General features: G+C 37.9%; 1 protein-coding gene across 1 annotated transcript; it reads left to right on the top strand.

Annotated features, from left to right (window-relative positions):
- The first annotated feature begins 18,227 nt into the window (after positions 1-18,227).
- Positions 18,228-48,631, top strand: ro (transcription factor rough). The gene is made up of 4 exons (XM_067768875.1): positions 18,228-18,580; positions 18,715-18,857; positions 45,991-46,225; positions 48,148-48,631. Exons 1-4 carry the CDS (start codon positions 18,228-18,230, stop codon positions 48,629-48,631), a joined length of 1,215 nt encoding a protein of 404 aa, XP_067624976.1.
- Positions 48,632-72,089: the final 23,458 nt, after the last annotated feature.

Raw genomic sequence — 72,089 nt, forward strand, 5'->3', positions numbered from 1 at the left:
GCTAAAACTGATTCGGACATGAAACTAATGCATGTGTTATTCATAAGTTAATACTTCTAGGCTTTAGCCGTTAACAGTTGTATAAAATTCGTGTTTTTGATGGAAAAATACAAGAATTATAGAAACATATATCGCTCGTCTTATTGTAAACAGATTAACTCAAAATTTAAGTTTTTTGGGATAATGCAATTCAAGCTTTGTCATATGGTTTGTATATGGTTGAATTCTCTGGCTAATTTCTAGGGCACTGAAGTCGGTGGCTAATTTTCTGCTAAAGAATATTTTTATAATAGTTTGAAGAATTTGCTATATTTTTCATTAAAAATTGATTCACTTTACTATACAAATATTATGCAGCTAAATACAACTTTCAGAATAAATTCATACGGAGTACTTCTGTATACATCGGTGTAGTATAATATAGTATATAAATCATGTTTTTATGGTGTTACATATACAGATTTATTTCGGGTTGATTCATCTTACATTTAAAAATCAAAGCATTTTCAATTAGCAAAATTTATAAAACAAAGATGCATAGACATCTACTTCAGCTAGTTTCATCTGATTGAGTGTAATACGAGATATAAGAGACGTCAGTTTGCTACTCGGTGAAATAAAAAAAATGGCAGCATTTTTATTCGCTGAAAGCAAATGTTCTCGGTAGGGTATCGGTAATAGACACGCGTTACAGATCCCACTAGTGATGGACGATTTGGCTATTTTGAGCTATCAGTGAAAATAGATATGGCTATTTTTGAATCACGGCTATTTTTTATAGCTATAGCGATCGCTTTATTTTAACAAGCGATTCTATACAGAAGATATGATGGGCGATACAGCGATTTTGAGCTATCAGTGAATATAGATATGGCTATTTTTTACAGCTATGGCGATCGCTTTCATTTATCTTTGATAAGCGAATCTGAAATTATTTGTATACTTGGATATAAAAATTGAATGTTTAAGTTTGTTTACCGGAGTAGATTGAATGTTATACATTAATTGAATTTAGTATACAGAATATATGAACCAAAATTGGAATAAAAAGACGAAAATATGTACCTTTTATAGTAAACTGATGTAATGTGAAATTCTAATATGTTCAGTCTCGTATTACACTCAATGAGATGAAACTAGCTGAAATAGATGTCTATGCATCTTTGTTTTATAAATTTTCCTAATTGAAAATGCTTTGATTTTTAAATGTAAGATGAATCAACCCGAAATAAATCTGTATATATAACACCATAAAAACATGATTTATTTACTATATTATACTACACCGATGTATTCAGAAATACTCCGTATGAATTTATTCTGAAAGTTGTATTTGGCTGCATAATATTTGTATAGTAAAGTGAATCAATTTTTAATGAAAAATACAGAGTAAAAATATATCAAATTCTTCAAACTATTATAAAAATATTCTTTAGCAGAAAATTAGCCACCCACTTCAGTGCCCTATAAATTAGCCGGAGAATTCAACCATATACAAACCATATGACAAAGCTTGAATTGCATTCTCCCAAAAAACTTAAATTTTGAGTTAATCTGTTTACAATAAGACGAGTGATATATGTTTCTATAATTCTTTTATTTTTCCATCAAAAATACAAATTTTATAAAACTGTTAACGCCGACAGCCTAGAAGTATTAACTTATGAATAACATATGCATTAGTTTCATGTCCGAATCAGTTTTAGCAAGCGAAAAAATGCTATTGTTTCTTTGTTTAGGCCAACGTCCCATCTTATTTCTTAACCTCCCGTGTTTGCGATCCTTTTAAATTTTTATCGTATTCTGTTTTTAGGCGCACAAGTGGACCAAAAACTATCTCGTATTGATAACCATCTCCATAACGCAATAGCACTTGTGATGGTTCAGTGTCTATACCTGGCTTCTCTAAATCCTGAAATGTTGCATCGATATTTTCTTTCCATAATTCCTCTAATTTGTTTATTTGTGCTGATGATATTTGTCGTGCACGCCACTGCTCTTGCTCGGTAGGCATCTTAACCAACCACAGCAAAAACGAACGATCAGTTATAAGTGGCTTCCATTGTTCTTGATCCCAATTCATATACATTACGTACGCCACACGAGTAAAATTTTAGTACTGTTTCTCGAAGTGGACCTTCAGATTGTAGGGTGACTTCCCTATGTTTAGCCCTCACCGAAAGTTTTACAATTTGGGATCCAGATGTGCTTCCACGCCCATTGCAAAACCATTTTTTGCAATTATTGCACATCACTTCGTCGTCGAAATTGTTGTTGCACAAGTTTGCTTTGTTCCGTTCGCCGTTTCCACAATTTCTCTGCACAAAAAGCTTACTTTTTTCGCCCTTATTTACCACTATCTGTTGACGAGAAATTTTTTTCGTTGTGCAGTTCTTAAGACAACTATCCCCATTTTTCGATAATAGCTGGCAAACTTTTGTAAAAGTATTTTTTCCAATTTTCGAGAAAATTATTCCTTTTTGTCGCCAATAAACTTTTTTACTCAGTCGGAAAGCAAAGCACACAGATGAGTAGTGATAAACGATCGATGATTGCATCCCCGCTATCAATATTAGTATTTTAATTTCATGCCAAAGGAAAATCGCCAATCGCTATTGGCGATATTCTGCCAGAGGTGATTGCCATTCAAAAGAATCGAATGAAGGAAAATCGCCAATCACTGATATTTTCGGATTGCAATAGCTATAGCTATTAGCGATTTGTCAATAGCGGCGATGCAATCACCAATAGCGAAATATCGTTCCATCACTAGATCCCACAATATTATTTATTCATAATCCTATCGCCAAATGGCTCCTGCAAAATATAAGAAGTCACTATAATGAAATAATGATAAGTTTTTAGTTAAATGTTAATTCATCGCCATTATCTTAACTCGAGATTTCAAATTGCCACATGTTTGACATATGTACGTATATTTACTACTTTGTCGAAGTATTAAATATGTAGCATTATGTCTGTTTATATTTTCATACATGTATGTATATGCAATTATCAACAGCTGATAGGTTAATTTGGGGGTGGGTGGTATTGAATTTGGCAGGTCAAAGCAGTACGTGTTTTATTTGTGCAACCAAGCTTGCCTCCCTATGATCAAATATTTATTTACGTACCTACATATGTATGTATATTATTGCAAAGAATTACTTTAGTTTGATAGTAAATACATAGCCCACATCCCAAATTTCAAACATAAAGTATAGATCCTATATTTGTCAGCCATTTAACATGTTGCATACATATTATAAACGTTTACTCAACAAATAAGTAAATATCTGCAAATTAAAAAACACTCAAATTTTCAAAGAATTCAGCTCGACCGACATGGCCATAGTGTACCTATACCAAGTGTGTTCACTAAGCGATAAACGTCAAAACTACAAACAGCCTCGCTCACCTGATGGAAATCTCAGGTCTAGAGTCGCATTTTTAGTCTCAACGACAACATTTTTGACTACCAATCGTATGGGCTTTTTCAATTTTTCAATCATTCGGAGCATTCGGTAATGGTATCCATTTTGAATTCGCTGTCATTCCGAATCCAGCGAGTGCCTGTCAGAATGCTTGACAGATAAGTCAACACACTTGTACTTGTACACTATGGACATGGCGCGGGGCGAATTCACCATAAAAATTAGTGGCGAAATGTCAGAATTTGGTAGAAAAGGAATCAGCGATACCCCGACCAAACATTACGTTTGACATCTCGTCGCTTTGCAGCGAGCATTTCGCTACTTTTTCCGAACTGACGTCTTATCCTCTTTGGTATCACATTCAAAACATTGTTTACTATATAGTTTGGCAGCTTAAGTAGAGGTTATGTTGCGAATAGAGTGGAAGGCAGTGGACTAGGCAGTCGAATGTCATATAATGCAGAAATGGTGTTCGGAGATTTTTCAAAGTTAAAAAAAATGATAAAAGCTTTAATATAAATAAAACTATTGTTTTAATAACAACAAAAACGCCATATATATTCTGTATACATAAATATGTAAGGATTGTCTCACTTTGAATTAAATAATCTAAAGTTTTTTTTGAAACTGAGTCGAGAACTGTGCGTGTGAATTTGCGAATTTTCACCGATCAGCTGTTAGTTGCGCTACTTGGTAAAATTTACAATGATTCAAAATGAACAAGTGCGCGGAAGAACAGCAATTCATATTAAAATTTATTGAAAATTATCAATGTTTACCAGCTTTATGGAATGTAAAGCTTTTATTATTATTTAATAAAATTGTTATTAATTTTTTTATTATTTAATAAAACTGCTGTAGTTGCAAATAAAAAAAATTATTATCCGATGCCGAGATATTGACGCCCGAACGATACGGTTTCTCAATTCAAATGTTGATTGTGGCTTTATATTTGATATTCGCGGGGCGAGCGTCAAATACCCGACCCGCACACATACAAAAATTCAGTTAATCTCGTTGTAAATCGCAGGAGCATTGTAAATTTTACCAAGTAGCGCAACTAACAGCTGATCGGTGAAAATTCGCACATTCACACGCACAGTTCTCGACTCAGTTTCAAAAAAAAACTTTAGATTATTTAACTAAAATTTTAAAGTGAGATAATCTTTACGAATTTATGTATATAGAATATATAAGGTATTTTTGTTGTTATTAAAACAATAGTTTTATTTATATTAAAGCTTTTATCATTTTTTTTGTTAACTTCGAAAAAACTCCGAACACCATTCCTTCATTATATGACATTCGACTGCCTAGTCCACTGCCTTCCACTCTATTCGCAACATAACCTCTATTTAAGCTGCCAAACTATATAGTAAACAATGCGCAGGAGGCCTTTATTAGCAAAGCACGCTACCAACACACTACCATAGTGTACAAGTACCACACTACTGCGGCCGCCAATGTTACCAAAAGTAAAAGAAAAAATTACAAAATTATTCAAAACCAATTAAGGAAATGGAACCAAAGAGGATAAATATAATAAGAGCCGTCACTCGTTATTTTTTAGGCATTTACTCGATGTAAACTGTGAGGTAGTCGCTACTTTTGTTTTATTTTATTTTTGAATTGCCTTCCATTTATCCATGCGGTGTTGTCAATTTATGCAAACGTGTTTTTTGGAAAGAGAATTAAATAATTAATTAAATACAGTCGGAAAAGTAAACACAAATACCCCATGGAAATTTATAGAAGACATTTATAAACATCTCACCCAAAAAAAAAGTAGCGACTACCTCACAGTTTACATCGAGTAAATGCCTAAAAAATAACGAGTGACGGCTCGTATTATATTTATCATCTTTGATGGACCATCATTCAATACAACATTTTAAAATATCTAAATGAGACGAGTTCCAAAATGTCTCTTATAAATATCTTACCTTTTTCCTCGCTTTACGTTCCATATGCTTTGTGTAGCAAGATATACTCGCTGTCATACATTGAATTAAATTGAGGATTGTGGGATTTCTTTGTGAATTTAAATTGGCAACATTGAAATTATCACTTGCCAAAAATTGCGACAGGCCATGCCTAATAGATCTTTGGTGGCGCGTTGCATGCTATTTCATTTATTGACAGCTAAGGTAAAATGTTTTGAAACCCGTCAAGGCAGAGACTTAACCAAGTCTCATCTTTTCGGGTGCGTTAACTTCACAGCTGATTTAAGTTGGTTATTTAATTTGATATACAAACACGAAAAATAATCGCCAAATGACACATTCTTTTGCTGTTTATCGTTGTGAACTTTCTATAAATTCAAGTTTCTCTGGCCTTGAGGCAGATTTACATAAACGCCTCGACTCGCTTTGACGCTTTAACAGAATAGAAACAGAAGGACAAAAGAAATTTACAGAGGTTGGCTGTATTTATTTAAAGGTAAAAGGCCAGATAGGGAACGTATCAGTGGTCGCAACCGTCATCTCTAGCCAATTTTGTACTTTTCATATGGAACTTTACCCCGTGCCTTCTCTTGTAAAAATTAATTTTTATTAGTTGCACAAAAATTGCTGCGGTCCTCGCTGCATACATTACGCGAGAAATTTAATTAGAGCGGCGATAGGTTTCGGCCATACACCTGCTATAAATAGCGGAAACTTTAAAAATTTTCTTTACATTTCCTTTCCCTTTTGGTGACATTTAAATAATATGACTTAACTTTTTATATAAATGTGTGTCGTGCAACTGAAACTGAAGAGAAAATCAAACAGTGGGGAGCTTTGCCTTTGATGAGACCTTAAAAGCATTATATGCGGGTGCAATGAGTTCAAATTGACCCCGCTAACCAATTTTTTACACACACTCAAAGTCTCAGAAGTAAGCATTGTGGTTTACTATTTTAAAACGTGGGTTTTTTTCGTAAGACTCCGTAAACCTTCATTAGAACGACATTTTTTTGATATTAATGTGAAAGTGCGAAAAAGCGCATGTATACAGTTTATGTTGTTGTTGTTGTAGCAGTGCTTCGCCACATCCAGTTTCCCGATGCTTTCGTCCTTGCAACCCATAATAATATATACAAATTTTGAAACCAGCTTACAGCGCTGCCATAAATTCAAGTTCATTCTAACTCAAATGTTCTGAACAAAAAATTGTAGCGCAAAGTCAAAATTAAAGTCCTAGTCATAGCTTGTCGCATCCACAGATGAAGTTTTGTTTGAACTTAATTTTGACAATGATTACGTCCCATTGAATTTGACTTATGTTAAGCCAAGAGTTCTTAACGAAATAGCAATTCATCATGCAAACATATCGTTATCATTATCCAAGCACTACTGTACCGTAGGCGGATATAGATAAACGCTGTGACCACGCTGCATAGCTGGCAGCCGCAAAAAATATCAATGAAATGCATTGTCGCTTTCTTCGCCTTGAAACGGCCAAATCATTTATGTTAATCTGCCTTTAGAGTTATTGCCCAATGTGGGAGGAGCCAATTATAGTTGCAAGTTTTCGAAAATTTCAACACCAAGCGAAGCATACACAAAGGCGCATTATAAGGGTGGATCTACGTACACTGTAAATAATCGTAAGTCTTTTAGAATTTCTTTTCCGGATTCGATGTCAATACCTAATGGGCGTTCTCACCATATTGGGTTTACGTTGACACTTCATTTGACAGATATCGTTCGGAGATTTGTAAGATTAAATGGCAGTGAAAACGGCGACAAATATATGCTAGGTCGGGAAATATGTAAGCCAGTATAGTTTTTGAAACATGTTCTCAATTTTCTACGAAATGTTCGAATGTAATTATTGTATTTTGATATAAAGCTTATATACATGCAATACATACCTTTTTGTGTATTATATCTACTGACGAAAACAAATATCATATGCACATACAGGTATACTATACGGCTATGTATTAGGCCGGGTCGATTTGTGGGGAGGCTCCATTGCTCTGTGAAAATCATATTCTAGGGATCAAAATATGAAACTTTGCCGAAGGAACCATACCTCTAAAACGAATTCTGGTGTCCCCCAATTTGGGTCGAACTTTTGGGTAGGGGCAAATTTTGAAAAATCCCACTTTGACCCATTTAGAGTGCTCCAATCGAGTCCAAATGGAGGCCCGAACCACCGATGCCAGTGGCACACCCCCTGGAACCCCCCTGGGGGTTCACCATACAAACATTTCAAAAAATCGCCGGTTTTGCACTGTACATGAAAAAATCAGCGAAATGCCTATGTTTTTTTTGTTTTTGGAGTTTATTTTTCTCTTTAGAAATTTATTTAGTCAGAACATATGTAAATGAAAAAATGAATTTAACTTAGTAATAGAAAAGAAATTAAAAAAAATTATTGGAAATTAGCGTTTTTACAACCCTTTTAAAACCAAGGCATCACTGTGATGCATTTGCATGTCGTAAACATAGTTGTGTGGGTTTTTATTCAACCGTTTTAAAAAATGAATGTATCACTGTGACACAATTGCAGATCGTAAAATTGCTTGGGTTGTTTTTTTTAAGCCACCACAAGACACAGCAGGTATAATTGAAATTATCATTTCATTCTTATTACCTCGTCTCGTAGACCATATATAACGCAACAGTTTTTGTGAATGCATTAAGTCGTGTGAAGAACTCAAAGTGTGAAGTGCTAATTTCAGATAAAAAAATATTTCAAATATTTAATAAGTGAAGTGACCATTCCAAATCAAAAAGTTTACAATGAATCCATCATCCTCTACACCGCAAGATGAAGCAACTACATCAACAACTATCGAAAACCCAATGAGTCATATACCCAAGCATGATGTTACTGTTTTTGGTGTGTCTACTAATTTAACTGATCTTAATTTATCAACCCATCTGATATCTTGAGATATTATTTTTTCTTAAGCGAAGGTGCTAAAACAGAACAAAAAAAGTTTTCCCATAAATCATTCACTATTCAAGTACAAGATAAGTTGATTGGAATTTGGGAAAAACTTGGTAAGGAAATAATGCTGAAAAAAAGTGTATTTAATAAATTGAATAAATTGCTTGACAAGTATCAAGAGCAAATTAAGAGAAGAAACAACACCCAACAATTTACAGAGTATGTAAAATCTCTGGAAACAATTTTTTACATTGGAACATGTAAATGCGATTTGAAGGCAGCTCCATGTGCATGCGGCTGGGTTCCCGAACGCCTTAAACACTTCATGCACGATCAACATAATCAGAGAAGACTAACAATGGATGCATTTATTATGGAAACTGAAGATCAAGGAGCAACGCCTATGTCATCAATGCCAACATACCAAGATCCCGATGATTCAACATACGCACCGCCACCGGTTCAAGAAGATATGGATAGAAGCACAAGTTCACAATACACAGAGAGATACGATTGTTTGCCTTGGTATGTGACAGATTTGGTGTGCTTGACAGAGTAGCATCAGCATTGTGAACCGCTCTTTTGCAAGATTTTAAAATTAAAGATAAGCATGGGAAACCTCTCATCATGGATAAATCGAAAGTTCGCAGAGAAAAAGAGAAATGCAGACAAGAAGTGCTTCGCAAACGGTTAGATGATACCAATTTGTTAGCGTTTTCAATCGATGGCAGAAAAGATGATAGTTTAACGATAGATAAAATTGATGAGAAGTATCATACCAGGATGGTAAAAGAACCTCATCTTGTTATTTTGAGAGAACCCAATTCTGAATTGATTGGTTACGTAAGACTGGAACATGAAACCGCTGAATACAAAACAACCGAATTAAATGGTTTTTTCAACGATAAAAATATATCACTGGATGCATTAATTGGAATATGCACTGACGATGAGCCAACAAACACTGACCCACACGGTGGAATTATATGACGATTCGAATTGAAAGAAAGAAATTTTTCAAAGACCATAGCATTGGTTCGTTTGCCTTCTGCACTTCAACGAACTTCCGTTTCGGAATTTGTTCGACCATGATCGGCAACCGGAAAACTGAACCGTCAAATCGAAACTTGTGAAACTCTTCCGGTAAGTTATTGCTATCACTCATTTATTATAATTGTCAACCATTTTTAATTATTTTATTATTATATATTTTCAGGTGGTGGACGGCTTCCAGAAAATTGAGTTGCAAAATATGTTCCCTGCTCCAGAAAAAATTGAATTTTCCACCGATTCGAAGTACTTATACGACATGGCCCATGCAACTTCTAGCGGCGTGGTTCCGGTGGATCTGGCTAACATCAAACCAGGGCAAATTGTACATTCTCGGTGGCTCACCAAGGCCGCTAGATTATTGCGATTATATGTGACAACGGAAAATCCAGATGCAAATTTAAGAATTCTGGTTGAATTTATAATTAAATGTTATGTGCCAATGTACTTCAATAACAAGTATTACAGCTCTGTCGTGTACGGCAGTGCATTATTTTTCAAGTTCATTGGTTGGTCACGATTTCTAGAACCTCGTTTACGCAAAATTGTCAATCAAGTAATTAAAGATAATTCATATTATGCGCATTCGGAAAATATCTTGTTATCAATGTTGTTTGATGATAGCAAAGAAAAGCGCGACTGTGGCATCAAGAAAATTCTACGCTATCGAACCGATGTTGACGAGCCAATGGAACTTAGAGTTTATAAAAAACCAGATATAAACTTTAATTGCACAAGTTATACGGAAATGATCAATTTGAATGATATAAATATCGTATTTGAACCACCATTCACGCGAAGCATTCCGTACGATACATTGAAAGAATATTTAAATCAAGATGATCCACCGTTTAATGATCCAAAAATTCCATCACACATACAAGGAACGGAACGACATGTTCAATTGCTAGCTAGCGTATCCAAACGGGTTATACCGGAAAATGTAGCGGCTGTTATGGCGACGACATTAGAGAGCCATGCGAAATTGCCCAGACTGGAAAGTAAAAAAGACTTCAAACAATAATTTTTTTAGTTTCTTTTCTATAACTCACTTAAATTAATTTTTTCATTTACATATGTTCTGACTAAATAAATTCCTTAAGAGAAAAAATATATATTATTATAAATAAATAATAAATATTATTATAAATAAATAAATAAAAATAAAGAAAAAACATAGCCATTTAGCTGATTTTTTCATGTTAAGTGCAAAACCGATTTTTTGAAATGTTTGTATGGTGAACCCCCCGGGGGTCCAGGGGGTGTACCACTGGCATCGGTGGGTCGGGCCTCCAAAGTTAGTGGGGGTCGGTCATACATTTGGACTCGATTGGAGCACTCTAAATGGGTCAAAGTGGGATTTTTCAAAATTTTCCCCTACTCAAAAGTTCGACCCAAATTAGGGGACACCAGAATTCGTTTTAGAGGTATGGTTCCTTCGGCAAAGTTTCTTATTTTGATCCCTAGAATACGATTTTCACAGAGCAATGAGCGATTTTTAAATCGACCCGCCCTAATATGTATACATACAAACATGATAAAAATATTACCAGGTAAAACCTTTACTCTTCTTGGCGGCCATAACGGTTTCTTGATTTTTAAAAAAAAATTTTAAAATCACTCTCTTAAACTTTGTGGAAATGTCAAACCAAAATAAACACACAAAAAAGTAGTGGTTTGACATTTTTCACATTTTTTAAATGCCAAAAAAATAAAATGCTTATGAAATAAGTGAAAAAATATTTCGAAAAGTTTTTAAATCGGTTTTTATGTATATGGCAAAAAAATGAGTTACCAATATAAGATGCCTCAAGGCGTCCTATTTTTGCAAAGGCACGAAGGAAAAGACCTCACTTCTTAACCTCTTCTAATTAAGAAGCGAATGTTGGAGACCACCCCTATTGATTTTTCATTCATCCTTTTTCACTTGGCTGATACGTCTTTAACCCTTAAATATGCTGAAACTTCGCTTTACAAGAGATCAGCAGTCTGTAGTGTCCTCGCTACTGCGGAAGGAAATGATCTTGGAGGTATTCTTTGGGTTGTTTTGGTCCTTTTCCTCGCGGTTGGAAGATAACTTTTTTAATTGGCAGTTAACGGTTTAGGAGATGCTGGTCGTTGCGTAACAAATCACTCCAGCTAACCCTGTTTCGCGATAACTGACGCCAACAGGGGGCACCAAAAGAGATCAAAGTTCTTCCCCACCTGCTTCTCCGAATCCAGGGAGATCTTCCCATAACTTGCCCACGCCAACAAAAACGCTGTAGCCCTTCGCAGCTTAGCTAAACATCATCGTCCAGTTGGAGTATGATAGTTCGTGTAGGCTGAACGGTCAGTCTGTCGCCGTGATGTAGAGCTAGTGTGTTGGCCTATCCATCAAAAATATTTAAGAAAATTTGTATAAATGGTATTGATTGTGCCTCGGCATTACCATTGTTTACTATATAGTTTGGCAGCTTAAGTAGAGGTTATGTTGCGAATAGAGTGGAAGGCAGTGGACTAGGCAGTCGAATGTCATATAATGAAGGAATGGTGTTCGGAGATTTTTCAAAGTTAAAAAAATAAATGATAAAGGCTTTAATATAAATAAAACTATTGTTTTAAAAACAACAAAAACCCCATATATATTCTGCATACATAAATTTTTAAGGATTATCTCACTTTAAAATTTGAATTAAATAATCTAAAATTTTGTTTTGAAACTGAGTCGAGAACTGTGCGTGTGAATGCGCGAATTTTCACCGATCAGCTGTTAGTTGCGCTACTTGGTAAAATTTACAATGGGCATTACCTTGGCACCAAAAGTTCGCCCGCCTTAGCAGATAAATTTTTGGGTCGGCAAAAAACATGTATTTAGGTGAGCCAGTTTGTAGAATAACGAATACACAATACGTAGCCTTCGAATTGGATGGAAAGCTAGACCTTAATATCCTCCGATATATATCACACCAAATTGTTATTATAAGTAGATATATATCTCTCCTCCGTACACCTTGGCGGTAAGTCGGGTTTTTATTCTCACCCCAGAAGAGGATAGTGGCCTGATGCTTCTTTTTGCGGGAAACCACAATACAATTCTTGAATTGAAAATTCTGGAATGCGGTTGACCGTTGAGATTTCTTTCCCACCAAAAACAGTTATTTCCACCAATAAAAAAATCGGTTTTGTATAAAATATCATACTATTAATGTTAGAACGCAAAAATACATGGTAATTCTATACGAGAACATCACACTGGTAATACGCGTCCAAAAATACCAATAGAGGTGTCAGAAGACTCGTATTGACCTCGACAACAATAATCCGAAGGCGGAAAATAAAAATTTTAGATCGTTCAAAAGATATAAATGAAAAACCGAAAAATGACCCCGGAGTACTCCGAAACCGAGGGTGGAATCCATAGTATTTTTAGCGCAGAACACCTTTCTGCATCGCCGGCCCTTCGCATCACTTATAAAAAATTACCTTGGGTGGGTCCAACATCGGTTTGGACACCAAAACTATATCCGCGCAAATCACTTATGTTCACAATTTTTTTTGTGGGTAGTCAAAATTATCAAAAATTACAACAACCACATGAACATTTTCAAATTTCTTTCGCAAATATCTGTTGACAGACCCAAAATTGTTTACCTCCGCTTCCGGTTTCGCGATCCTGGATCCAAAACGCGTCTTTTGATAACCCTCTTGATATTTTTGGACGAGTATTAAGAGTATCATGCTGTCGTATAGAATTACCAAATATATTACAGTTTGTTATATTTCTGTTATGAAAACAAAACCAAAATAAAAAAATAAACCTGTGAGAGCAGTGAGAATTAAAAAATTTTTTTAAACGTCATTTCGGTTCTAACCAGTTTTGCCTTGTAATATTTGTATCATGCATACAAAATTTATTATTTAAATTTTTTCTAAAACCAAGTCGATGTTACAACTAAGTAAGCTACGACCCATAATTGCATGTCGCATATTACAACAATACTGTCACCATTTCTCTCAGTGATTGTGCGCCTGCACTATATAGGTAAGAGCAGAGATGAAACAGTCATGTGACAGCCAATCACAAGTTACCTACTAACGAACACCAACAAAGACAAAAATAAATCGTTGCTGTTACATACAAACATTTCGTATAAATCCTTCGGAGAGTCTAACTGAAAAGCATGTTCTTCACACCTCCTAAGGGAAAAGAAGAATGTAAACGAATTAGGGATAGCTTTTGGCAGATTTTTAACAGCATATAATGAAATGTTAATGCAGATTAAATTTACCGTGGCAAGTAATTTGAAAGAAATATAAACATAAACGTATGTTAAAATGTGCAGATCTTTGAATGTGGTGGAACTGATGTGATGATGGATACACATCAAAAAAAGATGTGCTCCTTATTTTATAATGCCACATAATACGACACAACTGTATGGTTAAAGATGACTAAAGTTTTACCCTGCCACTTCGGCCGCTTAAGCTGATATTAGCAGGAACATTTTATGTTATCGAGCAAAGTGGCAAGGTTAAACTCTATTAAAATTTAAATGGAGTTTAAACTCGCACTAAAAAGCGCAGCCTAAGTGATAAAACGGGATGTGATATGTGAAATGAACTCCAAATTTGAGATCCATTCTTGACATACACACACTGCTTTATCGACTTTGAGACAGTTATCTGCACGGTTGCCACTTTGGTCCATCTGGACCAAAAATTGTCCTTTCTAACCCCGTTTGGTCCGCTGGTCCCCTGTTGTTAATTTTGGTCCTTTTTAGGCAAGTAGACACGATTTTGATATTTTCATTTCTTTTTCACTGAGGTAAAAATGTAGAATGCGGCCCCAAAATTTGCTCGATTCAGCCTGATAATTGCAATTGATTTTCATCAACCCACATATTATTTTCCATTTACGTAAATGGATTTCTTCCCAAAATTGTTCAATTATTAAATTTTGGTAGAACAAAGGCATTTCCGGTGACAGATAATTTAGGCCAACAAGCACCTAAAATAATGATATGGGATTTTAAAGAAAACATTTTTGCGTTAATGGTTGATAAAAAAAAACAACTTGTCAGAACGAAAGATCTTGTTTTAGTGATAAGATATTTTATTCTGTTAACAAATAATTTTCGTGATGAATTTTTGTCAGCTATATTATATATTATTGAGTTTATATTTTCTGCATTTTTCAAAAGGTTTCCTTTTTTCTTCAAGATAGTTGAAACAGTAGCAGGTTTTAAATTAAACAATTTGCACAATTCAGAAACGCGTGCTCCTTTGTAGTATTTATCAACAATTTTTAATTTATCCGCAATGCTTATTTTTTCTGCCACTCATTTTCACGTTTTTTATTATCACTTTAAACGTCACGCTACAAAATATTCTTTACACATTAAACTTGCTCCCACGAATTGTGAATTGAATACTCTGTAAAGCAGTCATAGGTTTTTAATGAAAACTAACGGTTTTTAGTTATTATTTTTTTTACTTATCTTGTTTTGATGATTTTCTGACAGGGTGGGTACATGATGTATATTGGAACGATTTTCCGTCATCCCTTGTCAAAATTGGTTTTGAGACAAACCGGTTTCGGCGTTGTGCCATCACGACGATTTTCGTTCTGATCTGTTGCTGTCGTTTGTCCTGTATTTATTGTTCGTAGGTATATGAGCAGGTATTGTCAAAATTGATGCTCGTGTATATTTAGTTATGTGTATGTGCTGTGTGTTCATTCAGAACCGAGGGTGGTTTACTAATCGATTTGTGTGGCTGACTATTGACAATACCTGCTCATGTACCTACGAACTATAAATACAGGACAAACAACAACAACAGATCAGAACGAAAAAAGACACTGATGATGGCACAACGCCGAAACCGGTTTGTCTCAAAACCAAATTTGCAAAGGGATGACGGAAAATTGTTCCAATATAAGCTTGAAACACAATGCCCTGACGCCGCGAAATAAACGCGACGAACATCGCCTTGTCAAAAATAGGATCCCCATAATTACATGAAGGTGAACACAATGAACGCCAAGAGCGAAATTTACGCGACGTCATTTTGCGACGATAGATTTATTTCTATCGTCGCCGCCGGGCGATGACGGCAAACATCCCAAGGGTTGCTGCTGTTAAATTTTTTAAGTATAAAAAAGAAAACATAATATCCAAAAACAAATTTTTTTCTTTACATATAATTTTTAATTTAATTTCTTAACATTTTTGTTTAGTTTTGTTAATTTCTCAACATTTTGGGCGTGTTTTAGCAGTCAAGTGCTAAAGCAGAGAATTAAAAAAGATTTAATTTTTTTCATCTTTATTTCTAAATAATGGCCACTCTGAATAAACAGCGTCAATTTCGCCCGGCATTGTGTTTTAAGTAGACGAAATGTCTGGGCGTAATTTGTCATCGCCCGAAGCGGCGTATATCGTCGTCGCTCGGCATTGTGTTTCAAGCAATATATTATTTTTTTTTTCTTTTATGTGCAGCTTTGTTTACCTCTTTTTTATGATACAAAACACAAAATTTGTTAATTGTTCGTACAACCATGTACTGCCGATGCACGTTTGTTCGTACTATAAAGCACTCAACGTAAAAATTTTGAATGTTCGTAAAATCGAAATTTCGTAGAATCGAATGTTCGTAATATCAAGAAACTGCTGTAATATATATGTAGTTCTTTATTTTTTATATCCATATGTATTACTGTAAATTACATTTTTTGTATAGAAAAAAAATAATTGGTCCTTCTTTTGATATTTGGTCCCGTTTTCGAAGAATTTCGGTCCAAAACGAGAACATGGTGTAGCAACCTTGGATATATGCCATAATGGAACACATCTTACACAAATTGATGTCGGCAAGTTTAACCCAATGCAACCCATGCATAATTTAATAAACAAAATAACACAAGTTTACGAAGTATTGTTCATCATTTGAGGCATAAACGAAAATTGTTTGCCTATATATACTCCCCTATTTCTGAATTTGGTGTCCCCTTTCGTCAGCTCCCAGCCGTTCCAAACTTAACGAGATTTCAAATAGGCTAGCCCCTTTTGAGCAATTTCAGCCTTGTACTGACGATATGAATACAACAGAAGTTGCATGATGGTGATGTCAGCGCATTTGTATCTAGGTAACCACGCCACCACTGATAGCCACAATTTCCAAGTAGTAAAGGACTGTGTTTTTCTTGGAACCAGAATTAACACAAACAATACCAGCCTTAAAGTCCAGCGAAGATTCACTTATGCCAACAGATGTTACTCTGGCCAAAGAAATCATTTAAAAAAGGCAACATAAGATGAGGCTGCCCTGAGAGTATTTGAGTGCACAGTTCTGAGAAAGATTTACCTCTTGTTTGACCATCAAAACACAGCGGCTAAGCTGGCTAGGCTATATTATGCAAATTAAAGAAGATACAGCTGCCCAGACCATATTCTTGTTTATACCAGCCTATGGAAGCATAGGAAGAGGGAGACTATCACCCCTCCGAAAGGTTCAGGTAAAAAGCGTTTAAATTCAATTGTGTTCCCAATTGGCGGTAGTTAGCGCAGAAAAGAAGCGGCGGGCGAGCTTTGTTGGACGACCAAAGCCGTTTAGACGATAAAGAGGCAAGTAAAAAATTTAGTTTTTTGAGAGCCCTGGATATTAGATTTAAATATTTATAATGATAAATAAATAAAATAAATGTAATGCACAATAACCTCCGAAGAGTTTTTTGGCCAAGTTTCTTTTCCAATTTTATGTCGCGCTCCTTTTAATTTTCCCCACAAATGGGCGGGAAGAGCTAACTCCGAACGGCATCTGCAAAGCAGATGAGTTTTCGCTGACGAGATTTTCATGGCAGAAATACACAGAGTGTATGCCAAGTCACTGAAGTTATAATAATACTAAAAGCTAGAAAATAATTAGGTAGGTCCTAGGTACTAGTCATGGCACTCCTCATCAATCTAGGGCGTTGATCAGACAATTAAATAAAAGCGTTGGGCACCATTTATAATAATAATAATAACAATAATTAGTTGGAGCAGCAAACTTCCGATGGGATTTATGCCGGACTTCTTTACTTTTTTTCCTTCCGAGTATTCGTGTCATTTAAAATAAGGGGCAGATAGTGTTATTTTTTGGTGGTCTTAAAATTTATTTTAAGCCTAAATAAACATATGTATAATAATAATAATAATAATAATAATATAAAGGAACGAAGAAGTTCTAGTGTCCGCCCCTAAATTTGAAACTTATGCGGAGAGGGTCTCGGAAAAATTTGCTTGATCCTAGCAAAGGCAGACGAAATTGCTTGTTGCAGTAACCAAGTGACTTTTTTGACATCCGACTTTTGAAATTGATATGCCAAAGTTTTTGACTTGAGAATGTCTTTAGTTTCTTCCAATGTCCTTTTGAGCTCAAATACATGTTTTTTAAATGTCTCCAATACCCGCTCAGCATAACCAACCAATCCCGTCTAATAAGTACTTACACAATTTTTTTAAGGTTATTTATATCGAATGTGCATGTGTAAAGTGTTTGTTTGTATGCCAGCTTTATATGAGTCTTATAACAACACTATCAGCGCCGACTGTCCACTACGTAAATACCCACATATACCTACATACATGATGTCAGACTGCGCTTCACTGAAGTCTTCCCTTCCAACTACAATTTTTATTGGCTATATGAACTACGCAGGCAGCGGAAGTGAAATTTCTCAGTCACATCGGCGAAGGATATGAGTATGTCCTAGCAGTTTTAACATCGAAGTGGTACAATGCAAATATCAATCAGCTTATTCAATTTCCAAAGCTCCATTAGCACGGTTGATGCGTCGGTCATCGTCGGTTAAAACGGGTTTTCCATATTTATTAAAAAATGCTTCCGTTCAATCAAAATCAAATGCCTTTAGTACAACAGCAACAAGTTACTAATCAAAATTCCACAATGACAGACATGGTCACGACGATTGGTAAAACTGCATTAAATCGTCCATCTTCACCGCGTCAATTTTTCGAACGTCTTTACGGTCATCTCGAAACAAATGTGACGAATAACGATCGAAATGCCGATGCTGTCAATTCCATAACAAATAGCTCACATAAAGCTCAAAGGTCAAGTGAAAGTGTTAAAAATTATGTCACCGATATGGGTGCAACAATTTGTGATACCACTTATCAAAGTGACGAAGGCAGTCTCTCATCTCCGGAGATATCCATTAATGATGATAGGTGTGTGATTTTTTGTTTCTTACTCGTAGCGGAAGTGTTCTGCCCAAATGAAATGAAATTATAAACCAAGGATCCCTTAGTAAAGGATGTTTATCTAAAACCAGTGTAATTTTTTGTTTGTTTGTTTACGTTAGGTTACCGAGTGGCTGTGCTCCGTATGATCCTTACAACGTGCATGAATATAATAAATCCTACTATGGCGCAAGGTCGACAATGCCGACTATTCCTTTTGGATTTCCAAGTGAGCCACACTTTACCGCCGGTTTTACAGCATTTCGTAAGTAAATGAATATTTACTCCTAGTGTTAAGTGCTTTGTTGGTTTTTAACTTGCGCTTTCCTTATAGATGGCATTTAAACGACGCGATAATTGAAGCAATTGTTTTTAGTTTTTGCTGGCGAGGATGAAAAACTGCACCATAATTACTGCAGCCGCAGTAACCGGGTAGCTGTGGCTGCTAAAAACCGTTCCCCCTTTAGATCTGTCCCCCAGCCCGAGGCCGCTTTCGTATTGCTATCAAATTCTATAATTTTCATTTTTCAAGACTCCTATGTGGTTTCTACAGAGTTTCCTCCTTTTGAGTCATGTTAGTTCAACCTACCAGCAGAGACCTCTGTTGCATCTTTAATAGTAAGGAGTCTACTTCTTACGACTAACTACTTTACTACCTTTTTGGATGGTATGTCTCGTGACAAGATTGCGAAGCCAACTATGCTGCCTTTGTTGCCTCGAGTTCGCGAGAGTGTAGCCACTGTTTCGTTCGTTTCTTGACCTGATTAATATTTCTGAGTATTTTTTCTTTGTTTCGGGATGCCATGATTGCTGCAACGTCTCCGGCGTATGCAGCTAATAATGTGTGAAAATTGCATCGTAGCTGCTAGATATCACTCAGCATTTAGGTGATTCAATTTTGAATTTCCCTACATATCAATACAATTTGATTACTCTTTCTGACTAAATAATGAGTTATCATACAATTGAACAAAAGAAATAATCAAATATGAATACTTTTGATGATGAAAAACTAAAAAGCATTTTTCGATCACTTTTTGGAATCATTTTTGAAGTCCTTTAATGACTAAATTTTAATTTTCAAAAAAACCAACAAAAAGAATAATCAAATGTGCTTACCTTTGATCATCAAAAACTGAATATAGTTTTTTAATCACACATGATCAAAAATTTATAATCATTTTTCAGTCAGCTTTCTGAATCTTTTATGAATATATTTGTTTACTGAATATTGGATTTTATACTTGTTTATATTTTACTTTTCGTTAAAAATCTTGTTTTTTTTTTACATAAAAATATTTTTTCAATCATGAAGCTAAGAAAAAATATGTATATAAAAATTTTATTATTTTTACAAAAGATATTCTTCAAGATGTAAATAATGTAAATGTGACCGAAGATTTCCCCAACCATTTCTCCATCTTCGGCTTCCCAGAAAATACATAATGATTGGACAATACAAAGGTTGGGAGCTATTTGAGCCCCAGGTAAGTGAAACTATCTTGACATACCTGGATACGGCTTCAACATCCCGTATCGTATCCGTATTTTAAGATGCAGACGATAATGCTGATGTTGGATGTTGTAGTCGCAGGTGTAGTTCAAGTTTGTTTGCGAGTTAGCTGTGGTTCGAATAGTTCACTTTCGCATGCTTCCTTCCCCTGATGAAATAAGGTTATTATGTAGTATCCTATTTTGAATGAGATATGAAGAATAAATGCATTATAATGGCATTCAAAAATTATTCAAATACATATCTCAACCAAAACGATTGAAATATATTCACGAATATGATCAGAAAATGACTGTGAAAAGCAGTCAAATGTTACTCTAAAACTATTAAAGCTCAATTTTACAATGATATCAAATATGAATAAAAAGCTTTTCGAAATAAGAGTCATAAATGATTATTCAAGAATAATCACATTTATGGTACATTTTTCTCCCGACGATACCGTTAATTTTCGAACAGAAAATGCTTTTAAATTTGAACGTTTTTAATCATATTGGGGTATGATATTTAAACATTTTTTGATAAAAATTTTCAAAAAATGCTGGCTGGGATCAGGACGTGGATTGAGGTTTGGTAAATGAGGACGCAATATCTAAGAGAGCTTCGGATAATGCGCTGTTTCTCACATTAAGATTAGAATTGTTGTTTGAATGCAGCCAGCATACCTGGACATCTAGCGATATTGAAAGCATTTCTCACGCCTAAGATTGAAAGGAGCGCAACTCTACTGAATTTGCACCCAATGTGCTTTTTCTAGGCCTGTGGCGGTGCCACCCGGTTGAAAATCCTCCTACTTGTTATATCGTGTTATTCGATCCGTAAATCACTCCGAAATTCTGTTTGGCATCAATGAAATATGTGACCTCAAGGCAATTAGTACTCGGTAGATCCACAATTTCTTATTATTCTTATGAATGTTTGGACGATTTCAAATTTTTATCTTAAGTGGAAATGATTTTCCATCCGTTATCGTAAGCCACGACACTGTCTTCGCTACCTTCCCTGATTTCTTTTATCTAACTCCGGTATCGACACCTCATGCCTGATTTCTTTAATGCTATCTAGTAGCCCAGACACCGTGGGTCCCTGTTAACACCTTTTTGAATCTCCTCCCATTTTTGCCTCTTGTTGCTCATTTTAGCGGCTTTTAGCGGGTTTTTCTCTTTTTGTATGATTTCCTCGACAATGTCTTATCCCAAGCGACTGGCCCTTTTTATATCTCCTTATTTTTTATTATTTTTTATCGCCTTAAGCGTAGGCAGCTTTTGTCCCAGCTATTTCTTCCATCCACCCACGTATTTTGATTTGTATTTATATTTGGTAGGATTAGCAAGGCTTTGTTACTCGCCTGTTTGGCACTGAGCAAGTTGGCGCCAAAAAACTGTCCTGCACTTGGTATTTGTCGACGGCAGCGTCCTTAAGGTACGTCTGCGGGAGCTTCTGCTTGCGTCCGCTTTATAGCCTTCTCGTAGGCTTACTTAGAATGAGATCTATAGACGGTCGGTGCCAGTTAAGTTTTCAAGGACCTTCCATGTGTCGGAGTCTATTCCCATTCTAGCTGAATTTTAAGTCCTCGGCCTCCTCTTAGGTCCCTCTCGTGTTCTCTGTATCATCGAGGAACTTGAATATTACAGCGTTGTAAAATTGGGTCGATATCGCATTCGTTCCTTGTTGTAGAGGCCTTACTTCCAGGCGGGAGACAAATTCTAGCGGCTCCAGTACCGATTTTCAGCCACCTTCCACGCCTTCTATCTGTACATTTACAGCTCCAGGTGGTGTGATTTGGGCGAACACTTTTAAAACTCACTCAACTGATTTTTATAAAGGGTTTGTTAATGAGTATGTCCGCTTTCTTTTTGCTTCCAGTCAGTTCGCTTGTGTACAGTGGCGGATCCAGGGGGAGGACGATCGCCCCCCGCTCTGCTCTGGAACTTATGAAAATTATAAAAGTTTGTTTTAATTACATATACAATTTTAAAATTTTTAGCTTTTATGTATGTATAATCTATAAGATCGTCCTAATCGCCTCCCCCTCCCAAGATCTGCAATTTATAATACTTCGGTGAAATATTTTATGAAATTTATAGTTTAGCTATATATTCATTTCTAATTTCCATTTGTTTCGCTGTGGCTTAAATCAGCAGAAAAAATGTACCATTCTGGTATTTGAAGAAAGAATTGCGTACTTTTCGCTGAAATTTGGCAGCCTTGGTCACTATTTCATGATCACGGTTGACACACCACATCTTTTTTCTGGACAAAAATTCCTTTTGAAAAAACAAAAGAAGGACCAATATTTTTAAAATGTCGCAAAAAAATTATTTATATAGGCCTTCGCGAATTTCAGTCCCTACATCGCGTTAATGTGTTACTATTTGGCAGCAGTAATACATTCACGCCAGGAAATCTCCATTATTTTGGGAATTGTTGCATGCTCTGACTTATACTATACATAATTCTACATAAAGATAAAAAAATATGTAAAATTAAGTCAACCTATAGTTCTTTGGGTAGCTCTTAGTAGTTGATGGAACCTATCTTCCTCCGGTCCGAAATTCGGTTAATGCAGCAGAAATTCTTTGAAAGTCGAGGGCTCGTACTTTATTAACAAAGAGTTGCTTAAATGTGGATAAACTTTTAGTATTTTTCAGCTAAGATAACTAATAAAAATAGTCGTGAATTAGCCTAATTGACACATTTATAATGTTTCAAAACCTGTATAAGAGCTTTCAATACGCGACCCGAAAAAACGGAATAATAAGATATCCTTTCCAACAGGTTGTTTAGGGTTCACAATAAGCGTAAATTTTTCCTGAAACATAAAATTTCTCATCAAGATCAATAAAAAATGAGGGTTTTCTCAAAAAAAAGTGAACACTTGTTATTTTCATCTTATAATTATTAACGCTGAATTTCAGTTTAACTTATTGCTTTTGCTGGTTCAAGACTCTGACGGCGCCGTGGTGTAGTGGTAGCGTACTCCGCCTACCACACCGAGGGTGCTGGGTTCAAGACCCGTGCAAAAGCAACATCAAAATTTAAGAAAAACGTTCACTCAATTACAAAAAAGCATTTCTAAGCGGGGTCGCCCCTCGACCGTGGTTTGGCAAACACTCCTAAAAGTTTCTGCCATTAAAAACGTTCTCAGTGAAAATTCATCTGCCTTCCAGGTGCCTTTCGGAGTCGGCATAAAAAATTAAAGCCCCGTCCCGTATATTTGTAGGAAAAACTAAAAAGGGGCAAGATGCAAACTTGAAGATATGCTCAGCCTAAATATTTTCTGAGATAAATCGCGCCAAGTATATATTTATTTTTATTTATTTTTTATCACGGTTCAGGCCTGCTTATTAAATCGTTTAATTGTCAATTTAGCAATGTCTGGCTCCGTCTTAAAATGCTGTGATAATTATTTCTTTGCGCTAAAAAATCTGAGAACGTGTGTTAAGTGATCCTATTGCCCTACTATGAAAAAAGATACACACACATAAAAATAAATCTTTTATTTCATAGTTTTGATATCGGCTAACACTTCGCCCAAAAAGCCGCCTGAATATGCATTGCAATGTGATATCTTGGAGAACACACAGAAGCGTGCCACAAACTTAGTGTAGCAAGACCGCACCAAAATTATACATTGAACTGATCCGTTAAAGTCAAGCTCTTAGAAATGCACATGTTAATTGAAATTTTTAACAGCTATAAGCTGTAAATCAATTTAAAAGGACTAATAAAAATCCTTCTATACATCAAAATACCCAAAAACCTATGGTCATATTCACAATCAATGTTATGTAGGTAGGCTTTTTAAAATAATTTGCTATGGACAATAGTCAAAAAAGCTGTGACCAAATATGAAGTATAGGTAACTATATTTCGACTTTGAATACGCACCTTTATTTTTAAGTTATGGATTTCTTATAAATTCGAAAGGATATAATTTCTGAAATATATTTCTATAAATACTTCTTAAAATAATCAAGTTTTTAATTTTGATGTTTACGACAGGGTAAAATATTGGGGCTCAATAGTTGCAAAAATATTTGAAATAGTTTTAAAGGAGGAACATGTTCTAAAAAGGATGACATCTCCGCAAAGCGACACAAGGGCAACACTGTATGTATGTATATATGTATTTCAAAAAATCTCTCTTTGAGAGATAAATCCTAAAAATTCTTACTGAAAGCTAAAAATTAGCGTGAAAATTCGCGGAATTTTCCCGAATTTTCTAAAAAGTCTTAAGTGTATATTTGGATTATTGGTGCTATATAATAATACATATTTTTATAAAAATATCGAAAATAATGAAGGTCGAAGCAAAACTTAGTAAAAACTGGAAAAATCTGAGTGATAATGACCTTTGTAGATGAATGTAGATATATATTTGTGTTTGTATGAACAATTTTAAGGTCACTTTATTTTACTTAGAAAGTTGACTTAAATCGCGCCCCCTCCCAAATCGTGCTGGATCCGCCCCTGCTTGTGTATGGTGCTATGACGTTGACCCTTCTATGTCAATGGTGAAACAAGAGTATGAGGAAATGCAGATCGCAGATCCCAACACTGAAATTCGCCTAACGTGGACTATACAGTGACTTCTCTCACTCGGACAGTACTGCGACGGTTCTTGTTTAGTATACGGCTTTTATTCTGCCAATTTGAAACCTAAAGTGAAGCTTATCGATTTTTCTCTTGCTTAGGTACCCACAGCGTTAGAAACACTACTCTGGATTTCATGATGTGGCTGTTGTTATAGTAAATTGGGAGTTACTGTCATTTTTGAGCTGCTGGGACGTAATCAAAAGTACGCGAATATTTTCCTACTCTACAGATATTCAGAGCCTTTTGATCTAATTAGCCCTGTGATCGCACAACAGGCAGCATTTAAAACTTTATCGAGCATTGTGCTTTTGGCCCAGCTCGACCGTCTTTCGGGGACTCAGGTACTGCAAATGTTGTTGTTGTAGCAGTTTGTCGTCGATATGTTCTAACGGAAGTCCAAGGAAATTTGCAGTTTCATCAGAGTCGGACTAAAAGGGCAAAGTGTTAGAGGCGTTAGTTCTACATTACAACTGAAAAAATGGTTGGTGTCTTGTGGACGCAAGACATATATTGAGTATGTCGGGGTTGATTCTGGATAAGTAAGAGTTTAATCTATTACAGTATCGAGATCGAAGTTGTGCTAGAGTGATGCGTAGACACGTAGAAATCTGTGTTCCTCAACTGCGAAGTTCGGGTGCGTGCTGCCATCGAGGGACTTGAGGATTTTGTTACGGCTCTGCTACATACTCGCCAAAATGCAGGTCATTATCATGGTACCCAGTATTTTAGGGATTTGGAAAGCCGGTAGCGTAATGCCATCGATTAGGGTATCCAATATTTCCAAAACTTGTATCGTCTAAGTCGTGAATATGATCGCTGAAGACTTGGTCGGTGATAGTGCCAAGAGTCGCGAGGCGAAAAAAGTGCAATATTCTGAATTGCGGCGAAGAAGATGTCGTCACGCTAAGAGCGCGAGACGGTGAATGTGCTTTGACGGAGTAAGGCTAGGTCATGTGTGCTGTTTCGGCCCTAAGACAGCATGCCCTTGGGAGAGAGCCGGAATGCTCTCCGCATCTTGGCAGCACAGTGCGATGAAAGCATCCGTCGAGACATTACCGTTGCTGTGCCCGCAAAATTTAGGAAAGCGGCATCGATCAAGAAAAGAACTGCATTGGGCAGATGTCGCAAACTTATATATTCTATACTGAAAAATGTTGCACAGAGTGACAGAGACTAGGAGGCTGTTTCCCTGATCTACTCGTATGCTGGTCCTGGAGAGAACAGAGGAAGACTAGGCTGGAGCTCGGCAATGCTCCCAGATTGGTCACACTGATAATAGCTATGTCTCTTGGTCGGGAAAAATCCTGGGTCGCTCCGGTACATAAAATGGGCTGCTATGGGAAGCGTATATTTCAGGTGTGCTTTTCTGAGAAACCATACCGATTCATGGAGGCAGTGACGTTTGTGGTCTTATTATATATATTTTTTATTTTTTGCTTAATTAATATAAAAAAATAATATTTGATATATGTACATATTAGTAAATTTATGTTCATAACGAGGGGAAAAAGGAAAAAATTAGCTATTTTTTTTTTTTTTTTTAATTTACAATACCGCTTATTTGTCCTCTTTTGGAGCGTTCGTGCTCTTGTTTTCATCCGTTTTCTTTTGTCCAATATTTTTCAATTCCATGCTCAAAAACATCTTAAGATTTGGATCAGTTATTTTGCTTGCTATTATTTCTCGTGCTTTCTGGTCGTTTCCTTCAAAAAGTTTCGACAAAGCCTCTGCGTAACCGATCCAAACGCAATTAGCGCAGCCAGACATACAACATGTCGTTGGCTCGGGAGGAATCTAAAACATAAAATGAATGTAATATTTTTAACATCAAACGAAGTAGAACCTTACCTCAATGTCAGATTTATCGCCATATATGCGTAGTAAATTAAAAATAAATGTTTTAGCAGGTTGTGTTAGTAAACCACGAATGTGGGGTTGGTGATAGGGCGGTATCATCTCTGGAAGAAGTGAAGTAAAATCGTTTGGTATAACAAAGACATTAAACAATTAACTGATGGATTTCAAAAAAAAAAATTTTATTTTAAAATTTATATTTTAATATATCCTGCAAAATAAGTTTATAGGAATATTGTGATTTTACACTAGAATTCTAAAGTAGTATTCTAATGCATTTCTAATCGACAACTATGTTAGAGAACGAGATTAGAAATCGATTAGGGAACGATCTGAGAAACACTACATATAAGTGCGATGTTGTCTTTTCGATTATATGAACGACATAATCACTCATATATGTTAAATTAACATTGAAGATAGTGGTGATTTAACATGAGTTACTGTTAACTTAACAAAAGACATTGTTAGTTTACCATGAGTTCATGATAACTCAACCACTGTATTCCTGGCAATTCGGCATGACTTTCGTGTTAATGTAACAAGAATTCATGTTAGTTCAACGCGATTTGATCATGTTAAATTCACACTATTCCTTCATGTTGATTTAACATGCGAGAACAGTGAAAGAGTTGATTCATGTTAGAATAACATGAGTGATCGTGTTGAAAAATATTAACCTTAAAAAGTGTTGATTTAACACGAAAATTTCTCTGGGTGTACGTAGTATTATACAAAAGAAATCAGAAACTGTAAAAAGTAGTGCGAAAATATGGGTAGTTGCAAAATTAGTTTTTTATTTGTAATAATTAAAATGAATACCTGAAAGTTATAAAAAATAGTTTAAAGCGGGAAAGTGAGCAAACTGTTGACATGCTATTTTACTGTCATTATGAAGAATGCGTGTTCTCATCCATAACTCAAATCAGCGTAGAGCTAAATACTGAAGGAATAGGTTAGGTTAGGTTTGGTGGTAGGTACCCTGATAGGGGAAGCTCACTTGGACAACATGAAGGTCTGTTGTGATACCACAAACAATAAAATAAAATAAAGTAACGGTGACGTAGATAAAGCTACTTAGAGAATCATAGGGTAGCAACGTTAACGTTACGAATGATACCGATCTCAACCTTGGATAAATTCTTGGGAGATCCAAGTGAGTCGCGACCAAAGTACCTCCGCCTTGTTTTGGCAAAATCTGGGCAATCAAGCATAAAGTGATGTGATGATTCCACCTCATCATCCTCCATACAGCTGCAGCATGATGGAGTTTGCAGTATATTGAGACGTACCGCATGGATACCCATGGGACAGAACCCCAATGACCATTGATAGGTGAGCCTTAGGTTAGGTTGGGTGGTAGCTTCCCTGATGAGAGGAAGCTCACTTGGACAACATGACGGTCCGTTGTGATACCACATATAATAAACTAAACTAACGGTGACGTAGATATAACTACTTAGAGAATCGTTGGGTAGCAACGATAAAGTTCCGAATGATCCCGATCTCAACCTTGGATAGCTCCTCGGGAGATCCAAGTGAGTCACGACCAAAATACTTTCGCCTAGTTCTGGCAAAAGCTGGGCAGTCAAGCATAAAGTGATTTGGTGATTCCACCTCATCATCCTCCATACAGCTGCAGCAGGATGGAGTTTCCAATATATTGAGACGTACCGCATGGATACCCATGGGACAGTGCCCTGTCAAAACCCCAATGACCATTGATAGGTGAGCCTTAGTGAACCCAATTATTTCAGCAGACCTCCCGCCATCCACTTTCGGCCAGAAAGTTCTTGCTACCCTGAAAGACGTGGTGTCCGCCCAACGTTTGCTGAACTGACTCGAGGCCCAGCTATGAAGGAGCAATCCACAGGTGGCCAGCGGAATCCCGAAATCTCTACAGCCATCTTCATCCGGTTCAGTTGTACCGATGCGGGCTAAGAGATCCGCTTGACAGTTACCCGGGATATCACTATGACCCGGGACCCAGATAATCTTAATTTTAAAATAATTCGATGCAATCGCAAGCGAGGTCAGGCACTCCCAGACCACCCTCGATCGCACTGTAGTTGAGCTCAAGGCCTTGATACCCGCTTGGCTATCAGAGTAGATGTTAAATCCCCTAACCACTGCAGTGATCAGTCAACTTAAAATTGCGGCTTACATTGGAGGAAGGAATAAGTGGCAGCCAAATTTCGTTTAAGTTGGGTTTTGCATTGTTGTAGAAAGCTTTAAATATTAACTACACAAGCTTTCGCCATCTTTAGGTAGTTGCTTATCTATAAGTTATATAAATTCCACTTGGCAGGGTTATTAAATTCTTGACAACTTAAGTTTAAACTCGTGCTAAAAAATTGGACCTAAATTTTAGAAAAAAAACTGGTGTTTCTACAGTTCTATGAAAGCATTTTTCGTTTACCATGTATTCGTTATTCTTTTCGCGTTCTTTTTGTGCCAATATATTTATACTCAGTTGAGCAGAGCTCACAGAGTATATTAAGTTTGATTGGATAACGGTTGGTTGTACATATATAAAGGAATCGAGATAGATATAGACTTCCATATATCAAAATAATCAGGATCGAAAAAAAATTTGATTGAGCCATGTCCGTCCGTCCGTCCGTCCGTCCGTTAACACGATAACTTGAGTAAATTTTGAGGTATCTTGATGAAATTTGGTATGTAGGTTTCTGAGCACTCATCTCAGATCGCTATTTAAAATGAACGACATCGGACTATAACCACGCCCACTTTTTTGATATCGAAAATTTCGAAAAACAGAAAAAGTGCGATAATTCATTACAAAAGACAGATAAAGCGACGAAACTTGGTAGTTAAGTTGAACTTATGACGCAGAATAGAAAATTAGTAAAATTTTGGACAATGGGCGTGGCACCGCCCACTTTTAAAAGAAGGTAATTTAAAAGTTTTTCAAGCTGTAATTTCGCAGTCGTTGAAGATATCATGATGAAATTTGGCAGGAACGTTACTCCTATAACTATATGTACGCTTAATAAAAATTAGCAAAATTGGAGAAGGACCACGCCCACTTTAAAAAAAAAAAATTTTTTTAAGTAAAATTTTAACAAAAAATTGAATATCTTTACAGTATATAAGTAAATTATGTCAACATTCAACTCCAGTAATGATGTGGTGCAACAAAATACAAAAATAAAAGAAAATTTCAAAATGGGCGTGGCTCCGCCCTTTGTCATTTAATTTGTCTAGGATACTTTTAACGCCATAAGTCGAACAAAAATTAACCAATCCTTTTGAAATTTGGCAGGGGCATAGATTTTATGACGTTAACTGTTTTCTGTGAAAATGGGCGGAATCGGTTGATGCCACGCCCAGTTTTTATACACAGTCGTCCGTCTGTCCTTCCGCATGGCCGTTAACACGATAACTTGAGCAAAAATCGACATATCTTTAATGAACTTAGTTCACGTGCTTACTTGAACTCACTTTATCTTGGTATGAAAAATGAACGAAATCCGACTATGACCACGCCCACTTTTTCGATATCGAAAATTACGAAAAATGAAAAAAATGCCATAATTCTATACCAAATACGAAAAAAGGGATGAAACATGGTAAGGTAATTGGATTGTTTTATTGACGCGAAATATAACTTTAGAAAAAACTTTATAAAATGGTTGTGACACCTACCATATTAAGTAGAAGAAAATGAAAAAGTTCTGCAGGGCGAAATAAAAAACCCTTAAAATCTTGGCAGGTATTACATATATAAATAAATTAGCGGTATCCAACAGATAATGTTCTGGTTCACCCTGGTCCACATTTTGGTCGATATCTGGAAAACGCCTACACATATACAACTACCACCACTCCCTTTTAAAACTCTCATTAATACCTTTAATTTGATACCCATATCGTACAAACATATTCTAAAGTCACCCTTGGTCCACCTTTATGGCGATATCTCGAAAAGGCGAACACCTATAGAACGAAGGCCCACTCCCTTTTAAAAATACTCATTAACACCTTTCATTTGATACCCATATCGCACAAGCAAAGTCTAGAGTCACCCCTGGTCCACCCTTATTGCGATACCTCGAAAAGGCGTCCACCTATAGAACGAAGGCCCACTCCCTTTTAAAATACTCATTAACTCCTGTCGTTTGATACCCATATTGCACAAACGAATTCTAGAGTCACCCCTGGCCAACCTTTATGGCGATATCTCGAAACGGCGTCCACCTGTGGAACTAAGGATTACTCCCTTTTAAAAAACTCATTAACACCTTTCTTTTGATACCCATATTGTACAAACAAATTCTAGGGTCACCCCTGCTCCACCTTTATGGCGATATCTCGAAACGGCGTCCACCTATGGAACTAAGGATTACTCCCTTTTAAAATACTCATTAACACCTTTCTTTTGATACCCATATTGTACAAACAAATTCTAGTGTCACCCCTGGTCCACCTTTATGGCGATATCTCGAAAATGCGACCACCTATACAACCACCACTCCCTTTTAAAACCCTCATTAATACCTTTAATTTGATACCCATATCGTACAAACACATTCTTTAGTCACCCCTGGTCCACCTTTGTGGCGATATTTCGAAACGGCGTCCACCTATAGAACTAAGGCCCACTCCCTTTTAAAATACTCATTAACACCTTTCGTTTGATGGCCATATTGTACAAACAAATTCTAGGGTCACTCCTGGTCCACCTTTATGGCAATATCTCGAAACGGCGTCCACCTATGGAACTAAGGATTACTCCCTTTTAAAATACTCATTAACACCTTTCATTTGATACCCATATCGTACAAACGCATTCTAGAGTCACCCCTGGTCCACCTTTATGGCGATATCTCGAAAAGGCGACCACCTATACAACAACCACCACTCCCTTTTAAAACCCTCATTTATACCTTTAATTTGATACCCATATCGTACAAACACATTCTAGAGTCACCCCTGGTCCACTTTTATGGCGATATTTCGAAACGGCATCCACCTATAGAACTAAGGCCCACTCCCTTTTAAAATACTCACCCCTGGCCAACCTTTATGGCGATATCTCGAAACGGCGTCCACCTATGGAACTAAGGATTACTCCCTTTTAAAAAACTCATTAACACCTTTCTTTTGATACCCATATTGTACAAACAAATTCTAGGGTCACCCCTGCTCCACCTTTATGGCGATATCTCGAAACGGCGTCCACCTATGGAACTAAGGATTACTCCCTTTTAAAATACTCATTAACACCTTTCTTTTGATACCCATATTGTACAAACAAATTCTAGTGTCACCCCTGGTCCACCTTTATGGCGATATCTCGAAAATGCGACCACCTATACAACCACCACTCCCTTTTAAAACCCTCATTAATACCTTTAATTTGATACCCATATCGTACAAACACATTCTTTAGTCACCCCTGGTCCACCTTTGTGGCGATATTTCGAAACGGCGTCCACCTATAGAACTAAGGCCCACTCCCTTTTAAAATACTCATTAACACCATTCGTTTGATGTCCATATTGTACAAACAAATTCTAGGGTCACCCCTGGTCCACCTTTATGGCGATATCTCGAAACGGCATCCACCTATGGAACTAAGGATTACTCCCTTTTAAAATACTCATTAACGCCTTTCATTTGATACCCATATCGTACAAACGCATTCTAGAGTCAACCCTGATCCACCTTTATGGCTATATCCCTAAATGGCGTCCACCTATAGAACTATGGCCCACTCCCTCATAAAATACTCTTTAATGCCTTTCATTTGATACGCATGTCATACAAACACATTCCAGGGTTTCCCTCGGTTCATTTTCCTACTTGGTTATTTTCCCTTATGTTGTCACCATAGCTCTCAACTGAGTATGTAATGTTCGGTTACACCCGAACTTAACCTTCCTTACTTGTTTTTAATTCTATTTGTAAGAAGCTTCTTAACACTGCATTAGGTACTCTTTTAAGAATAATTTCTCTCGCTTTATCGTCATAACCTTGCATCAAATCAGCAATTTTATTCGCATATTCGACCCAAACGCAATTCGTACAACCAGCCAAACAACAGGGTTCGGGTGTTGGAGGCAACTATAACAAGTAAGGAAGGCTAAGTTCGGGTGTAACCGAACATTACATACTCAGTTGAGAGCTATGGAGACAAAATAAGGAAAATCACCATGTAGGAAAATGAACCTAGGGTAACCCTGGAATGTGGTTGTATGACATGTGTATCAAATGGAAGGTATTAAAGAGTATTTTAAGAGAGAGTAGGCCATAGTTCTATGGATGGACGCCATTTAGGGATATCGCCATAAAGGTGGACCAGGGCTGACTCTAGAATTTGTTTGTACGATATGAGTATCAAATGAAAGGTGTTACTGAGCATTTTAAGAGGGAGTGGGCCTTAGGTCTATCGGTGGACGCCTTTTCGAGATATCGCCATTAAGGTGGACCAGGGGTGACTCTAGAATGTGTTTGTACGATATGGGTATCAAATGAAAGGTGGTAATGAGTATTTTAAAAGGGAATGGGCTTTAGTTCTATAGGTGAACGCCTTTTCGAGAAATCGCCATAAAGGTGGACCAGGGGTGACTCTAGAATATGTTTGTACGATATGGGTATCAAATGAAAGCTGTTAATGAGTATTTTGAAAAGGAGTGATCCTTAGTTCCATAGGTGGACGCCGTTTCGAGATATCGCCATAAAGGTGGACCAGGGGTGTCTCTAGAATGTGTTTGTACGATATGGGAATCAAATGAAAGGTGTTACTGAGCATTTTAAGAGGGAGTGGGCATTAGGTCTATAGGTGGACGCCTTTTCGAGATATCGCCATTAGGGTGGGCCAGGGGTGACTCTAGAATGTTTGTACGATATGGGTATCAAACGAAAGGTGTTACTGAGCATTTTAAGAGGGAGTGGGCATTAGGTCTATAGGTGGACGCCTTTTCGAGATATCGCCATTAGGGTGGGCCAGGGGTGACTCTAGAATGTGTTTGTACGATATGGATATCAAATTAAAGGTATTAATGAGGGTTTTAACAGCGAGTGGCCCTTAGATGTATATGTGAAGGCGTTCTCGCGATATCGACCAAAATGTGGACCAGGTGATCCAGAAAATCATCTGTCGGGTACTGCTAATTTATTTATATATGCAATACCACTAACAGTATTCCTGCCAAGATTCCAAGGGCTGTTGATTTCGGCTTGTAGAACTTTTTCGTTTTCTTCTACTTAATATGGTAGGTGTCACATCCATTTTACAAAGTTTTTTCCAAAGTTATATTTTGCGTCAATAAACCAATCCAGTTACCATGTTTCATCCCTTTTTTCGTATTTGGTATAGAATTATGGCATTTTTTTCATTTTTCGTAATTTTCGATATCGATAAAGTGGGCGTGGTTATGGTCGGATTTCGGCCATTTTTTATACCAAGATAAAGTGAGCTCAGATAAGTACGAGGGCTAAGTTTAGTAAAGATATATCGGTTTTTGCTCAAGTTATTGTGTTAAAAGCCGAGCGGAAGGACAGACTGTGGACTGTGTATAAAAACTGGGCATGGCTTCCACCGATTTCGCCCATTTTTACAGAGAACAGTTACCGTCATAAAATCTATGCCCCTACCAAATTTGAGAAGGATTGGTAAATTTTTGTTCGACTTATGGCATTAAAAGTATTCTAGACAAACTAAATTAAAATGGGCGGAGCCACCCTCATTTTGAAATTTTCTTTTATTTTTGTATTTTGTTGCATCATATCATTACTGCAGTTGAATTATGACTTAATTTACTTATATACAGTAAAGATATTAAATTTCTTGTTAAAATTTGAATTAAAAAAAATTTTTTTTTAAAAAGTGGGCGTGTTCTTCATCCAATTTTGCTAATTTTTATTTAGCACATATATAGTAATAGTAGTAACGTTCCTACCAAATTTCATCATGATGTCTTCAACGACTGCCAAATTACAGCTTGCAAAACTTTTAAATTACCTTCTTGTAAAAGTGGGCGGTGCCAGGCCCATTGTCCAAATTCTTACTAATTTTCTATTCTGCGTCATAACGTCAACCCATCTACCAAGTTTCATCGCTTTAACCACCTTTGGCAATGAATTATAGCATTTTTTCGGTTTTTCGAAATTTTCGATATCGAAAAAGTGGGCGTGGTTATAGTCCGATATCTTTCATTTTAAATAGCGATCTGAGATGAGTGCCCAGGAATCTGTATACCAAATTTCGTCAAGATACCTCAAAATTTACTCAAGTTATCCTGTTAACGGACAGACAGACGGACGGACGGACGGACGGACGGACATGGCTCATTCAAATTTTTTTTCGATACTGATGATTTTGATATATAGAAGTCTATATCTATCTCGATTCCTTTATACCTGTACAACCAACCGTTATCCAATCAAAGTTAATATACTCTGTGAGCTCTGCTCAACTGAGTATAAAAAGAATAATAAAATAAGATGTTAAGGTAAATAGGCATTCTTTTAGAAGAAAGCACGGAAGGGAGCAATAGAATGTATCTCTTAATTCTCATAGAGTTTTGTTTTTCCCGGCTTTGTGACGGTATTGCTTACTCAAGTTTACTGGGCATGTTGTACATTTCATTGAAAAACAACATGTCCGCGACCGCTGATGGATTGCCTGCGGAGCTATTCAAATAAGGCGGCGAGGAGTTGGTAAGGCGCATGCATCAGCTTCTTCGCAAAATATGGTCGGACGAGTGCATGCCCGACGATTAGAATCTAAGTGTTCCTTGCCCAGTCCACAAGAAAGGGGATACTGCAAACTGCGCCAACTATCGCGGAATCAGCCTACTTAATACCGCATATAAGGTCCTGTCAAGTGTATTGTGCGAAAGATTGAAACCCACCGTGAATCGGCTGATTGGGGGGTTAAATTAAATGGGGTTACACTGAAATAACAGTCCTTGGTCGGGAAAAATCCCGATTCGCTCCGGTACATATAACCGACTGCCTTGGGAAGCGAATCGGCTGATTGGACCTTATCGGTGCGGGCTCAGATCTGGTAAATCTAACATCGACCAGATTTTCACAATGCGCCAAATCTTGGAAAAATCCGCGAAAAAAGATTCGACACACATCACCTCTTCGTCGATTTTAAAGCCGCCTTCGACAGCACGAAAAGGAGCTGCCTATATGCCGCTATGTCTGAATTTGGTTTCCCCGCAAAACTTATACGGCTGTGCAAAATGACGTTGAGCAACACCATCAGCTCAGCCAGAATTGGGAAGAACCTCTCCGAGCCGTTCGAAACTAAACGAGGTTTCGGACAGCGTGACCCCCTATCGTGCGATTTCTTTAATTTGATGCTGGAGAAAATTATACTAGCTGCAGAACTTAACCGCTCTGGAACAATATTCTATAAAAGCGTGCAATTACTGGCATGTGCTGATGATACTGATGTCATCGGCCTAAACATCCGCGCCGTTAGTTCTGCTTACTCCAAACTGGAAAAAGAAGCGGTAAAGATGGGTTTAATGGTGAATTAGGACAAAACGAAGTACCTGTTGTCATCGAGCAAAGAGTCAGCGCATATGCGCCTGGGCAACCACGCTACTGTTGGCAGCCATAATTTTGAAATAGTAAAATACTTCATTTATTTGGGAACCAGCATTAACACTAACAATAACATCAGCTCTGAAATCCAGCGAAGAATCACTCTTGCCAATAAATGCTACTTTGGACTAGGTAGGCATTTGAGAAGTAAAGTCCTCTCTCGGCAAACGAAAGTCATACTCTACAAGTCACTTATCGTACCCGTCCTGCTATATGGGGCAGAAGCATGGATCATGACAACAGCAGATGAAGCGGCTTTGGGAGTGTTCGAGGAAAAAGTTCTCCGAAAGATGTATGGACCTCTACGCGTTGGCGATGGCGAGTAGCGAAGAAGATTTAACGACGAGCTGTACGAGCTTTACGCAGACATCAACATAGCGCAGCGAATTAAAACGCAGCGGCTGCGCTGGCTAGGCCATTTTATGCGAATGAAAGATGACTCTCCGGCTAAGAAAGTGTTTCTATCGGAACCCGCCTATGGAAGCAGGCCGTTTTATTGGGCGCAATTTGGGGAAGTTTGGTAGGTTCTCCTTTTTCGATGTCACCCTTCAAGCGGTCTTTTATACTGCTGTAAATCTGATGAGATGTGCAGGTACCAAATTGGGTCAAAACAAAGCTGACACAATGTGCTGCAATATAAAGATATCAGACGTTACTTGGAACCCTCTTCGTTTTTACTTCTTGGATATTGTGCCCTTATACGATAGATTGCCGTTAAGCCTATAGTACAAACAGTATACTATAAAAGTGTTTTTTTATCAAACTTTGTTATTCATATTGGTGACACGGGAAGATATACACTAGCCGTGTTTTTTTTTACATGTATATACACCTACATTTGCGGGTAAAAAAAAACGTGTATCATCACTTAGATAATGTTTAGGAGATCCATCTAGCGGCAGTCGTTAAATAACTAGCTACAGTGAAGAGGTAAAACATAGACACATATTTCAGTTGCATCTGAGTATAACGCGTAGTGAAATTTGGTAGTACTAATTTTCTGCGCAGGAATTTCAGAAGTGTAGATAAAGTTGTGCACTTGGCAGTCCATATAAAGTTTAAGTGCATATGTATATAGATGTAAAAAACACACACAGCTACTGTATACTATACAGTGACATCGACTATTTTTAGATTCGTTTTTTCAGCACTTCTTGTTAATGATATTGAAACTATTTTGGTTTTTATATAGAACAACACCCCAATGTGCGGGTTTTACACCAAATAGATCTGATGATTAGTTCTAATTCACTAAAAATTTTCTACTCGTGGTATCTCTCATACAAACTGAAATACACGTATTACACATATTCGTAACTAGAGCTACATCACTGTACTTTGGTACCAATGGCTATATAGTTCATATCAAACTTAGAACGAAAAGTGGTAAACCTTGCATAGGGACCGTGCATCCACAGAGCTCAAATATGATATTTATCTATATCTAAATACGCCTAAGGCAATTTTTTTTTAATTTTCGGTATGAAGGGCGGCGTGGCACCTAATATATTGTGACGAATATTATCATCACTAAGTGATACTCACATCACTAATCCGACAGTAGATAAAGGCACAACAACAATAGAGTAAGCTGCCACTCTTGTGCACATCAAATCAATCCTCATTTACTCACATACATACAAGGCAACGGAGAGATACGTGGAGTGATTTATTCAACAGTTTAGCGCTTCGAACGTTAGTAGATGGTTTCAAATATGCGGAATTTCCCTAAATTCGTTACAATATATACCAACATACGGAAACTGAAATATCTCTGAGGGAAGTAACACCATGGTATTGATACCTGGCAGGCAAATACCCGACATCTATGTAGATGATATCAGTGGAGAAAAGAGGGAAGGACTGGAAAGGAAGATGTTTTACCTCCCATACACAATTTTCTTTCTATATCACATATCTTGTGAACCACTTAAAGCCAAGAAAATTGGAAAAAGGGGCGCAATTTGGTTCCAATGCCTTTATTGATTACATCAAAATTTTAATGAATAGTGGTAAATCTTGCCCACAGAAAAGAGTAATTTTGGCATGTAGGGGTGTGAGAATTGAATACCTCTAAGGGTAGTATTACCAGGGCAGCGATAATTTGCTGGCAACATTGATATTTATCAGTGGAGGAATCGGAAAAGGGAGCGTAGCACCTCTTGTACAAGTTTGATGGCCACATCGCATATCTCCTGTACCGATCAATTCATATATCTGGAACTTGATATAGCTGTAAATATTGATAATGTCAAAGTTTTAACGGAATTGGGCTAGAATGAAAATAGAGGTGCGGCACCTACCATACTAAGTTAAATTTCCATATGTGTATATCCGTAACCACGAAATCTGTATCACGGGTATTCCCTAGATGTTCCTAATATGGGAAGTCTTGCAAAAGAAAATGTGCACTCATAGAATTCTTCGAGTGAAACCGATTCGGAAATTCGAAAGTCAACGTATGTATGTTTTGGAGGCTAATTTCGAAAGTCGGGCAAATTACTTAACTGCATATGGATCAATCTCCTAAAAAAATGGATTTGGACCAAGACCCAGTTGAGTGCTGCATAGTTTTATATTATAATGAACAATTGACCCACCTTAATGTTCTCGGGTGTGTGTGCGAATATCCGTGTCTGCTGGTTAATCAAAACTCTCTGTACAGGTTTTAGCCACAAACGTTTAGGACCAAATGCCGGATACATTACTAGGCAGATAAAGAAAAATTAAGTTTAAAAAACAAGGAAACAAGATTTTGCAAATCAGGAAATACATATATATATATTTTTTTTGTCATAACAAGGAGTTCATATAAAAATGTTTCACACAAAAGTTGGCACAGGTGTGACCAGCAAAAATAAGTATTACATATAACATATTAAAAACAAATTTTTTTTCGCTATTATTAGTTGGTAATTAGATACATGCATACATACATACATATGTAGGAATCTGAAAACCTTTATCTATTTAGGTATTCTGCTTTTGCCCAAAAAACCGACTGTATCAAATTTCATAACAAACTTGTTAAACATGAACGAAGAAAGCACAGACTAAAAAACTGGAAAAGGATTTAAAAAAACTTGACTCGATATATAATTAACGCCAATGCATGCGGTTTTTTCACTTGCACTTTGTGGTCTAACCGGTTAGCAAGTGTTGTGCGTGTGTTTTTTTAATCGTTTGTCTGTTTAGCGCCTTCACTAAGGATACGAAAAAAACGGCAACTACAACGGATTAAGGAATCTTTACAGAGAAAAATTTCTAAAAATATTGTAACCGATATGTAGAGGAAACCTAAAAAAGACAAACAGGATTTGCAAAAAAAAATTTCGCTGACTTGCGCTGGATATAAGATCAAATTACAAAAAAAAAAGCTTAACACAAAAATATAATATGAATGAATACTATTATTGGAGGGTTAATAGTTTTTCAACGAGCCTATTTATTAAATTTACATGAAACAAGTAAGGAAAGCTAAGTTCGGGTGTAACCGAATATTACATACTCAGCTGAGAGTTTTGGAGACAAAATAAGGGAAATGACCATGTAGGAAAAATGAACCTAGGGTAACCCTGGAATGTGTTTGTATGACATGGGCATCAAATGAAAGGTATTAAAGAGTATTTTAAAAGGGATTGGGCCATAGTTATATAGGTGGACGCCATTTCGGGATATCGCCATGAAGGTGGACCAGGGGTGACTCTAGAATGCGTTTGTACGATATGGGTATCAAATTAAAGGTATTAATGAGGGTTTAAAAGGGAGTGGCCCTTAGTTGTATGTGCGAAAGCGTTTTCAAGATATCGACCAAAATGTGGACCAATGTGACCCAAAACATCATCTGTCGGGTACCACTAATTTACTTATATATGTAATACCACGAACAGTATTCCTGCCAAGATTCCAAGGGCTTTTTATTTCTCCCTGCAGAACTTTTTCATTTTCACACCCAATTTACAAAGTTTTTTCTAAAGTTATATTTTGCGTCAAAAAACCAATTCAATCACCATTTTTCATCCCTTTTCTCGTATTTGGTATAGAATTATGGCATATTTTTCATTTTTCGAAATTTTCGATATCGAAAAAGTGGGCATGGTCATAGTCGGATTTCGCCCATTTTTAATACCAAGATATAAAGTGAGTTCAGATAAGTGAACTTGAACTAAGTTTAGTAAAGATATATTGATTTTTGCTCAAGTTATCGTGTTAACGGCCGAGCGGAAGGACAGACGGTCGACTGTGTATAAAAAATGGGCGTGGCTTCAACCTATTTGGCCCATTTTCACAGAAAACAGTTATCACCAAATTTCACAAGGATTGGTAAATTTTTGTTCGACTTATGGCATTAAAAGTATTCTAGACAAATTCAATGAAAAACGGCACCATATCATTACTGGAGTTGAATTACATTAGGCGAGAATACTCCCTATCAGGGAGAGAAATGAGATGCTAACCAAACAGTTCCTGTTGAATACCCAGAAACCTGGGCACCCCAACAGACATCTGATTGGTGAGCCAACACTGCCCAGGGGCTTAAGGAGTCATCTCCGTAAGCATTATGAGGAAATACGGCACCTGAGAACTCAGCCGTATGAAGCCAAAAAACACAAGCAGGTCCTCAGCGAACTCCACAAACAGGCATCGGACCTTTATGCCCGGAATTGCCCGGTGAATCCAGTACTCAAAGAACAGTACCCAAAACTTGCGGAGGAAGAACGCATACTCCCCAGGGAAACGCGAGTCACTCTAGCTCAACTTCGATCTGGATACTATAACAGGTTAAACTCTTACCTATCCAGAATCAATCCCGACATTCAAAATGTATGCCCCGCTTGCAATGTGTCCCCACATGATACCAACCATCTCTTTAATTGTAATGTGGAACCAACGCCTCTAACACCCCTCTCATAATGGTCCAGGTCCACCCCTGTTGAAACTTCAAGTTTCCTTGGACTCCCGTTAGAGGACATTGACGAAAATTTGTGATTGGTCGCACCTATTGGATGGGGCGAAGCACTGCTACAACAATAATAACAACAACAACAACAACAACTGGAGTTGAATGGTGACATAATTTACTTATATACTGTAAAGATATTAAATTTTTTGTTAAAATCTGACTATTAAATTTTTTTTTTTAAGTGGGCGTGTTCGTCATCCGATTTTACTAATTTTAAGTTAGCACACACATAGTAATAGGAGTAACGTTTCTGCCAAATTTCATCATGATATCTTCAACGACTGCCAAATTACAGCTTGCAAACCTTTTAAATTACCTTCTTTTAAAAGTGGGCGGTGCCATTGTCCAAAATTTTACTAATTTTCTATTCTGCGTCATAAGGTCAACCCACCTACCAAGTTTCATCGCTTTGTCCGTCTTTGGTAATGAATTATTCCACTTTTTCGGTTTTTCGAAATTTTCGATATCGAAAAAGTGGGCGTGGTTATAGTCCGATTTCGTTCATTTTAAATAGCAATCTCAGATGAGTGCCCAGGAACTTAGATACCAAATTTCATTAAGATACCTCATAATTTACTCAAGTTATCGTGTTTACGGACAGAGGGACGGACGGACATGGCTAAATGAATTTCTTCATTTTGATATATAGAAGTCTATATCTATCTCTATTAGTTTATGCCGTTACGGATTACCGTTATGCGAACAAAATTAATATACTCTGTGAGCTCTGCTCAGCTGAGTATAAAAATGTGGCTAGCACCAAAAACAATTTTAATTTGCAACTCAAGCAAAGCACAGCCACATTCAAGGAATCATGTGGAATATATTCATACTCCTCTTTTTAGCCAACTAAAAATATGTAATGCCCAAATCCTTTTGCAAATGGACTGTGTGTGTGTAGGTGAAGTTTTGAAAAGGATACGGAAGAAGTGCAATAACTGTAATAATGCCAGGCGAACGTAAACAATAAGACGCGCAACGCATCTGCTAGCATTGTGTGAAAATTCCCGGATCAGCGGTGGCAAGAAAACGTGAACAAGCAGTCACAAAAACTGGCTGAAGGGAAATATCTACATATTAACATTGGACTGGGTCGAAAAAGGAAATGTTAAATACCTTCGTTAAATTTGAAGAATACGTTAAAAGGTTCTCAAAATACAAGAATTTTGAAATTTTTTTTGTTGTTATGTTGTGCTGTGATAGTTGAATGGTTATAGCAGCGGCGCCTAAACGTTGCCGATGAAGGAATTTAGCAGTTCCCGAAATGGATCTATACAACGAGCTTTGGCAGTTGTCTAAAATTTTTTCTTTCTTCTATTCTAATAATAATGATAAAATAATTATTGTTAGGCCTTGAGCTCGATTCAAACCCGCGATCTCACTAGAATTTTATTTAATCATTTTAAATACAGCCGAATGCATTTTTTTTTTCAAATCAAATATATTATTTCTAATTGCTGTTTTTATGTACGGGTTCCTCAAGAGTTTTGTCAAGAGCTAAATAAGTTGGCTGATCACTGCAGTGTATTCCAAGCGGAAGTTGCTGCGATTAAGGATGCGGTGGTTGGAATGCTATCCAGTGCTACTACGGTTAGGGAATTTAACATCTACTCTGATAGCCAAGCGGCTATCAAGGCCTTGAGCTCAACTACAGTGCGATCGAGGGTGGTCCGGATCACCAAATCACTTTATGCTTGATTGCCCAGCTTTTGCCGGAACTAGGCGAAAGTACTTCAGTCGCGACTCACTTGGATCTCCCGAGGATTTATCCAAAGTTGGGATCGGTATCATTCGGAGCTTTATCGTTGCTACCCAACGATTCTCTAAGTAGCTAGATCTAAGTCACCGTTATTTTTGGTGTATGTGGTATCACAACGGACCTTCGTGTTGTCCTAGTGAGCTATGCTTATCAGGGCAGCTACCACCTAACCTAACCTAACCTAGTACGGATCAGAAACAATTTTTCAAACTCGGACCTTACCACCATACCTACATATATAAAACCTAACAAACCCAGCGAGGTTTAAAATTTAGTCGAATATAAAATTAATTCTAAGGAAAGTTAAGCTATAGTACATATTATTCATTCCCCTTACTTCTTAGTTTTTTTCCTCCTCTCTTCCATTATCTTCATTTCTTCCTTCCCCATTCTCTCATTCACTTTTCCATTTTTCTGGTCTTCTTTCTCTTCGTCTTACTTCGGCGTTTCAACTTCCCTTCTTCTTCTGGCTAAAAGGACACTCCCGGAAGCTTTACGATATTTATGGTCCATTGCCAAAGATTGATGCGGTACGTTCCGGAAATTAGCACACTCAATAAGATACCAGACCGACCCCCTCGGGAACAAATTAACATGATCACAGCGAATCACAGCTTCCGGATTGTGGTACAAAGCCACGCACATTTTGAAAAATGTCTAATGGCTGCTGCTGGCCCCTCCAATGTTTGTCCAATACAAAATTTGAACGAATTCGCTGCTTTAATCTCGAATCTGGTTCTATGCAAAGTTTCAGCGACTGTTCGCGCTTTCCGCGCTGCAACTCAAAAATGGTTGAGGCCACAAAAAAAGTACATCAGGCTGGTCTTTTAGAGAACTTTACGGTATTCAACTTCGTACTGAGCGCAAATCGGGAGTAAGTTATAGGAAGCCAGATATTTGCAAAGAACTAAATTAAGCAACTTTTGACCTCGAATATCTCAACATTATTTGTAACTTTCCTCGTCATAATGTCGAAATAAAGGCGCATGCAAGTTTCCAGCTTCTTATCTCAAATTCCGAGATTTCTCCTTTTTTACCTAAAATGACTGGACTATTTTTAAATATGGCATAAGTCCGTTATTGGTTCTTACACTTTCAAAATACTAAGAGTGTACTTATACATTGTATTCGATCCATTATACAAACTGCTCGACACCGATAAAAAATTTACATTGAAAATTAATGAGCAGCCTAATGTGCACACTGCGCTGTGATGGCTCCAGTTAAGTTCATGTGCTGTAACTCGAGTGGGTGGAAGGTATAAGCAGTGACGCTTGGTTGGTTGAGGACTTAATAAGGTAGTTGTTTATAATTTTCATTGGCTATCAAGCACACATTCATAGAAACATACATAGCAACTATGCAGGATTGTTCGTTATGCCGGAATACATTAAATCATTATTTTAAATATGTTTTGATTACGCAAACGAGAGATTAATTTCCACTTAATATCTTCATTGTGGTCATCCATCCTGCAGTCGGTGCGTGTACAACAAAAAACAACAAATTAATGTAGCTTTCAGAGAATTTAGAAGCATATAGATTTACGTCCCTGGTCATTATCTACATCATAAAAAATTAGGGTGGTTTACCAAATGTACGTACATTAGACTGGGTCGGTTACCAAAAAAAAATGCAAAAAATTTCACCTTGAAGCAAATTGTAACGAATTTCAGGAACTCCGCTTATTTGCAAACTACTGCTTACGTTCGTATCGCTAAACTGTTGAATAAAACACTCCAATATTCTGTATTACAAAATGGTCTTTATTAAACTGCTTTGAACGTACTTCACTTCGCAACTGATAGCGTGTTCAAAATAAACTGAATTCCTCATGCATCAGCTTGTGCTGCTTTTATACTCTTCCGTTTCTTCGTTCGCATACTTTTAGGCGTTTCTTTTTCTAGAATTTACTACTTAGTTACCAGCTATAAACTATAGATGCACGTTTATAGCTTATCGCATGCGCGTGTTTATGTCCAATGATTGCATACTTTTATGAGTATCTCAGATATATGCCTGTGTTTGTGCGTATCTCTCCGCTGCTTCTCCGCTGCTTGTATGTGCATATGTGTAGACATAATGATTGATTTGTTTATGTACATACCCGTGACTGCTTAGTATCGCCTTAGAGATGATATTATGCCTTAGTGTTGCTAATATTCGTCACAATATGTTGATGATGTCGGAATTTGTTCGTTTTTTTTTTTTTATTCCCACAAATCGAAAAGGGTTTGTGTTTTTGTTATTTTGGTCTTGAGAAGCTCTATGATTTTCTGCCTTAAAGCATTATAAATTTTCAAATTCCTGTGGAAAATCCCAACATCTTTCTGTGCGGTCCTAATGCTATCAAATAGTTTACATACATACAGACAACATCATTTTTTTATTACTCATTTATTATCATTTCATTGTTACGTAATATCATTTATACATGTAATGGGAAAATTTGTGTACACAAGCAAGTGTCATAAGCAGGGCTTAACTTTTTTTTTCAGTTTCAATTTGTACGCATTGAATTATTAGGGTACCCGCCAAAAAACGTTTACCTTATATAAGGCTTATTTCATATACCCGCCGTGGTGTATTGATATCGTGTTCCGCCTACCACACCCAAGACCTGGGTTCAAGTCTCGGGCAAAAAAAAAACATCAAAAACTTAGAAAACAAGTTTATCCAAATAAAAAATAGTTTTTCCAAGCGGGGTTTGCCAAATAAACCGACTGTATTTCTGTCAGGAAAAGCTTCTCAGTGAAAATTCATCTGTCTTGCAGCATCTGTTCAGGTTAGTTTAGGTTGAACTTGTCGGTCCGTGAAGACCTCACATTGACTAAATGAGTCCATAGTTTTGTCAAAAATTTTGCTACCGTTCAGAGTCGGCGTAAAAAAACTATTTGCTGGAAACATTAAAAAAGAGCATGACGCCCTGCCGCAATCTCCTCGGAGAAAGGTTGCTCCAACTATTTATTTATTTAATTTTTGTTTTTATTATTATTAAGTTTTTCTATCAGGATTGAAAGCAGCGCCACCGCCGCATGCCAGTTTTTGCTAGGTAGTTTTGTAATATTGAATCCATATAAAAACATGTGAAAATTTATTTTGCATTACTCTTCCAATTCTAGTGGCACGCCGTAGACGGAAGGAAGGTCGTCAGCGTCGGCAACGCACTACTTTTAGCACTGAGCAGACACTACGTCTCGAAGTAGAGTTTCATCGTAACGAATATATTTCGAGAAATCGCCGTTATGAATTGGCTGAAACATTACGGCTCACGGAGACGCAAATAAAAATTTGGTTCCAAAATCGACGGGCGAAGGATAAGCGCATTGAGAAAGCGCAAATTGATCAGCAATATCGGTATGTGACAGATCCTTTTGTTTCATATTCATATTATTCGCACAGCCTCTATCCTATTCTCAAACTCCGTTTACATCTCTGCGGCTTGGTCAATCCTTTTATTACTCTTCTTATTCCATCAAGTATGGCGTTGGTCACCCGATTTCACATTTTGGTAAGGCTTTTAATCCAGGACAAATTTTTGCAATCCCAGCTTTTTTAGTATGAAAGTATCAGCTATTTTCTAACTTTTGAATTTTTCCGAAAGCTCACTTATAAGATTAAGCCAGTACTTACACTCCGATTTCGAGTAGTGCTTGGGTTGGGAATGATACCAAACTCGAGTAATAAATTAAATTATGGAGGAGCAGATATATTACAAATACATAATAAAAATATACGTGTGTACGCACGCTACCCGTCTCATGGCGTTTTCTTCTCTGAGAAAAATGTTACCCTCATGTTGCACTTTTAGATTCTAACTTTGGAATTAGTTCACATAGCGCTATGAAAAATAGCTCTTTTTTTTCGTACTTTTTTTTTTACTTTTCTTATTCAGTGAAAATATCGTGTGAAAGGAACACACAAACTCGCCAGAGAGAGAAGAAGAAACAAAATGGCAGCTTTATTTTTGAAAAAAATAACAGTCGCCATTCGACCAGCCCCTTGACTTACTTTTGGTAGGGCCACCACATTATGACCCATATGGCAGGATACCCGAAGAAGAGGCTTATTTTTTTTGTTCGATGTTTACAGCGGTTTGGGTCTCAATGCAGTAGCTACACAACACCAATGGTCGCCTTCAACAAACACTGTTGATCAGTCGCTCACTGATAACTTTCTGAGCGCACCGCTGAAAGAATTTTACGCCAAATTACTGAGCAAAATTTTTTTCGCTACATCCACTCAACGTGTTTATTCGGCTGTGTGGCACTTCTTTGTCCTTTCGACATGATGGTTATGAATACATTTTCTGCTCTGAATATTATAGTGAAGCTTTAAAACTAACCTAGGAAGTCCTTTACCCTAAACTTTAGGGACAATTATTTCATTTGGCAGTTGGCTCAACTCGCCATTCATAAGACACATTTTCTATCACTCAACCGACGAAAACACTTTTGTGACGTATCAACAAAAATTGTGTTCGCTGAAAGCGCCCAATGTGTGCACTTGAGGGAGCGTGTGTGTGAATTTCCGACACTTCTACTCCGAGATATTTTTGTCTATTGTAAGTGCCCTCAGTGAGTGCCGTGTAGCAGTGAAAGATCCACCTTCTTACTCTCTGCCAGATTTTCGAAAATCCTAACGGTCACAAATCTGAGTCGTCTTGTTTGCAGTCCTAGACATCAGCAGAGAAAGTGTTGAATCGAATCTTCTTCTTCCTCATCGTGACAGCTTCTGAGACTTGCACCTTGAGACCATGCAGTCATCCTAGTTGGTCCACAGTAAGTCAGTTGCCCTACTCACATGTTCCTCGACTTGCCTTAGAAAAATAAAAAATCCGCCGTGATATGGGCGGTGTAGGACGCTGGACCAGTTGTGATTCCGTTTACTCGCTCCCTTGTCATGTCAGAGAAGTTCCGTTTTCTTGGATTCACCCGCAGCCCGATTTGCCCAACAAAATTGTGGTTCGATTAAGTGTCTGTGTGAAATAGGCATAAGAGTGCAACATAAAAATAAAATGTTTTCCAGAAAAAAAACTTTCATTATGAATCAAAATAGCCTACCTTAGCCTTAAATCAACGGAAAGTAAAAACTGTCATCTTAAATTATTAGTTACAATAAAATGAACACGAAATTAATTTAAGGACAATTATGTGTATATTTTAACCAATTAGCCCCTAACGGGCTAGCCCCGTGCATACAGACATCCATAAATAGGCTCGTGCTCTAACCTTTTCTGTTTTTTATTCCCCTTTTGTTTTTTTACTTGCTCATTTCAGAAACTTTGTTGTGGCCAATGGTTTTATGACTACAATAATGGGACACAACACAAACTATCCACCACCCATGCCAATTATAACGAATCTTCATCAGAATTTCTATCCACCACAAAGCCACAACAATAATAGCGTTATACCAGCAACACCAACAATGATACCTGGACAGCCACCACCACTGATACGACCATCATCGGTGCCACCAAACGCGCAACAGCAAGCACATACTCCAATTTCATCACATACACCACTAAAAACTCTCCATGACGGCGAAACTTCAACTCCATCGTTTAGCGCCAACTTCTATACGCAAACTACTACACCTTCGACAGAGATGCAGCGACAATCCCGTACCCCACTGATGCCTACTAATCATCTTCAGCATAATGGTGTTCCTTATGCCAATATAAATGACCGAAGTTTTTACAAACAAAATAACGTTGGTACCGGCGATACAGGCCTAAGTTCGCTCATCGATTCGTGTTAATCATGCGTGGGCGCTTTGGTCTATACAATATAATATATATATTTATATATGCGTTTATATACAGCTGCGAACATACAAATAACAGTACTTGCAGTTTTTGTTAAAAAATCAAATATTTTCTTATTTATGCACGAGACAAAATCTTTGTTTTTTTATTTCCGTGCATTTCTTCATAAAACAAAGTGTTAATTGCGAGAAAGAGAAAAAGTGGATTAAAAAGACAGCGCTTTAAATATCGTTTAGGAACATGGAAGCTAATATTTCGTTGCAAAGCCATTAGTCCGCCACATGCTGGCATCCAAACGTTCTGACCAATTGCCCAAAGCTGATCGTTATTGGTAGGTTTCGCATCATGGACAGCCTTTGTTATGTCTTCCCAAAGATGTTCTATAGGGTTAAAGTGAGGAGACCGTGCTGGCCAGTCCATAACTTCAACCATATTAACACAAAGCCATTACATAGGCTTTTTTTGTTGTCTTTCAGGAAAACCAATTTGAGTGGCATTTTATCGCTGCTATGGCATCATATTTGCCAAAATTTCTACATATGCATGTTGGTCCATAACTCTATTCATTTTCGCATCATAATTTTTGTCTGCCATGCTTCACTGTTTTAAGAGTGTACTTCAGTTGATATGCCGTTGCAGGCGAACGTCGACAACATTGTTTACTATATAGTTTGGCAGCTTAAATAGAGGTTATGTTGCGAATAGAGTGGAAGGCAGTGGACTAGGCAGTCGAATGTTATATAATGAAGGAATGGTATTCGGAGTTTTTTCAAAGTTTAAAAAAAAATTGATAAAAGCTTTAATATAAATAAAGCTATTGTTTTAATAACAACAAAAACGCCTTATATATTCACTTTAAAATTTGAGTTAAATAATCTAAAGTTTTTTTTTGAAACTGAGTCGAGAACTGTGCGTGTGAATGTGCGAATTTTCACCGATCAGCTGTTAGTTGCGCTACTTGGTAAAATTTACAATGGTCGACAATATTGCCTAGAACTCGTACCATCATGTAAAAAAATGTAAACTCGTCGGTTCAAAAAAATTTTACGCCATTTGCTTGCAGGTCATTCCATATGGTTTTTGCATATTCCAAACGTTTTTCTCCACGATTTTTTGCTAGTAGCGGTTTCTTGAACTTTGTGCATAAAAGCTTGTCTCTACGCGTTCACATAGTATGTCTCTTCCCTAGGCACTAGATTATCAGCTATCAAATTATCACCCTTCTATTTTATTTCGTGCTTCCATTTAAAGATGACACCCTAGAGATTCTACTATTTCTAGAGGAAAAAATAGGCATCCTGAAATTCTTTCACTATTAACGATTATCGAAATGAATTTATATGGAAAATATAGTTATTTAAGTACCGATTAGGTTAAGTACGAAAATGAACATAATATCATTATATGTAAGCCTAAACCTGGAGATTCCATAAATAGATAGGTGCATAGTCATAGTGAAAATAAAATAGGTTTTATATTTAGATGCAGCTTTTTTGGCAGATAGCTTATAGAAAATATGTCAAATAACAGCAATTAAATTTAAAAGTCAATGGGAGTTTACGCGGTGATAACCACGCCCACTTTTTATATATATACCATTGTGGAAAACACAAAAAACCTGATTATTTAGTAAATAATATTTAATTTAATTTAATTTATTTATTATTACGGCTGTTTAGGCCTAAAACTTAAACTACTAAGTACAATTCATTATTATATCACTTATTTCTATTGAATATGCTGTTGGAATGCCATGTGATTCCGATCAGCATATTTAATGGTGTGACAAGCGGACGAGTCTGGGAGCCAGTAATTTAAGAAAGGTGCTCCCAGCTTAAGGCAACAAAATTTGGAACTTATATTTTTTAATATATTTGTATTTTAAGCTGTCGGAATGTATTGGTCTCCGATCAACAGAGCTAAACATGTCTTTGGATGTTGGAAATTGAAAATAACGTGTACCCAATCACCCCTAAACTTTGTTTAGTAAAGACGCTGTCGGAATGCATGAAGATTCCGATCAGCACAGCTCAAAATATAATGGGAGGTTGAAAAGGACGTGTTTCCAATCCCCCCTGCTCCAACTTTTGTTTGACTTTATTTTGGTTACACATCATATAATTTTATTGTTATATTAATGCTGACGGAATGCGAGTGATTCCGATCAGCAACAGTAAATATAGGCTGAAAATACCGAATTCCAGCGAAATTAGTTGTTGGAACTGTCTGGAGTTACAGGTGGCGACTGATTTTCTTTTCCTTAGGGCCGGGTGCATTGTATTTTGCTGCTACCAATATTACCATTCCCTTTTCGCGCTCCAGTATCGGTATATCATGTAAAAAAATAAAAAAAAAAAACTGTATCTTATTGGAAGGGTTTCACAATGCTCCAATAAACTTTTTTTAAAAGTATTGAAGTTATTACTACTTTTTATGTGATTAGGAAGTTCATTGAAATATTTCAGGCCCTTATAATAATACACCTAGAATGTTGAAATTTGACACGTAGACTGATATTGAGACTCTTGATAAAAATTTTCAAAACATTTTTAAAATGGGCGTGGCACCGCCCACTTGTGATAAAATCAATTTTACAAATATTATTAATCATAAATCAAAAATCGTTAAACCTATCGTAAACAAAATTCGGCAGAGAGGATGCCGAATATTATGCTTTCAAGGAAAATTAACGAAATCGGTTAAAGCCCACGCCCACTTTTATATTAAAAATTTTTAAAAGGGTTGTGGACGAATAAAAAAGAGCTTTATATCAATGGTATTTCATTTCCCAAGTGGATTTATAACAATAAATAGGAAAAACTTCAAATTTAAAAAAATGGGCGTGGCACAGCTCCTTTTATGACTAAGCAATTTTCTATGTTTCGGGAGCCATAACTCGAAGAAAAATTTACATATCGGGGAGATATTTTTTTTTAACGGGCGGTGCAACTTGTTATGTAGAAAAGTAATTTATCTGAAATGAAATGTACAACTGAAGCTCACAATGAGTATATAATGTCGCTTACATCCGAACTTAGACACCTTTACTTATTTTATTTTGATAATGACAATACGCCATAATATTTATTTACTTCTTAATAATTTCAAGCAATTTTTTATATTTTCCCGTAAAAGAAAAAGTGACATACCGCTATTTTAATGTTGAAAAACCCAAAAGCACAAATTTCGTTATCCGTTAATTTTACAACTACTACATTTTTCGAAGATTTCTTCTTTAAGTTTTATTCACTTACCAAATCATTTTAGTCTAAAAGTTTAAAATTTGTATTTTGCTTATTACAGTTTATACTGCTACATTCAAGTTGAGCACGGCTACTGCTATTTTTATGTTCACAGTTGTAGATGCATTTTCAAGTATGTATATTGAGCTTTTTTTTTTCATAACTCGTAAAATTTTTCTACTCTTTGAAAAAAATTCAGTAAGTAGTAACTTTTTACTGACAAGCATGTTTTCTATAAGTAGTAAAACTTTACTAGTAATAAGAGTATGAGTACATTTTTAGTATCAATTAAATTTTACTGGTAACTGCAATACGCAATGCACTAACAATTTCCTGCAGTATGCCCATAGCCGCTGTTAGCCAATTATGAGAATTATTTTGTGACTGCATTTAATTTTGTCTAAAAACTATTATATTTTGGACAACTATATTTTTAATTAAAGCTATATAGAATTAGGTTTTTTTTTTGTTAAATAAGACATTTTGCAATTCACTAAACAAAAAATAAATAAAATGAAAGTACATTGTATGTACATATGTATGTTTTCCGAAGAAAGGTAGCTTTTAAAATGCGGAGGGGGTAAGTATGTGTTCATATTCTTATAATTTGTAGGTATTGAAGATCATTCAAGGAGAATGCAAGGAAAATTACCTTTTCGCATTCAGCCATTCATCCATTGTTTATTTCTGGGTGCTTTTTGTGAAAAAAAAGAAATGAATAAAGCAATAAGACAGTAATAAGTAAGAGGTCAGTGCATAAGATGAAGTCAAAACACTTCATAGAAATGTTGATTAGAGGAGGGTATACACTAGGCCGGGTCGATTTGTGGGGAGGCAAAAAAATCGCCCATTGCTCTGTGAAAATCATATTCTAGGGATCAAAATAAGAAACTTTGCCGAAGGAACCATACCTCTAAAACGAATTCTGATGTCCCCCTCTTTGGATCGTAGGGGCAAATTTTGAAAAATCCCACTTTGAAATGCCTATGTTTGGAGTTTATTTTTCTCTTTAGAAATTTATTTAGTCAAAACATATGTAAATGAAAAAATGTATTTAACTTAGTAATAGAAAAGAAATTTAAAAAAATTATTAGAAATTAGCGTTTTTACAACCCCCTTTTAAAACCAAGGCATCACTGTGACACAATTGCAGATCGTAAAATTGCTTGTGTTGTTTTTTTTTAAGCCACCACAAGACACAGCAGGTAGAATTGAAATTGCCCCTACCCAAAAGCTCGACCCAAAGGGGGGGGGGGGGGGGGGAATTCGTTTTAGAGGTACGGTTCCTTCGGCAAAGTTTCTTATTTTGATCCCTAGAATACGATTTTCACAGAGCAATGAGCGATTTTTAAATCGACCCGCCCTAGTATACACCAAACAAAATTACTAGTAAGCCTTTTACCGTTAGTAGTATTCAAAAATGAGAAACATTTGCATATCTCTTGAACTGGCAAGAGACAAGGGTAGCAAAGAAAAGACAAGGAAAGAAACTAAAGGAAAATCTTCCGCAACCAATTGAGGGAGAAGCCCGTTTTTAGGAGCGGAAGAAGAAGAGTTAACGTCCCACTCCCAGGACCGTAATTGAAGCTATGATATATTGAAAGCAAGCTGACTAGTGTCATAATGGTGCTTGACGAGTCTAATAAACCGTTAAAAATAAAAACGAGGTAAGTAATAACTCAAACTTAAGGTGGCTAAAGCTAGTTGTTCCAGATCTTTAAAATCATGGTACTAGCGAGGAAAAACGAGGAAACTTGCTGTTTCAACAGGGTGGACCATAATGAAAGGGGTGTTAGAGGCGTTGGTTCCACATTAAAATTGAAGAGATGGTTGGTGTCATGTGGAGACACATTGCAAGCGGGGCATACATTTTTTATGTCGGGGTTGATTCTGGATAGGTAAGAGTTTAACCTGTTACAGTATCCAGAACGAAGTTGAGCTAGAGTGACTCGCGTTTCCCTGGGGAGTATGCGTTCCTCTTCCGCAAGTTTTGGGTACTGTTCTTTGATTACTGGATTCACCGGGCAATTCCTGGCATAAAGGTCCGACGCCTGTTTGTGGAGTTCACCAAGGACCTGCTTGTGTTTTTTTGCTTCATACGGCTGAGCTCTCAGGTGCCGTATTTCCTCAAAATCCTAGGCGGTGTTGGCTCATCAATCAGATGTCTGTTGGGATGCCCAAGTTTCTGGGTATTCAACAGAACCTGTTTGGTTCGCATCTCATTTCTCTCCCTGATGGAGAGTATTCTCGCCTCATTATGTAGGTGGTGTTATGGGGACATAAGAAGGAAGCCCGTGGCGATTCTGAGAGCAGTATTTTGGCAGGCCTGTAGCTTCTTCCAGTGGGTAGTTTTTATGCTTGGCGACCATATAAGGGACGCGTAGACTGCAATCGGCTGGCCAATTGCTTTGTATGTGGAATGAGCGTTTCTTTGTCTTTTCCCCAGGTACTGCCAGCAAGGGATTTGAGGATTTTATTACGGCTCTGGATTTTCGGAACAATTGCGGCTGCATGCACACCGAAATGTAGATCCTGATCAAACGTCACACCCAAGATTTTGGGGTGTAGGACAGTCGGTAGCGTAATGCCATCGACGTGGATGTTCAAAATGGTCGACATTTGGGACGTCCATGTTGTAAATAAGGTCGCGGAGTATTTAGTCGGTGATAATTCCAGGTTTCGCGAGGCGAAAAAACTAGATAGATCAGGGAGGTAGCCGTTTATTCTGTTGCAAAGCTCATCGATCTGTGGGCCTGGGCCTGTGGCCATTATTGTGCAGTCATCGGCGTAGGAAACGATAGTAACTCCTTCTGGTGGTGAAGGTAGCTTAGATATGGGGATAGGACCCCACCCTGTGGAACCCCTTGTTTAATTCTTCTTGGTTTTGATGTTTCGTTTCTAAATTGCACCGATGCCTGCCGACCACCCAGATAATTTGCGGTCCACCTTTTAAGACATGTGGGAAGGGTAGACCCTTCCAGGTCTTGCAGTAACGTGCCATGGTTGACCGTATCAAAAGCTTTTGATAGGTCTAGCGCAACGAGTACTGTTCTATGGTGGGGGTTTTGATTTAAACCGCAATTTATCTGGGTGCTGATGGCATTTAGTGCAGTGGTGGTGCTATGGAGTTTTCTGAAGCCATGCTGATGACAGGCAAGCTGCAAATTAGCTTTGAAGTAGGGAAGCAAAATGGCTTCAAGCATCTTTGCTACTGGCGATAGGAGAGATATCGGGCGATACGACTCTCCTATGTTAGCTGGTTTCCCAGGCTTTAGTAGCGGGACCACCTTGGCCATTTTCCATTTTGCGGTTCTGGTTCCACCAAAACAAAGGTGGAAAGGGACAGGTTGAAGACATATGCTAAATATTTGAAACCCTCTTTCCCTAGGCTTTTAAGCATCGGCATGGCTATGCCGTCTGGGCCCACTGCTTTGGATGGTTTAGCATGACCGATGGCATCCTCAACCTCCCTGGCGGTGATGGTAATTGGTGACGCGCTGAATTTATGTTTATGTGCGTGTCTGTTGGCCCTCCGTCTATCTTCGTCGACCGTAGAATGCATTATATATTGTCGGCAGAAAGCGCTCGCGCATTTTTTCGCATCCGACAGCACTTTATCGCCAAAGGCGATGGAAACTTTGTCATTGTGCTAGACGGATTCGATAGGAACTTTACGGTGGACCAGTTTACCTACACTGGCAGAGAGGTTACAACCGCTTAGGTGCTCCTCCCATTTCGCCCGGTTGTGTTCATCCACAAGCAATCTGATGCGTTGGTTTATATCCCTTATTTGGGGGTCGCCGGGATCGAGCTGCCTTATAAGGTTACGATCTCTCGCTAAATTTGCGGCCTCCGCCGGGAAGTGGGGCCGCATTTCGGGAATACTACCGGCGGGAATGAAACGAGCCAATGCGGATTCAATGACCTTGCGGAAAGCACGCTCCCCTTGGCGGACATCAGTCGGGATAGGGAGGGCAGCAGCGGTTGTCTGTAAAGGATTTGTATTCGTCCCACTTTCCTTTTTTTAAGCTTATGAGAGTGCGTTTTTCTGTGACGGTAAAGTCGGCGGTACGCTCGAGCGAAATAAGTATATAAGTTACCATCGGCTGCCAGTTGACGCAGTTTACGAGTTCTGCGCTCACGATTGAAATATCCGGCGAGCTGTGACATCTTCCTACCATACGTGTGGGGGCTTCTCCGTTTATTGTGCAAAACGTCGTTTCTTCTATTTGATCCGCCAACATCTCACCCCTACTGTCTGCCCGCAAGTTTGAATGCCATAGATCGTGATGGGCATTAAAATCGCCTATGATAATGTGATTGTTGCCAGTGAGTAAGGCGCTGATGTTAGGGCGGTATCCACTGGGGCAACAGGTGGCAGGAGGGATACAGATGTTGATGATTTCTAGGTTCGCATCTCCTGACCGGACAGATAAGCCTTGACGTTCTAAGACCCTGTCCCTGCGGTCGATGCCGGGATCAAATATATGATATTGCACAGTGCGGTGTATGATAAACGCGAGGCGCCGCCCCCATTTCCGCTCTCGCGATCTTTTCTGTGGGCATGCAGATCTTGCTGTGAGTTTAGTCTCTTGCATCGCAGCAATGCGGATGTTGTGCCGCTTCATGAAGTCGACTATCTCCGTGATCTTCCCAGTTAATCCATTGCAGTTTAACTGCAGAATTCTGAAGGGCATAGGGGGAGACGTCGTCACTCTGGGAGTAAGTGACGGGTGACTACGCCTGGGTTGGGGAATGCTAGGACTCAACTGCTGTTGTGGCCCTGGGACTGGACGTCCTTGGGTAAGCATAGGGGTACCCGGTGTATTTGGGTATGCGGCCTGGCAACATGGCGCAATGAAACCCGTCGAGGGGTTGCCGTCGCGGAGACCAGAACATCTAGGACAGTGGCACCGTCCATGGCAAGAGCTGCATTGGGCGGATGTCGCAAACATATGACGCAGAATGGCATTTAATTTATACGTTCACAGAGTATTTTACCGTCGCTCTATTACTATGAGCGTTATTACTTACGTGAGGATGTCCAAGTAACGTTTAACTACACGGGATTTGTATATAGATTATTATAATTAGAAAAGTAATATTGAAAAGATTAAAGTTAGTACAGAGTATAATTGTAAAATTCAAGTAATGTTCTTTCTCCCGCCGCTCGTGTTCAACTATTGTCGTTGTTCGTATAACTTCGTTCAAATACCCACGCCAACAGAGTAGAGTGTTGTAGATATATGGAAAACGCAGGGATGTAATTATGTGGCGTGACACATATATATTCTGTGCTGGCAAACGGTGCAAAGGGAGGTAGGGACTAAGAGTCTGTTTCCCTGACCTACACAATTGCTGCCGGAAAAGAGGGGTGGAGAAGACGGGGGCAGAGGCTGATTCTCGGCATTGTTCCCGACTCTACTACGGCGGTTGTAGGTAAGAGTGGGAGCTGCCGTATGAGTTGGTGGCGCCGTGGGGCGCGAGCAGCAGCGGTTACTTGTTTTGGCTTGCTGAGCAGCGGGGCTGCTAGAAAGTAAGGGGGGGCTAAGGCGCAGACTACGGGACGTCCTAGGGCGTGAACAGCAAGGAGCCCCAAAAGATTTATAGAAGTTACGTGGACGTCTGGTTTTGGGATATAGCCCAGAACGACCTGTCCGATGCAACCATCCCTTACACGAGACACACTGACAAGAGTATGACCGTCTTAAAAAGATTCTTTTCTGGCAGGTGCAGCAAAACCATTTCTCAGGACCGGGGTCAGGAGACGGACCCGGATTGGGTTCGATACCTTCCCGGAGCAAGAGAATATGGAGCAGTCCCGCTGCAAGGAGCTGCAGGGAGGATGACAATTTGTGGGAGGGACGCAACAAATTAAATGGGGTTACACTGAAATTACAGTCCTTGGTCGGAAAAAATCCCGAGTCGCTCCGGTACATAGAACCGACTGCCTTGGGAAGCGCCTTAGTACCCTATAATTATGAAGCGACTCTGTGTCACCACAAGCCATATCGATGTACTTCGAAAATCGACCCTGGACGAAAAAAGTTGTGTTTTTTCGTCCTCTGTCATCACTATATCGAAAGAATCGAAAGAAAGCTAGGTACGACCTTGAGGTTCTCCAGTCAAATTAATTAGTTAGCACAGCAGTTAGGCTGGTATAGGAACGTGATACTACCGGAACAAGCTGGATTCTTCTCCCGCCAAGACTGTCATAACGGCACAATACCCTAAAAGCAAGATGGCTGCCATCCTGTTGTGATGCTTTTCTCAATAGTTTGGATAAAGTGGTCGATCCGAATGTTCTGGTCCACGAACAAAGGTGCTAGTACCGCACCGTACCGAATTTAGATCCAAAAAATGACTGCCTTTATGAGTATCCTCCCCTAAACCGTCGGTGTTTTTGCCGTTAATAAAATAACAACGAATATTTTTTTGTTCTGCTTAACTTTATATATCTACTACAGGGCGCCATGTTGTTGTTGTAACGATAAGGACACTCCCCAAAGGCCTTGGGGAGTGTTATCGAGTTGATGGTCCTTTGCCGGATGCAGATCCGGTAAGTTCCGGTACCAAGCCCGACCATCTCGGGAACGATTTGTTTAGACCACATGCGACCTTCTAGGCCATCCCGCCCTCCCACCACCTAGATCCATGAGGAGGTCGCGGTCGCCATAGCCTGGGCACTTAATGAAACAGAATTCGCCACGGATAGGTGAGGTTGAGAATTGGGTTTGGAGAAGCTGTGTATTGCGCTGGCAACCTTAAAGGGCTGCGCTACACAAACCCCTTGAATCCAGTATTTTAGTCGCCTCTTACGACAGGCATACCTGCCGCGGGTATATTCTAACCCCTAACCCGCCATCTTTCGTAAATGTAACTATACTGCCTGCGGTTTTAGTGGGATCTCTCAATGATACCAAAGTTATATCGATTCGTTGACTGCCTTCTTCTTGTTCTGGGTTTCTTGTTTATTTAGAGGCACTTTCATTCTTTAAAGGTTTTGTGAAGTGTTGCCGACATGATGAAAAATTTAAAATTAATCCAGATTGAAAAATCAATTTAATCAATCTGCTACGCTGCGAGTCTAGTAAAGGATAATACTTCGTCGACTCTTGCCCTAACTTCTTGTTCCGTTTACACATATTGATCTTACATTGCTTTCACAAAGCCTGCATCTCTTTCCTGACGTTCTACCCATTTTGTATTAACGTGGCTAACTACTTCTAATAATAAGCCTTAAATTGTACAATTGATAATCTGCTATTTTTATACTCAGCTGAGCAGAGCTCACAGAGTATATTTTGTTCGCATAACGGTAAACTAATCGAGATAGATATAGACTTCTATATATCAAAATGATCTGGGTGAAAAAAGAAATTCATTTAGTCATGTCCGTCCGTCTGTCCGTCCGTCTGTCCGTCCGTCTGTAAACACGATAGCTTGAGTAAGTTTTGAGGTATCTTGACGAAAGTTTGGTATGCAGGTTCCTGGGCGCTCATCTCAGATCTCTGTTTAAAATGAACGAAATCGGACTACAACCACGCCCACTTTTTCGATATCGAAAATTTCGAAAAACCGAAAAAGTGCGATAATTCATTACCAAAGACGGATAAAGCGTGGCAATGGGCGTGGCACCGCCCACTTTTAAAAGAAGGTAATTTAAAAGTTTTGCAAGCTGTAATTTGGCAGTCGTTGAAGATATCATGATGAAATTTGGTAGGCACGTTACTCCTATTACTATATGTGTGCTAAATAAAAATTAGCGAAATCGGATGACGAACACGCCCACTTTTAAAAAAAAAAATTTTTTAAGTCAAATTTTAACAAAAAATTTAATATCTTTACAGTATAAAAGTAAATTATGTCAACATTCGACTCCAGTAATGATATGGTGCAACAAAATACAAAGATAAAAGAAAATTTCAAAATGGGCGTGGCTCCGCCCATTTTCATTTAGTTAGCCTAGAATACTTTTAATGCCATAAGTCGAACAAAAATTTACCAATCCTTCTCAAATTTGGTAGGGGCATAGATTCTTTAATTTTTTTTTTTTTTATAGATTCTATGACGGTAATTGTTATCTGTGAAAATGGGCGAAATCGGTGGAAGCCACGCCCAGTTTTTATACACAGTCCACCGTCTGTCCTTCCGCTCGGCCGTTAACACAATAACTTGAGCAAAAACCGATATATCTTTACTAAACTTAGCCCACGTACTTATCTGAACTCACTTTATCTTGGTATAAAAAATGGCCGAAATCCGACTATGACCACGCCCACTTTTCCGATATCGAAAATTACGAAAAATGAAAAAATGACAATTCTGTACCAAATATGAAAAAAGAGATGAAACATGGTAATTGGATTGGTTTTTTGACGCAAAATATAACTTTAGAAAAAACTTTGTAAAATAGGTGTGAAAATGGAAAAGTTCTGGGGGTCGATGCCGGTTGTGCGTTATGGTAAAGTGAAAAGTATTAACACCAATTCACCAGGATTATTGATTCTCGTTTTGCGTTAAAACTTCAAATTGAAGCGAAGTGAAAACAAAGTTAACGCCGATACAAATTTTGTGTTAACGTTTGAATTTAAAAAAATTGTCAAACAAACAACATCAAATAAAAAGAAAACAAAAACAAAAGAAATCTGTCATAATTTATCATTCAGCAAAGAAAACTTCACACATCGTAAATTCAAATGTTATTGAGCTAACAGTTTTCACAGCAGTTATAAGAATCGCATTTTCGAACTTAGTGAAGTTAACAAATTAAAACATTAAGTGATAACCAAAGTGATAAATTTTTTTTCACTTCACTATAACGCTCAACCGGAATGGACACCCTGCAACCCGAAACCAAAAGCCCTTGGAATCATGGCAGGAATACTGTTCGTGGTATTACATATATAAATAAATTAGCGGTACCCGACAGAAGATGTTCTGGGTCACCCTGGTCCACATTTTGGACGATATCTCGAAAACGCCTTCACATATACAACTAAGGGCTACTCCCTTTTAAAACCCTCATTAATTTTTTTAATTTGATACCCATATCGTACAAACACATTCTAGAGTCACCCCTGGTCCACCCTTATTGCGATATCGTGAAAAGGCGTCGACCTACAGAACTAAGGCCGACTACGTTTTATTAATCATTAACACCTTCCATTTGATACAGATGTCATACAAACACATTCCAGGGTTACTCTAGGTTCATTTTGCTTAATGGTGATTTTCCCTTATTTTGTCTCCAAAGCTCTCAGCTGAGTATGTAATGTTCGGTTACAGCCGAACTTAGCTTTCCTTACTTGTTTTAAGGTAACACCCACATTCACTACCACCACTCGCTGCATTACACAACAGATAACTATAATAAATGTTTATCACACAGTTCACTACTTACGTTTGATTGAATAAATATTATTTTTTCTCACCATTACTTTCTTTACAGATTTGCCTTAATTTTTTCAGTCCATAAATGGAAATCCAATGTCCCAAAAATCGTTTTGCACAAACTTTTCATTATCTTATCAAACAACAACAGTTACTCTAACAGCTGATATTACTCCATGGCGTGGTGAGATACGATACAGTAGCTTCCATAAAATTTAAATAAAGGAAAAACGAGGTGCACAAACTTTCTATGATTCAAATAATGTTTAGCTTACCAAATTTTTTTTCGTTCTTTTCCTTTTGTTGGTGCTTGCAAAGCTTACATTAGCCGTGTTTTTTAACACGCGTATAGTCGTTTACGCTTAAACTTGATATGGACTGCTAATCGACAAACTTTAAATACACCTCTGAAATTGCTGCGCATAAATTTTGTCCTACTAAATTTCAATACGCATTATACTCAGATGTAACTGAAATATGTGTCTTTGTTTCACCCTGTACCCTAATTCTATGTATTCTATCTGTGTCCACAATTCATCGCAACTGATTCAGCTATATGTTATACCCTATGGCCATCAGAGCGTTGCGTCTCCGCTTTTCGGTACACCCTGTTGCTGTAGCTAGTTGTTTAACCACAGCCGCTAGATGGGTCTCCTAAGCATTATCTAAGCGAAGATAGGCGTTTTTTAACAGGCGCAAACGAAACGTATACGCGCGTGTTAAAAAACACGGCTATTATTTATTTTTATGCGAAAATATATATGGTCGTAAATTTTATGAGTCTGAGACGTATTCGCAATAATTTCTTTTATTAAATAATTTGTATTTCTTTTTAATGATGGAAAACCAATTAATTAAATTAATAAAAGAAATAATTGTGAATTCGTCTCAAGCTCATTAGATTTAGGAAGTTAAGAAATGAATATACTTTAAATTAAAGAAATTATATAAATGTATATGCATGAACAGACACATTGTGAATACATACAAGTGAAAAATCTTCGCTAATTCCTCCATGTACCTGCTGCCAAGGTAGGTTTTCAAGAAAGAAATATTTTGGGATATAACTTCTATTTTGGATGGTTAATAACAGGCATGCTTAACGAACGAAACGATATCATTTCGTTACGATAATCAACGTTAATAAACGAAACGAAGTCATTTCGTTTCGTTTATTAACGTTAAGAACGCCAAATTAACGTTAATTTGACGATCTTAACGTTAATAAACGAAACGAAATGACTTCGTTTCGTTTATTAACGTTGATTATCGTAACGAAATGATATCGTTTCGTTCGTTAAGCATGCCTGGTTAATAAAACAGGGGAAGTTCACCATCTTCTCTTTCTTCCATTTCTTTCCTTTACAGTGATGTATTTTTGCTTATACCTATATGACACTGCTTTATTTTCGTGTATTTGTTCTTGTATTTTATCTTAAATTTTTTGTCGCACTCCTTCCTAATACGGCTTTAGTACTGGTGTAAGTGTGTAAACTATATTTCAAAAAACTAACGAAATACAAGGAAAATACAATCTAGTACATTAAAAACAAATGAGCCAGTTTGTATTTCGATAGGTTTTTTTGACATTCGGCCGTTTTTTCTTTATTTTTTTCTGCCACATGAAAATTTTGTTTTTAGTTTGAAAATTTGGTGCATAAAAACACAATTAAAATCAAATTTCTTGTGAAAAAAGTGAACCATTAAGGACCGAAATAATTTTCGTGTGTTATTTGCATTTTTTTTTATTGGTAAAAGTGTTAATGTAAAAATAAAATGTAAAACATAAACAAAAACAGTCAAACTCACCAATTTTTGGGAGAATAGTGGTCTCGCTTTTTCATGATAGAAATTATTTTTGTGTTTTGAAGTTCCGATAAAGTTTCATCAGTTTTTTTAGCTTGGAATCCAAGAAAAAATAAAGCAGTATCATATATGCTTTATTCTATTAATTAGTTGACATGGTTGCATTTATGATCTTACAACTCGGCCAACCTGAAACTGTATCGACTTCGATACATTATCTTAATTTCTATTTTCACTGTCGTACATTTCTTAATCTGATACAATTCGCTATTTGTGTTCAGAGTTACAGCTCGCACTGTATTGACCTTGATACATTATAACTTAACTTCTATCTTCACTATCGTACATTTCTTAATCTAATACCTAATCCATGGCGGAAGGATACAAGGTAGCAGCATGGGACAGCTTATTATAAACTTTTTTTATTTGATTTGTTCCATCAACTTCCTGCGCAGTACGATTTTGACATTTGTCCATCGAATTTACAAAAACAAAGTACATGGAATTCTTATTTATGTTTGTAGGTATGTCACCATGCTGCCATCTTTTATCGTTCCGCCATGACCTAATCTAATAGAATTCGCTATTTGTGTTCAGAGTTACAGCTCGGCCAATCTGACAATGTAATCGACCTCGATACAGTATAACTTAATTTCTAACAAATATTAGTCTGGTTCTACTGTGAAATATTTTCTTTGAAAACGGCTCACTAATGCCTTCAACTCAGCAAGTGTTTTGGCCGGTAACAGTAGATGTGCATTTGGCACTACATTGCCTATGCCGTGTATTATGAAATCGATGATTTCTGTTTCGCATATGTTTGCCCGTTTTCCTATTGCCTGCATCAATAGAACGTAGCAATGTTATGACTCGCCCTTTTTGTCCCACTTGCGTCTTGCCAACATTTTATAAACTTCGTTCCTCTGTATCGGCACATCAAATTCCATCGTAAGGGCCTTTTTTAACTCGGCATAGCTTAACGCTTTGGTGGTGGTAAGGAAAACTTTGGCTGTTCCCACCAGGTAGCGACGAAGAGCCAGCAATTTAAATCGTTCGTCTATTCTTGACGACTCCATTACTTCTTCGAAGTTATGTCCCACCGTCACTGATATATCATCACCACTGAACTTGGAAACAGCATGCTCTATATCGGCAAAATCCAGTCTACGTTGCTGTTGTACCCCAGTACTAGCTCTTAGCTCGTCGATTTCCCTCATTAATTTTAACATCTCCATACGTTTTCGTAGCGCCACCAGTTCGTCATCCACACTTATGGTCGTGGCTCTTACGTCAATTTGGGCAGAGTTTGATGGGGCAGCAGCAAAAACATCGTGAACGGCAGGTGTTGAAGTGAACTCAACCAAAACATCGGTAGTAGAGGCAGTTGGAACGGCAGTGGCGGCGGTATGGACGGCAGTGACAGCAGTGGCGGCAGAGCAGACGGTAGCGGCGGAAGAATAGACGGCAGTGGCAATAGCAAAAACATCGTGAACGGTAGGTGTTGAATTGAATTCAACCAAAACATCGGTAGTAGAGACAGTTGGAACGGCAGTGGCAGCAGTATGAACGGCGGTGGCGGTAGCGGCAGCAGAATAGACGGCAGTTGCGGCAGCAAAAACATCGTGAAAAGCAGGTGTTGAATTGAATTCAACCAAAACATCGGTAGCAGAAGCAGTTGGAACGGCAGTGGCGGCAGAGCAGGCGGTACCGGCAGTGGCGGCAGTATGAACAGCGGTAACGGCAGTGGCGGCAGAGGAATCAATAGAAACGGCAGCGTTTATCTCGATCAATATTCTCCGATGTATCCGTGTTCGGAGCGGCATTCATCACACTTGCGGAGCTATTATCTCCCACGCCAACTATATTTTGCAGTAATCTGCGTAATTGTATAATGTTGGCAGTAGGAGGGAAATCCACATTATTTTCAGTTAATACTTTGATAATTCCTTCTCGAGCATCCATTTTACAAAATAGTTGTTTATAATAGTGCGCGAGGTTTGTTAACACACCTGAGATGGAACTTCTATCTTGGATGGTTAATAAAGCAGCAGAAACGTCCGGATTAATTAACTTAGTACTTTATTTTTCAGTCTTCAATCCAATAATGAACCGGAAGTCCACCATCTTCTCTTTCCAGTGTAATACTATGTTCAAACAGAGAAACAAATTGAGGCAATTTCGATTTAAATTGAGTGGTGTTCATACTACTCAATTTACATTACACAATAGTAATTTGAAAGCTGGTTGGCTCATCTCGACAGCAACAACATACCTTTGTACAGACTGTCAAAGTGTGCGTGTTGGTAATTAGGCGAATGAAATGGAATCATAACATAAATTTTTGTTTGTTGTAAGAAAATGTGTTCAATGTTTTGGTTTTATTTTGATTTTGCCATGTTCTTTACAATCCCGACTCCAGTGAAATGAAAAATATAAAATCAGCTGATGAGATGAGCCAACCATATAGTTGAGCCATGCGTAACTGACGCTTGAATCTACTCAATAAACACACTTTACAAGGTTGCATTTGCGGTTTGAAACAAATTATTACGCAATTTTTTTTAAATTGGCAATTTATGATTCAAGGTTCGATTCGAGCTCAAGGCCAGAACAATAATTTTTTATACTCAGTTGAGCAGAGCTCACAGAGTATATTAACTTTGATTGGATAACGGTTGGTTGTACAGGTATAAAGGAATCGAGATAGATATAGACTTCCATATATCAAAATCATCAGTATCGAAAAAAAATTTGATTGAGCCATGTCCGTCCGTCCGTCCGTCCGTCTGTCAGTTAGCACGATAACTTGAGTAAATTTTGAGGTATCTTGATGAAATTTGGTATGTAGATTCCTGGGCACTCATCTCAGATCGCTATTTAAAATGAATGATATCGTACTATAACCACGCCCACTTTTTCGATATCGAAAATTTCGAAAAACCGAAAAAATGCGATAATTCATTGCCAAAGGCGGTTAAAGCGATGAAGCTTGGTAGATGGGTTTACGTTATGACGCAGAATAGAAAATTCTGGGCGTGGCACCGCCTACTTTTACAAGAAGGTAATTTAAAAGTTTTGCAAGCTGTAATTTGGCAGTCGTTGAAGATATCATGATGAAATTTGACAGGAATGTTACTACTATTACTATATATGTGCTAAATAAAAATAAGCAAAATTGGATGAAGAACACGCCCACTTTTTAAAAAAAAATTTTTTTAATTCAAATTTTAACAAAAAATTTAATATCTTTACTGTATATAAGTAAATTAAGTCAAAATTCAACTCCAGTAATGATATGATGCAACAAAATACAAAAATAAAAGAAAATTTCAAAATGGGCGTGGCTCCGTCCATTTTCATTTAGTTTGTTTAGAATACTTTTAATGCCATAAGTCGAACAAAAATTTACCAATCCTTCTCAAATTTGGTAGGGGCATAGATTCTATGACGGTAACTGTTATATGTGAAAATGGGCGAAATCGGTGGAATCCACGCCCAGTTTTTATACACAGTCCACCGTCTGTCCTTCCGCTCGGCCGTTAACACAATAACTTGAGCAAAAACCGATATATCTTTACTAAACTTAGCCCTCGTCCTTATCTGAACTCACTTTATCTTGGTATAAAAAATGGCCGAAATCCGACCATAACCACGCCCACTTTATCGATATCGAAAATTACGAAAAATGAAAAAAAATGCCATAATTCTATACCAAATACGAAAAAAGGGATGAAACATGGTAACTGGATTGGTTTATTGACGCAAAATATAACTTTGGAAAAAACTTTGTAAAATGGGTGTGACACCTACCATATTAAGTAGAAGAAAATGAAAAAGTTCTACAAGGCGAAATCAACAGCCCTTGGAATCTTGGCAGGAATACTGTTAGTGGTATTGCATATATAAATAAATCAGCAGTACCCGACAGATGATTTTCTCGATCACCTGGTCCACATTTTGGTCGATATCGCGAGAACGCCTTCACATATACATCTAAGGGCCACTCGCTTTTAAAACCCTCATTAATACCTTTAATTTGATATCCATATCGTACAAACACATTCTAGAGTCACCCCTGGCCCACCCTAATGGCGATATCTCGAAAAGGCATCCACCTATAGACCTAATGCCAACTCCCTCTTAAAATGCTCAGTAACACCTTTCGTTTGATACCCATATCGTACAAACATTCTAGAGTCACCCCTGCCCCACCCTAACTAATGGCGATATCTTGAAAAGGCGTCCACCTATAGACCTAATGTCCACTCCCTCTTAAAATGCTTAGTAACACCTTTCGTTTGATACCCATATCGTACAAACATTCTAGAGTCACCCCTGGCCCACCCTAATGGCGACATTTCGAAAGACCTAATTCCCATTCGCTCTTAAAATGCTCAGTAACACTTTTCGTTTGATACCCATATCGTACAAACATTCTAGAGTCACCCCTGGCCCACCCTAATGGCAATATCTCGAAAAGGCGTCCACCTATAGACCTAATGCCCACTCCCTCTTAAAATGCTCAGTAACACCTTTCATTTGATTCCCATATCGTACAAACACATTCTAGAGACACCCCTGGTCAACCTTTATGGCGATATCTCGAAACGGCATCCACCTATGGAACTAAGGATCACTCCTTTTCAAAATACTCATTAACAGCTTTCATTTGATACCCATATCGTACAAACATATTCTAGAGTCACCCCTGGTCCACCTTTATGGCGATTTCTCGAAAAGGCGTTCACCTATAGAACTAAAGCCCATTCCCTTTTAAAATACTCATTACCACCTTTCATTTGATACCCATATCGTACAAACACATTCTAGAGTCAGCCCTGGTCCACCTTTATGGCGATATCCCTAAATGGCGTCCATCCATAGAACTACGGCCTAATCTCTTTTAAAATACTCTTTAATACCTTCCATTTGATACACATGTCATACAATCACATTCCAGGGTTACCCTAGGTTCATTTTCCTACATGGTGATTTTCCTTGTTTTGTCTCCATAGCTCTCAACTGAGTATGTAATGTTCGGTTACACCCGAACTTAGCCTTCCTTACTTGTTTCTAATGATAATTATTGTTATTTTTTAATTTTTCTAAATTTGAAAAATTGTATTTTGTTTTTGGAATAGTAAGTAGAAAATTTTTCAGACAACCTGCCAGAGCTGCGCAGATAGATCCATTTCGAAGGGTGCTAAGCCTTCATCATCAGTACGCTTTAGGCACGTTGCGCTAACCATTTAGCTATACAGCGGTGGTTTGTTTGACTGGCAAATTTGCTACTTCTATTCCTTTTAACCAACTATATTTATTCATCATTTATCAATAGGCCGATAAAAACAAAAATAATTGTTAATAAACCATGAGCACTTGGGAATGTCAAACAAAGTAATTGACAATAAACAAAAATTCCAGCATTATCAGTGATTTGCACCAAATGGCGCAACACTGAATAAATATAGTTGGTAAAAAGGAAGATAAGTAGCAAATTTGCCAGTCAAACAAACCACCGCTGTATAGCCCCCATTACTGATACTTAGCATAGACTTGACTTGACTTGGCGTAAACTTGGCAACTTAGCCACGATTATACTCCACTTGGCGCATAAAATCTGGCATCATAATCAGCGCTGAAATTTATTTTTAAATAAATGTCAATTTGTATGACAAAATGTCAAAATGAAATGGAAACAAACAAATGGCATCTCAAAATGTAAACGTCACTTAGAACTTACATAGAAAATCAAAATTCAACAGCCTTCTAAGTCAAGTTAAGTTTTGAGTAATCAGTAACATGCAATGTTAATTTAACAGAACTGTAAGTGACAGTTCGCAAGCCAAGTCAAGTCTATGCTAAGTATCAGTAATGGAGCCTTACAGCGTAGTGATGATGAAGGCTTAGCACCCTTCGAAGTGGATCTATCTGCGCAGCTATGGCGGGTTGTCTGAAAAATTTTCTACTTACTATTCCAAAAACAAAATACAATTTTTCAAATTTAGAAAAATTAAAAAATAACAATAATTATCATTAGAAAAAAATTATTGTTCTGGCCTAGAGCTCGAATTGAACCTTGAATAATTTATCAATAGGCCGATAAAAACAAAAACAATTGGCAATTTATTATTAGAATTTATTGTATGATAAATTAAGAAATAAATTGCCCAAATTGTACAAATTGCCAATTTGGTGTGTGTTTGTACATAGTATAAAGCTCTAGGTTATCATGAAAGGGATGGCCTAGAGGATTCGATGAAGTCATATTAAATCACTCCCGAGGTGGTCGGGCTAAGTAGTACCTAAATTGTGCTTGTTACCGGTAGATAACGGATCTATATTCGTCAATGGACCACCAACAGCGGTAACACTTGCTTCAACCACAACAACGTAACTGCAAGACTTTACAGGGTCTACCTCTCCAACTACTCCTAAAATGAGGACCGCAAGTTATCTGTTGTTCACGCCACCAGGCGAAACCACTAATCTAAAATACTTACTTGTTCCTAGGCAATTAACACTAATGTCCTATGTTATAAAAATCGAAATTTTCATAAACGACCCGCTCTAATGCTTGTATTCAGCGGCAGAGGGACTCCCCCAGCGGGTTATGGGGTCAGAATATACCCGCGGTAGGTATGCATGTGAGCTAATGTGAGAAGGCGACAACCTGGCTAGGCCACTCTGACATAATCGGTTTAAGGGCTAGCCGGGGGAGATCTCATCGGCAGCGTCTGTACACCTCTAGGTGCGGCTGCAAGCGGGCGTCTGTCTTGGATCAAGCGGCTCGCTATATACGTGCCAAGTAATATTTTCACCCCCGCTGAGCGGGTTGTGCGCTGGGCTTGGGAGCCGCCACGTAAAACCATACTCCAATGAAATATAACAACAAGGCTCGGATAAATAAACTCTCTATTGATGACGACCATGGCAAACGTTTGAAGGACAATGAATTGAGGGCATGCGCCTGGAACGTCCGCTCCCTGAATGACATTGGTGCAGATGCCCGGCTGGTTGATGTCCTCGTCAAAGCAAAATCTGACATCACCGCCATCCAAGAAATGCGTTGGACGAAGCAAGGAAGAAAGAAGATCAAACATTGTGACATCTATTGGAGTGGCCATACGAATAAGCGCAGTTTCGGCGTCGGATTCGTGGTGGGAGAGAGACTTTGTCGCCAAGTTCTGGCGTTCACACCTGTGGACGAACGTCTCGCCGCTATCCGAATAAAAGCAAGATTTTTTAATATATCATTCATCTGCGCCCATGCGCCGACAGAGTAGAAAGACAATGAGGTGAAAGACACTCTTTATGAACATACGAGCGCTGTCCCCGTCACGATATAAAAGTCATGCTTGGTGACTTTAACGCCAGGGTGAGCAAAGACGGTGTTTTTGGCCCTACAGTCGGAAAGTTCAGCCTACACAATGAAACTTCTCCTAACGGACTGAGGCTGATTGACTTTCCCGGTGCTCGAAACATGGTCATATCCAGCACGAGGTTCATGCATAAAAAGATACATCAAGCTACATGGCTGTCTCCTGATCGAAATACTCGCAATCAGATCGATCACGTTGTGATAGACGGACGGCATGCCTCCAGTGTTTTAGATGTGCGTACGACCCGTGGACCTAACATCGACTCGGACCATTATCTCGTTGCAGCCAAAATACGCACCCGCCTCAATGCGGCTAAAACCAAGGAACAAAAAACACAAGGAAAGCTAGACGTCGAAAAGCTTCAATTACAACAGACTGCCAATGATTTCACAACTCGACTCTCAGACCTACTCTCTGAGAGCACAACTCATCCTGAAGGAATACAGGAGCAGTGAAAGGCAACTGAAAGAAAAGACGCTGCCTACAGGGCTACTTTAAAAGCGAGCGCGACAAGAGGAGTGTGTGAACGCTATCGTGAGTTGAAAAAGGAAGCGATACTCCTTTTCAGGAAGAAAAAAGCAGAAGCAGAAAGGCGTGAGTCTGAGGAGCTTGAGCTGCTAGCCACCAGGAATAACGCCCGAAAATTTTACTAAAAAATACGGCGACAGACGGAAGGTTTTAAGACCGTGGCAAACTCCTTTAGGAACGAAAACGGTGACCTTATAACTGATGTCCAGAGAGTGCTTACATTATGGAGGGAACACTTCTCTGTTCTCCTAAATGGAGGCAGCAATTCACCGCGCAGAGATGAAGAACCCGATCCTGCAATCGATGATGATGGAATATATGTCCCCCCGCCCGATTATGACGAAGTTAGAATAGCAATAACCAGATTGAAAAACAACAAGGCCGTGGGCGCTGATGGATTGCCTGCGGAGCTATTCAAGTACGGCGGCGAGGAGTTGGTAAGGGGCATGCAGCAGCTTCTTAGCAAAATATGGGTGGAAGAGTGCATGCCCGACGGTTGGAATCTAAGTGTTCTTTGCACAGTCCACAAGAAGGGGGATACTGCAAAAGATTTTCACAATGCGCCAAATCTTGAAAAAAACCCGTGAGAAAAGAATCGACACACATCACCTCTTCATCGACTTTAAAGCCGCCTTCGACAGCACGAAAAGGAGCTGCCTATATGCCGCTATGTCTGAATTTGGTTTCCCCGCAAAACTTATACGGCTGTGCAAAATGACGTTGAGCAATACCATCAGCTCAGTCAGAATTGGGAAGGACCTCTCCGATCCGTTCGAAACTAAACGAGGTTTCAGACAGGGTGACCCCCTATCGTGCGATTTCTTTAATTTGATGCTGGAGAAAATTATACTAGCTGCAGAACTTAACCGCACTGGAACAATATGCTATAAAAGCGTGCGATTACTGGCATATGCTGATGACATTGATATCATCGGCCTAAACACCCGCGCTGTTAGTTCTGCTTACTCCAAACTGGAAAAAGAAGCGGTAAAGATGGGTTTGATGGTGAATGAGGACAAAACGAAGTACCTGCTGTCATCGAGCAAAGAGTCAGCGCATATGCGCCTTGGCAACCACGCTACTGTAGGCAGCCATAATTT

Source organism: Eurosta solidaginis, chromosome 1 (genome assembly GCF_040869045.1).
Source record: "Eurosta solidaginis isolate ZX-2024a chromosome 1, ASM4086904v1, whole genome shotgun sequence".
NCBI lineage: Eukaryota > Metazoa > Arthropoda > Insecta > Diptera > Tephritidae > Eurosta > Eurosta solidaginis.

What these genes read in the sequence shown, in the direction of transcription:
- ro (XM_067768875.1), top strand. Translation starts at nt 18,228, where the DNA reads ATGCTTCCGTTCAATCAAAATCAAATGCCTTTAGTACAACAGCAACAA. An exon ending in ATATCCATTAATGATGATAG is followed by an intron (nt 18,581 to 18,714) that starts GTGTGTGATTTT and finishes TGTTTACGTTAG; the next exon opens with GTTACCGAGTGGCTGTGCTC. An exon ending in CAAATTGATCAGCAATATCG is followed by an intron (nt 46,226 to 48,147) that starts GTATGTGACAGA and finishes TGCTCATTTCAG; the next exon opens with AAACTTTGTTGTGGCCAATG.